The sequence below is a fragment of the Lithobates pipiens genome, unplaced genomic scaffold (genome assembly GCF_037356315.1).
Source record: "Lithobates pipiens isolate NorthernLeopardFrog02 unplaced genomic scaffold, aLitPip1_a1.2 Scaffold_28, whole genome shotgun sequence".
Taxonomy (NCBI): Eukaryota; Metazoa; Chordata; class Amphibia; order Anura; family Ranidae; genus Lithobates; species Lithobates pipiens.
The window spans coordinates 222,276,427-222,348,515 of NW_027507789.1; the positions used below are offsets into that span (position 1 = coordinate 222,276,427).

At 46.4% G+C, this 72,089-nt stretch overlaps 1 protein-coding gene across 1 annotated transcript; it reads right to left on the bottom strand.

The window, feature by feature from the left end:
* Positions 1-26,749: 26,749 nt before the first annotated feature.
* KCNK1 (potassium two pore domain channel subfamily K member 1) lies at positions 26,750-54,814 on the bottom strand. Its single transcript, XM_077460578.1, has 3 exons — positions 54,426-54,814; positions 40,506-40,901; positions 26,750-33,070 (listed from the first exon to the last, which is right to left on the bottom strand). The coding sequence occupies exons 1-3, from the start codon at positions 54,778-54,780 to the stop codon at positions 32,799-32,801; spliced, it is 1,023 nt and encodes a 340-aa protein (XP_077316704.1). The 5' UTR covers positions 54,781-54,814; the 3' UTR covers positions 26,750-32,798.
* Positions 54,815-72,089: the final 17,275 nt, after the last annotated feature.

Genomic DNA, 72,089 nt, shown 5'->3' on the forward strand with positions numbered 1-72,089 from the left:
ACATACAATCCGGCGGATAGTCTGGCGGACTTTCTACCGAACGGACTTGGACACACACGGACACACAGAAAGTCCGGCGTTCCCTTGCACGATGACGTACAGCACGTACGACGGGACTAGAAAAAGGAAGTTCAATAGCCAGTAGCCAATAGCTTCCTTTTTCGTACTTGCTTCTGAGCATGCGTCATTCTTAGTCCGCCGGACTAGCGTACTGACAAACGTATTGTCCACTGAAACCCAAGTCCGACGGGAAGATTGGAGTGCAAAAATACTTTTAGTCCGCCGGACTTCACGCTGGAAAAGTCCGCTGAAGCCCACACACGATCGAATTGTCCGCTGAAATGCGTTTCGGCGGACTAAGTACGCCGGACAATCTGATCGTGTGTACGCGGCATTGCATGTCAATCTTTATCTTTTTTGCTTCAGTAGTTCTGCTGTACGTTATGTTCCAGCAAAAAGCATTGGTCAGCACACGAAGAGGACCATTCACACCAGGTGTGGTGGGACCGGCGCTGGGTGGCTGTTCCGGCACTGTCACATCGCAAGTCTCCTATGTGGCCGATTCACACCATGGCATTGCGATAAAAAGTACTTTTTTTTACATAAAAAAAAAAATAATTCAATGTGAGGCAATTTACCGCCTCGCAAGACATGGCGGCAAAAAGAGTTTTCTGAAATGTCACAGTGGAACATCTTAATAGACATTCAAATATTTTCGAATTAATATATCAAAAATCGTTAAAAAATATAAAAATCGGAACTAAACTAATTGCACATTAGTTTAGTTCCGATTTTTATTATTTTAACGATTTTTGATATATTAATTCGAAAATATTTGAATTTCCAAATTTTTCCGAATATTTGGAAGTTCGAAAAAAAAAAAAAAATTGAAAATTCTAAATCTGGAAATTCTAAAAAAAGAATGAAAATTCGAAAGCTTGAAAGTTCGAAAATCCTGAAATATTTGGCTGTTAGTGAATGTAACGAATATGAATTTATGCGAAATAACGTATGCCGTATCTAAATGAATGGAACTTAAAAAATTTATAATAATAACTTTTTATTATTATTTCGTTCCATTCCATTTGTTTCGATAACGAAATTCGTTATTTAGGATAATTCCTAACTTCAGATAAATTTGTATTCGTTACATTCACAAAATGGCTAAATTTGAAAAGAAATTCCAATACCTATAAGTTAAAGAGGAGGGCCAGTTTAAAAAAAAAAATATTAAAAGTCAGCAGCTGCAAACACTGTAGCTGCTGACTTTTAATAAGCAGACTTACCTGTCCAGGGCGCCCGCGATGTCGGCCGCCCGAGGCTGACCCGTCCCTCGGCTCTCGGGTCCCGGTGCCGCCATTTTGGCTAAGGGAAACAGGCAGTGGAGCCTTTGCGGCTTCACTGCCTGTTTCCTACTGCGCATGCGCAAGTCGCGCAGCTCTTTGTGAATGGGGCGCGCTGTGTTCTGGGACACACACAATTCCCAGAACACAGCGCGACCCATTACCCAGAAGACACCGCACGGAGGAGAGAAGACCAGAAGATCTCCGCGGAGGAGGAAGAGGCAGATTAGCATGATGTGCCTAGCAACAGGCATTTCTGTTAAGTAAAAAAAAAGAAAAAAAAAATTCTTTTTTTTTTTCTGATTTTTTTCTCATTTTTTATGTATTTTTTTTTTTTTCAGGGTGAACCTCCACTTTAATAGTTATTATTTCGAATTTTCGGATTTTCTTTCTTATTTTCAAATTTTCTAATTTTGAATTTTCAAATGCCGAAAAAACAAAAAAAACGAATGAAATGAAAACAAACACATTTTTTGGCAGTGCACATGTCTATATTTTAATAAAGTTTTTTGCTTGTTTTGTTTTTAACAAAAAGGACAGCGCGATGCCCCATGATCATTGCATTGTTGTAACGCGGGCTGGTGTGAACAGACCCTTAGGGGTGTATTTATAAATTTCCATCAGCTATTTATTCAGTGAAACTGCATGCACATTTGTTCTTTGGGCATGGAGGCACAAAATCGAATGTTACTGGAAAATTTTCTCTCCAGGTCAAATGTCATTCATTCATTAAAAAATAGAGTAGTTTGGGAAAATCCTGCATTATGGCCACTAAAAAAAAAAAAAAAATTATTTCCTATGATCGTCGGCTCCATGGTGGCCATGATGTGTTATTCATTGAAGAGAGCAAATTGAAAAAAATAACATTCAACCTGGAGAGAAAATAGCCAAATAAAATAAAATGTTGCTCTCATTCCAGTATAGCGAATGTATTTGCAGTTTTAAGAGCTAATTTTAAGAATACAAAATATTCACATATATATATATATATATATATATATATATATATTTTATATATTATATCTACCGTATATATATATATTATATCTTATATATTATATCTATATATATTTTATATCTATATATATTTTATATATATATATATATTTTATATATATATATATATAAAAATATGGTTGTGAGCATTTTTTATGCTGAGAATTTTTTTTATAAAAAAAAACAAACAAAACAAAAAAAACGCACACGGTATTTTTTGGTGCTAAACATTATTTTGGGCAAGCAGCAGGGGGGATAAGAACTACTTAGCCCATGATGGAATGCCTAAAAGTAACCTTGGATCAAGGCTGTAGTCCTGTGGGAAGGGGCCCCATAGTATACCATTAAGGGCCGCAAATCCTCTTATTTTAAAAGGCGGTAGTGATTACAGTACACAAACTGATTTAACATATAACATTTTATCATCAGCTCTATTGTACTCGCAGGGAGGCCGATGCACAAGTAAAACAGCGTGTGTGCCTGATGACGTCAGAGCCAACGCTCTGCTCCTAGGCATTTCGTCCTTCTAGACATGCCACCGAGGACGTCTACGAGGACAAACCGCGTAGGAGCGGAGCTTTGTGACACCACAACCAAGGTTCATAAAGCAGCAATTAAGGAATGATAAATAGTGCCTAAACTATATCTAAAGACATTTCGGTTTACCTCTGGATAGTGTGGCGAAAAACCAAGAGAACCGTTGTCAGGTTTTTATGGCTGTCCGTGTACCAGCTGGGGAGATATTTACCCTAGCCATCCAGTTATTGGGTCTGAGGGTTATGGGAAATCTTCCAATAACATGCTGGTTCAAGTGATGTCTGTCTCTAATTGGGGGGGGGGGGGGATCTCCTCTTACTTCCTGTTTCGTCTTGAGACAGGAAGTGAAGGAAAGTCTTCCCAATGGAGCACCAACAGCAGGATCCAGGAGATGAATCCCTTCTAAAGAGATGCAGACCCTGCAGCTTCCCTCATAAGAACACTGCAGGTGCATCAGCTGACAAATAATGAAAAAGTCACTCCCATTCAGATTCAGAACAGCTTTGTCCTCGGAGCAAAACCAGGTAGGAATCTGCAACAAAAGTTTGGTAAAATCCTTTAATGTACATAGATCAACCGGACTGGGATTGTTTTTCTCCTTCAACAAAAGTGGAGTTACTCTTTAAAAGTGTGCTAAAAATGCCTTATGACAACATTGTTTGAAAGACCACTTTAGCATGCCTTTAGTGCACTTTGGTGGCAGCTTGGTGGATCATCATGCCAAGGCCTTCTCCGTCTGAAATCCACTCAATACAACCTTCATAGAAAGCCCCGAGATTGGCACGGAGATCAGACTGTAGGGAGCACACCACTGGACTTATGAAAACATTGGTTGAAAGACCACTTCAGCATGCCTTTAGGGCACTTTAGGATGCCCCATATGCTAGCACAGCTATCTATGGATCATGACACAGCCTTCTCCGCCTGTATTCAGTTCAATACAACCCTTGTAGAAGGCCTGGGATGGGGATGGAGATCAGACGGCAGACTCAACCTAGAACTAAAATACCACAGTTGTGTGGAATGGTCCATTCAGGTGTTAGGCCGCGTACACACGGGCGGACTGTTCGCCCAACCTTGTCCGCTGAACAGTGTTTGGGCGGACAGTCCGCTCGTGTGTGGGCTTTCAGCGGACAGTTTCAGCGGACAGTTGGACGGACAATGTCTTTCGGAAATTCCGAAAAACTGTCCGCTGAAACTGTGTTTGAGCGAACAGTCCGCCCGTGTGTGGGCCTGTCCGCTGTACTTTCGAAATGAGCGGACTGTTCCCGCTCGGAAAGTCCGCCCATTTCGAGCGCGTGTACAGGTAGGCGGGGCCCGCGAAGGAGACGTCGCGGGCTCCGCCGCCTGGAATGGGCTTAAAGGGGAACCCCAACGCCGAAAAAAATCGGCGTGGGGGTTCCCCCCAAGTCCACACCAGACCCTTGTCCGAGCACGCTACCCGGCCGGCCAGGAAAGGGGGGCGAGCGAGCGCGCCCCCCCTCCTGAGCCGTACCAGGCCGCGTGCCCTCAACATGGGGGGTGCCTTGGGGAAGGGGGGGCCGCGCGGCCCCCCCACCCCAAAGCACCTTGTCCCCATGTTGATGAGGACAAGGGCCTCTTCCCGACAACCCTGGCCGTTGGTTGTCGGGGTCTGCGGGCGGGGGGCTTATCGGAATCCGGGAGCCCCCTTTAAGAAGGGGGCCCCCGGATACCGGCCCCCCACCCTATGTGAATGAGTATGGGGTACAATGTACCCCTACCCATTCACCTGTGAAATAAAGTACAAATAAAAACACAACACAGGGGGAAAAAATATTTTATTGCACAGCCGGGGGTCTTCCGTCTTCGGGGGTCTTCTCGCCGGACTCCTCCGCTATGTGTGTGTAGCTCTTTTGCCAGCGGAGGAGTCCGGCTTTCTTCCTCCCCGCCGCCGGCCTCTTCTCCCGACTTCGGGGGTCTTGTCCCCCTCTTCGGTTCTTCTGCCGGGCCACCGCGCCTGGTCCGGTGGCCCGGTCTTCTGTCGCCGTCTTCCGTTCTTCTGTCGCCGCCTTCGGTTCTTCTGCCGGGCCACCGCGCCTTCTTGTAGCTCTTTTACAGGCGGTGGCCCGGTCTTCTGTCGCCGCCTTCCGTTCGTGTTCTTCTTCTTGTTCTTCTTGTTCTTCTCCTGGAGATGTTGACTCGACGAGCTCTCCGGCCGGAATGCCGGGGACGCGCTGTGCGGTCACTTATATAGTGACAATGGGGCGGGGTCACATGGTATATGTCACATGGGTTGGTCACATGGGTTGATGTCACATGGGGACTATGACATCGTAAGGGGGCGGGGGTCACCATGTGACATCAACCCATGTGACATATACCATGTGACCCCGCCCCATTGTCACTATATAAGTCACAGCGCAGGGCGGCTCTGGCATTCCGGCCGGAGGGAGCGACGTGTCAACATCGCCTGGAGAAGAACAAGAAGAACAAGAAGAAGAACACGAACGGAAGGCGGCGACGGCGACAGAAGACCGGGCCACCGCCTGTAAAAGAGCTACAAGAAGGCGCGGTGGCCCGGCAGAAGAACCGAAGGCGGCGACAGAAGAACGGAAGACGGCGACTGAAGACCGGGCCACCGGACCAGGCGCGGTGGCCCGGCAGAAGAACCGAAGAGGGGGACAAGACCCCCGAAGTCGGGAGAAGAGGCCGGCGGCGGGGAGGAAGAAAGCCGGACTCCTCCGCTGGCAAAAGAGCTACACACACATAGCGGAGGAGTCCGGCGAGAAGACCCCCGAAGACGGAAGACCCCCGGCTGTGCAATAAAATATTTTTTCCCCCTGTGTTGTGTTTTTATTTGTACTTTATTTCACAGGTGAATGGGTAGGGGTACATTGTACCCCATACTCATTCACATAGGGTGGGGGGCCGGTATCCGGGGGCCCCCTTCTTAAAGGGGGCTCCCGGATTCCGATAAGCCCCCCGCCCGCAGACCCCGACAACCAACGGCCAGGGTTGTCGGGAAGAGGCCCTTGTCCTCATCAACATGGGGACAAGGTGCTTTGGGGTGGGGGGGCCGCGCGGCCCCCCCTTCCCCAAGGCACCCCCCATGTTGAGGGCACGCGGCCTGGTACGGCTCAGGAGGGGGGGCGCGCTCGCTCGCCCCCCTTTCCTGGCCGGCCGGGTAGCGTGCTCGGACAAGGGTCTGGTGTGGACTTGGGGGGAACCCCCACGCCGATTTTTTTCGGCGTTGGGGTTCCCCTTTAAGCCCATTCCAGGCGGCGGAGCCCGCGACGTCTCCTTCGCGGGCCCCGCCTACCTGTACACGCGCTCGAAATGGGCGGATTTGCCTCCTCCTTACGTGGGCGAGTCCGTTCATTTCAAAAGTTGAGCGAACTGTTTGCCCAACCTTGTTCGTCAAACAGTCCGCTCGTGTGTGGGCAAGTCCGCTCATGCAAATTTTGAGCGGACTGTTTGACAAACTGTTTGCCGAACAAGGTTGGGCGAACAGTCCGCGCGTGTGTACGCGGCCTTAGAGGTAGAACCTCTATCAGGTTGGTTCTGCTGCTTATCCTTTCCATTCGCTTACTGTCTGGGACACACAACAGGAATTTACACGGAACGCTCCACAAAGTGACGGGAAGCCTCATATTTCATAGCTGTCGTGAGAACGGGGTTTTTCCATTGGGGGATTCCCCGTCTCCTTCTGGTGACATTTTGGATTTTCCATCACTTTCTAGCCTGGTGACATTCGTTTTCCACAACACACAGACCACGGACAGCTTGAAAAAAATAATACTATTGGTTGTAAACCTCATCAGCTCTATCTAGGCTTAAAGGGAAACTCTTTTTCTAATTTATGCAAACAAAATTGTTAGAGCTAATCTAGTTCATGGTACATGGACAGGAGACCCAATGAAGTTTACAGGAACAAAGACACGGGACCCGATTTACAGGAACAAAGACCTGGGACCCAATCGAGTATATGGGATAGTATAAGGGAACAAAGCCATGAGACCGAATATAGTGTACAGGAACTAAGACATGAGACACAAAGGCAATCAGAAAAAAATACATAAGGCCCAATAGCCGGGAACAAAGACCTGAGCCCCAAACTAGAATATGGCAACAAAGACCGAGACCCAATCTAGTGCATGAAAACAAGTACCCGAGATAATGGGCACAGCAGGTGTACAGACCCAATCTAGTATACAGGAACAAGGACTTGAGACCCAATCTAGTATACAGGAACAAGGACTTGAGACCCATTCTAGTATACAGGAACAGAGACCCATTCTAGTATACAGGAACAGAGACCCAATCTAGTATACAGGAACAGAGACCCATTCTAGTATACAGGAACAGAGACCCAATCTAGTATACAGGAACAGAGACCCAATCTAGTATACAGGAACAGAGACCCAATCTAGTATACAGGAACAGAGACCCAATCTAGTATACAGGAACAGAGACCCAATCTAGTATACAGGAACAGAGACCCAATCTAGTATACAGGAACAGAGACCCAATCTAGTATACAGGAACAGAGACCCAATCTAGTATACAGGAACAGAGACCCAATCTAGTATACAGGAACAGAGACCCATTCTAGTATACAGGAACAGTGACCCAATCTAGTATACAGGAACAAGGACTCGAGACCCAATTTTGTATATGGTAACAAAAACCTGAGAGCCAAAGACCCAATCTAGTAGACGGGAACAGAGAGGCGAGTCCCAATCTAGTACACAGGAACAGAGACGGGAGAGCCAATCTAGTACACGGGAACAGAGACGGGAGAGCCAATCTAGTACACGGGAACAGAGACGGGAGAGCCAATCTAGTACACGGGAACAGAGACGGGAGAGCCAATCTAGTACACGGGAACAGAGACGGGAGAGCCAATCTAGTACACGGGAACAGAGACGGGAGAGCCAATCTAGTACACGGGAACAGAGACGGGAGAGCCAATCTAGTACACGGGAACAGAGACGGGAGAGCCAATCTAGTACACGGGAACAGAGACGGGAGAGCCAATCTAGTACACGGGAACAGAGACGGGAGAGCCAATCTAGTACACGGGAACAGAGACGGGAGAGCCAATCTAGTACACGGGAACAGAGACGGGAGAGCCAATCTAGTACACGGGAACAGAGACGGGAGAGCCAATCTAGTACACGGGAACAGAGACGGGAGAGCCAATCTAGTACACGGGAACAGAGACGGGAGAGCCAATCTAGTACACGGGAACAGAGACGGGAGAGCCAATCTAGTACACGGGAACAGAGACGGGAGAGCCAATCTAGTACACGGGAACAGAGACGGGAGAGCCAATCTAGTACACGGGAACAGAGACGGGAGAGCCAATCTAGTACACGGGAACAGAGACGGGAGAGCCAATCTAGTACACGGGAACAGAGACGGGAGAGCCAATCTAGTACACGGGAACAGAGACGGGAGAGCCAATCTAGTACACGGGAACAGAGACGGGAGAGCCAATCTAGTACACGGAATAGAGACCCGAGAGGCAATCTAGTACACGGGAATAGAGACCCGAGAGGCAATCTAGTACACGGGAATAGAGACCCGAGAGGCAATCTAGTACACGGGAATAGAGACCCGAGAGGCAATCTAGTACACGGGAACAGAGACCCGAGAGCCAATCTAGTACACGGGAACAGAGACCCGAGAGCCAATCTAGTACACGGGAACAAAGACCCGAGAGCCAATCTAGTACACGGGAACAGAGACCCGAGAGCCAATCTAGTACACGGGAACAGAGACCCGAGAGCCAATCTAGTACACGGGAACAGAGACCCGAGAGCCAATCTAGTACACGGGAACAGAGACCCGAGAGCCAATCTAGTACACGGGAACAAAGACCCGAGACCGAATCTAGTATATGGGAACAGAGACCCAAGACCCAATCTAGTATACGGGAACAGAGACCCGAGACTCAATATAGTATATAGGAACGAAGTCCAAAGACCCAATCTAGTATATATGGGAACAAAGACCCGATACCCAATCTAGTATATGGGAACAAAGACCTGAGAAACAATCAGGTATACAAACAATATTTCCAATAGCCACGGGAACAGAGACCCGAGAGGCAATCTAGTACACGGGAACAGAGACCCGAGAGGCAATCTAGTACACGGGAACAGAGACCCGAGAGCCAATCTAGTACACGGGAACAGAGACCCGAGAGCCAATCTAGTACACGGGAACAAAGACCCGAGACCCAATCTTGTATATGGAACAAAGACCCGAGACCCAATCTTGTATATGGGAACAGAGACCCAAGACCCAATCTAGTACACGGGAACAAAGACCCGAGACCCAATCTAGTACACGGGAACAAAGACCCGAGACCCAATCTTGTATATGGGAACAGAGACCCGAGAGCCAAAGACCCGAGAGGCAATCTAGTACACGGGAACAGAGACCCGAGAGGCAATCTAGTACACGGGAATAGAGACCCGAGAGGCAATCTAGTACACGGGAACAGAGACCCGAGAGGCAATCTAGTACACGGGAATAGAGACCCGAGAGGCAATCTAGTACACGGGAATAGAGACCCGAGAGGCAATCTAGTACACGGGAATAGAGACCCGAGAGGCAATCTAGTACACGGGAATAGAGACCCGAGAGGCAATCTAGTACACGGGAACAGAGACCCGAGAGGCAATCTAGTACACGGGAACAGAGACCCGAGAGCCAATCTAGTACACGGGAACAGAGACCCGAGAGCCAATCTAGTACACGGGAACAGAGACCCGAGAGCCAATCTAGTACACGGGAACAGAGACCCGAGAGCCAATCTAGTACACGGGAACAGAGACCCGAGAGCCAATCTAGTACACGGGAACAGAGACCCGAGAGCCAATCTAGTACACGGGAACAGAGACCCGAGAGCCAATCTAGTACACGGGAACAGAGACCCGAGAGCCAATCTAGTACACGGGAACAGAGACCCGAGAGCCAATCTAGTACACGGGAACAGAGACCCGAGAGCCAATCTAGTACACGGGAACAGAGACCCGAGAGCCAATCTAGTACACGGGAACAAAGACCCGAGACCGAATCTAGTATATGGGAACAAAGACCGGAGACCCAATCTTGTATATGGGAACAGAGACCCAAGACCCAATCTAGTATACGGGAACAGAGACCCGAGACTCAATATAGTATATAGGAACGAAGTCCAAAGACCCAATCTAGTATATATGGGAACAAAGACCCGATGCCCAATCTAGTATATGGGAACAAAGACCTGAGAAACAATCAGGTATACAAACAATATTTCCAATAGCCAATCTAGTATACGGGACCAGACAGTGACATTCCGCATACAAGTTTCGAAGCAGCTCAGCACATTCTCAGGTAGAGCTATAGAGAAGATATGAATACGAGGTCAGTGACCGCACACCAACCCACCATAATGCAAATATTTGTTTATCCACTTCACTAGCGGAAGTTCATTTTACTGCGTGGAATTAGCATTGATAAGATAGGACCATTTATGATGTGGAATAGCTTTCCGCTCAAGCGGCTGTGGCAACTCCAGCGGAATATTTCACACAGTGGCGCAGGCCAATACACACAATGAATGGTAACAGATCGATTGTAGAATCGTTTGTCCATCAATGTTGATGTAGATCTCCTATTCAACTCCTGTTTTCTCATCAATATAAACAGCAGACACAATTTCAGTCGATTTAGAAGAGCCATCGTTTTCTGACAAAGATGTTTTTTGTATGATTTCTGGCATTCATCAAAGGTAAGACGTCAAGATAAATATTGTTTAAAAGATTTAATGAGTTTCAATAAATCTTCAGAATAATACATAAACCCGCCCACTAGGAGCGCAGTCTTCCCATTGCCGGCCCCAGGGCCAGATCCCCGAAACCCCATAAATGCTGGTTTGGGCTTCACAGATTCAGCGTCTTTGATGGACCATGGAGCTCCTCCTCCTGAGGTAAAGTCCAATGGGAGGACTCGGCTTCTGGCTGCTCCAAAAGTGACACCTTCCAATCACAATTCCCACAAACCTGGGAGTTTTAGGTGATCCATTCTATCCATTATTCATTCTAACCTCCCCTTGTTAAAGTCTCCATAATAAAAAAATGTAAAAAATCCTACAGGGATGGTAGGAACCTACCACAGTGGGTGTACAGACCCGGGAACTCAGCACAGGGATGGTGGAAACCCCTCATAATGGGCACAGCAGGTTTACAGACCCGGGAACTCAGCACAGGGATGGTGGGAACCCATCATAATGGGCACAGCGGGTGTACAGACCCAGGAACTCAGCACAGGGATGGTGGAAACCCCTCATAATGGGCACAGCAGGTTTACAGACCCGGGAACTCAGCACAGGGATGGTGGGAACCCATCATAATGGGCACAGCAGGTTTACAGACCCGGGAACTCAGCACAGGGATGGTGGGAACCCATCATAATGGGCACAGCGGGTGTACAGACCCGGGAACTCAGCACAGGGATGGTGGAAACCCCTCATAATGGGCACAGCAGGTTTACAGACCCGGGAACTCAGCACAGGGATGGTGGGAACCCATCATAATGGGCACAGCAGGTTTACAGACCCGGGAACTCAGCACAGGGATGGTGGGAACCCATCATAATGGGCACAGCGGGTGTACAGACCCGGGAACTCAGCACAGGGATGGTGGGAACCCATCATAATGGGCACAGCAGGTTTACAGACCCGGGAACTCAGCAAAGGGATGGTGGGAACCCCTCATAATGGGCACAGCGGGTGTACAGACCCGGGAACTCAGCACAGGGATGGTGGGAACCCCTCATAATGGGCACAGCGGGTGTACAGACCCGGGAACTCAGCACAGGGATGGTGGGAACCCATCATAATGGGCACAGCAGGTTTACAGACCCGGGAACTCAGCAAAGGGATGGTGGGAACCCCTCATAATGGGCACAGCGGGTGTACAGACCCGGGAACTCAGCACAGGGATGGTGGGAACCCCTCATAATGGGCACAGCGGGTGTACAGACCCGGGAACTCAGCACAGGGATGGTGGGAACCCATCATAATGGGCACTACAGGTGTACAGAACTGGGAATTCAGGACAGGGATGGTGGAAATCCCTCATAATGGGCACAGCGGGTGTACAGACTGGGGATTGCCCAAGCCTGGTTCTGGGGGTGGGTTTGCGGTTGAATAATTTGGAGAGAATCCCAATGAAGTTTAGGGATCAGGCTTGGCTTGCCTTTCATGGAAAACTGTCTGTGAAGGGCAATTTGAAGTTTCTTTCCATGGGTATTCGGGGCTGCCCGAGAGTGGAGTGTGGAGGAGTGGTGGAGTCCATGGATCACTTTCTACTTCAGTGCCCTTTTAATATAGAGGTGTACAAGGGGTTGGGGAGGGCTCTGAGTATACCCTTCCTCCCCCATATGAGTTATGCAGAGTGGGTGTATGGGGCATTCCAGACTCATCGGGATTATGATTTGGAAACACTTTTTTTAGTTAGTTTAGTAGTCTGTTATTTCACGTGGAGTGTGCGGTGTCAGGTATCCTTACGGAGTAAAATCTTCCCTGTGGAAGTGGCGATGCAGAACATTCTGGGTGAGGTTGGGAAGATTCAGGGTCTTGAGAAAGACAGGTGGCAGCAGGAGGCCTGGATAAGGGCGTGGAGGAATATCAGGACTCTGTAGCTGCTGCCTGTTGATCTCGGGGTGTGCAGCTTTTCTTTGTATTCTTCTTTCACTCCCCTAGATTTTCAGATCCAATATAATTTTGATAAAAGGCTCCATGCATGGTGACGGTGATGTTCCTTAGTCTGGCTCTCCCATAGGGATTATGTAATGCGCAATTTGTTTTGCACCATTTATTTTGTTCTTTCTGGTTTGTATAATTATATTCAATTATTTTGTAAATATGTTTTATTTATTTATTATGGTTTTATTGTATATAAGTTGTTGTTTGTAAGATTTTCAAATAAACAAAATTAACCCCTCATAATGGGCACAGCGGGTGTACAGACCCAGGAACTCAGCACAAGGATGGTGGGAACCCCTCATAATGGGCACAGCGGGTGTACAGACCCGGGAACTCAGCACAGGGATGGTGGGAACCCCTCATAATGGGCACAGCGGGTGTACAGACCCAGGAACTCAGCACAAGGATGGTGGGAACCCCTCATAATGGGCACAGCGGGTGTACAGACCCGGGAACTCAGCACAGGGATGGTGGGAACCCCTCATAATGGGCACAGCGGGTGTACAGACCCAGGAACTCAGCACAAGGATGGTGGGAACCCCTCATAATGGGCACAGCGGGTGTACAGACCCGGGAACTCAGCACAGGGATGGTGGGAACCCCTCATAATGGGCACAGCGGGTGTACAGACCCGGGAACTCAGCACAGGGATGGTGGGAACCCCTCATAATGGGCACAGCGGGTGTACAGACCCAGGAACTCAGCACAGGGATGGTGGGAACCCCTCATAATGGGCACAGCGGGTGTACAGACCCGGGAACTCAGCACAGGGATGGTGGGAACCCCTCATAATGGGCACAGCGGGTGTACAGACCCGGGAACTCAGCACAGGGATGGTGGGAACCCCTCATAATGGGCACAGCGGGTGTACAGACCCGGGAACTCAGCACAGGGATGGTGGGAACCCCTCATAATGGGCACAGCGGGTGTACAGTCCCGGGAACTCAGCACAGGGATGGTGGGAACCCCTCATAATGGGCACAGCGGGTGTACAGACCCGGGAACTCAGCACAGGGATATTGAGAACCCCTCATAATGGGCACAGCGGGTGTACAGACCCGGGAACTCAGCACAGGGATGGTGGGGACCCCTCATAATGGGCACAGCGAGTGTACAGATCCGGGAACTCAGCACAGGGATGGCAGACCCAGGAACTCAGCACAGGGATGGCGGGAACCCATCATAATGGGCACGGCAGGTGTACAGACCTGGGAACTCAGCACAGGGATGGCGGGAACCCATCATAATGGGCACGGCAGGTGTACAGACCCGGGAACTCAGCACAGGGATGGTGGGAACCCCTCATAATGGGCACAGCAGGTGTACAGACCCGGGAACTCAGCACAGGGATGGTGGTAACCCCTCATAATGGGCACAGCGGGTGTACAGACCCGGGAACTCAGCACAGGGATGGTGGTAACCCCTCATAATGGGCACAGCGGGTGTACAGACCCGGGAACTCAGCACAGGGATGGTGGGAACCCCTCATAATGGGCACAGCGGGTGTACAGACACGGGAACTCAGCACAGGGATGGTGGGAACCCCTCATAATGGGCACGGCAGGTGTACAGACCTGGGAACTCAGCACAGGGATGGCGGGAACCCATCATAATGGGCACGGCAGGTGTACAGACCCGGGAACTCAGCACAGGGATGGTGGTAACCCCTCATAATGGGCACATCGGGTGTACAGACCTGGGAACTCAGCACAGGAATATTGAGAACCCTTCTTGGAGAACTTGGAGAAGAGATCTCACCAACAGAATCCTCAAGAGACAGGAGAACCTATTAGTTCCAACATCCAACGATCACTGAAGAATCCGTCTTCGGTGGAGGTTGTAGGTGGAGGACGTTTCACTTTTCTACCCTTTTAATAAATGATGTATGGACGTTCCGTATTTTTTTTTTATCACATTCTGAAAGTCATCATTTGCATAACCACACCTACTTTCTTTATATGATAATGCTTGGAAAGGATTGGTTGTGGCACACAGTGAGCTTCTTGTTACGAATATTTGGGCTTTGAAAGGCACCGTTGAATGATGGGGGGGTGGGGGGTACATATATATATATATATATATATATATATATAGATACACGATGAACCACATTTCGATAGGTATTGGCACATGAAGTGAATAATGCTCCAAGACTTTTCTAGCTGCTACAATGTGGTGGTTGTTTTGCACTGACATTCTATAGATATAGTGAGGTGTAATTACAGGGGGGCCCTCAGGGACCACACATAATTGGCTGCCAGTTTATAGAGCCTCGCACCTCCTTTGGGATGACTCTGGATTCTACAAAACAGGAAAACACACACCGCAAACAACGGACGGGGCCCGGCGCCAACAACGGGGGAGGGAAAACGCACCCAAGCAAGTCAGCAACGCTCTGCCACCATACGGAACTCCTTCACCCATGATGTCACAGTGCGGGGGGACAACCAAGGGTCAAAGCTCCATCCCATAATTGTCTGGCATCAGGAACATTGGGTGCCGTGCCGTCACATGACTCCCCTGCAAGAGGAAAACTTCAGATTTTCTCCCCAGAATCCTCTGGTACCAGTTACATGGCGCGGGTGCCGTGCGGTCACATGGTTCCCCTGCAGGAGGACAATGTTGTGGAGCCATCATATTTCCCACAATTCTCTGGTACCGGGAACATGGAGCGGCGCTGTGTAGTCACATGACTCCCCTACCAGGGGAAAAGGTCAAACCCATCATGTTTCCCAGAATCCTCTGGTACCAGTTACATGGAGCGGGCACCGGGCGGTCACATGGCTCCCCTGTGGGAGGACATTGCAAAACCTTGATAGGTTTCCCATAATCCTCAGGTACCAGGAACATGGAGCGGGTGATGTGTAGTCACATGACTGCCCTGTGGGAAGACGACATTGCTAGACCATCATACACTATATTATCAAAAGTATTGGGACGCCTGCCTTTACACGCACATGAACTTTAATGGCCTCCCAGTCTTAGTCCGTCGGGTTCAATATGGAGTTGGCTCCGCTCTTTGCAGCTATAACAGCTTCTACTCTTCTGGGAAGGCCGCGCACAAGGTTTAGGAGGGTGTCTATGGGAATGTTTGACCGTTCTTCCAGAAGAGCATTTGTGAGGTCAGGCACTGATGTTGGAAGAGAAGGCCTGGCTCGCAGTCTCCGCTCTAATTCATCCCAAAAAGGTGTTCTATCGGGTTGAGGGTTCAGGACTTTGTGCAGGCCAGTCAAGTTCCTCCACCTCAAACTCACTCATCCATGTCTTTTATGGACCTTGCTTTGTGCACTGGTGATCAGTCATGTTGGAACAGGAAGGGGCCGTCCCCAAACTGTTCCCACAAAGTTGGGAGCATGAAATTGTCCAAAATGTCTTGGTACACCGACGCCTTAAGAGTTCCCTTCACTGGAACTAAGGGGCCAAGTCAAGGTCAGTCAAGTTCCTCCACCCCAAACTCGCTCATCCATGTCTTTGTGGACCTTGCTGTGTGCACTGCTCCAAATCATTTCATGGAGGGGGGATTATGGTGTTGGATTGTTTTTGGTGGGGGGTTGTTTTTCAGGGGTTGGGTTTGGCCCCTTAGTTCCAGTGAAAGAAACTCTTAAGGCGTCAGCATACCAAGACATTTTGGACAATTTTATGCTCCCGACTTTATAGGAACAGTTTGGGGACGGCCCCTTCCTGTTCCAACATGACTGCGCACCAGTGCACAAAGCAAGGTCCATAAAGACATGGATGAGCGAGTTTGGGGTGGAGGAACATGACTGGCCTGTACAGAGTCCTGACCTCAACCTGATAGATTACCTTTGGGATGAATTAGAGTGGAGACTGTGAGCCAGGCCTTCTCGTCCAACATCAGTGCCTGACCTCACAAATGCTCTTCTGGAAGAATGGTCAAACATTCCCATAGACACCCTCCTAGACCTTGTGGACGGCCTTCCCAGAAGAGTTGAAGCTGTTATAGGGGCAAAGGGCGGAGCCAACTCAATATTGAACCCTACGGACTAAGACTGGGAGGCAATTAAAGTTCATGTGTGTAAAGGCAGGTGTCCCAATACTTTTGGTAATATAGTGTACGTTTCCCATAATCCTCAGGAACATGGAGCAGGTGCCGTGTAGTCACATGACACCCCTGTGGGAGGGGGGCTTACCTGTAGGTAAAATGAATATCTCCTCAACCTCCACGGTATAGAACAGGGATATACAATTACCGGACCTCCAGCTGTTGCAGAACTACAAGTCCCATGATGCATAGAAAGACTCTGACAGCCACAAGCGTGACACCCAGAGGCAGAGGCATGATGGGACTTGTAGTTTTGCAACAGCCGGAGGTCTGCTAATTGCATATCCCTGGTTTAGGAGATATTCACCCCGCATGCATGACGTCAGTGGCGCATGCGCGGCAAAGGTCCAGGGTATCGTGCCGGAATGGAGGACTCCTGCGGGCATGTGCGGGAGTGACGTCCTAGTGGCTCCGACCACTAACAGCGCCGGAGCCAGGAACTCGGGAGAAACCCCGAGGGGAAAATGTCAGCTCCCTCAGCGGTGACCGGGATGGGATGCCGACGCTTCGTTCTAAGGTAAGTATTTAAAAAATGAGCTAGTATGCTGTGCACACTAGCTCATTATGCCTTTGCCTTACAGTTTTTTCGTTTTTTTTTTTTCCCCGTTTGTGAATATACAACCACTTTAAACCAGGGGGAGGCAACCTGGGGCCCTCCAGCTGTTGGGGAACTACGTTTCCCATGAGGCATTGCAAAGCTGGCAGTTACAATGACTCCCAGAGGCATGATGGGACTTGTAGTTCTGGAACAGCTGGAAGTCCCCAGGTTTGCCTTGCCCTGGAGTTCTAAACCGTCATGTTTCCCAGAATCCTCTGCTACTGGGAACGTGGGGCAGATGCCGCGTAGTCAGGGGATTTTGTTCCTTTATTTGCACCGGATGACCCAGACCGTACTACAGTTCCTGGCACAGGTGTGACAACTCTTAATCCCCATATACTGTATCTTGGGCGGGTGCAGTGTTGTCACCTCAGGGACTACAGAACACCTTCCCCTCTCCTCCTCAATAATATAGGTGGGAGGCTTTCCGCAGTCAACAGAGATAACTGAGAACAAGGAGAGCTGATAACAGTCCCCCTAGGGCAGTGATGGCGAACCTTGGCACCCCAGATGTTTTGGAACTACATTTCCCATGATGCTCGACTACACTGCAGAGTGTTCCCATGATGCTCGACTACACTGCAGAGTGCACGAGCATCATGGGAAATGTAGTTCCAAAACATCTGGGGTGCCAAGGTTCGCCATCACTGCCCTAGGGCTAGGCAGAGAGCCAAGGACATTCGCAGCCCACAAGATTTCGGGGGAAGGATCAGCGGCGGCGGCCGGTCCATAGGGGGCACCCGAGGCTCTAACTGGCTTCAAAAAGATTGGGCTCGGGAGCGCGGAACCCACCCACTTGTGACATTAGCGAATCAATAATCGATATGGTCTTCTCCTCCCGGCCAATCAGGACAGGAGGCGGATCTTAAGACCAGATTAGCCAGGAGAAGAAGCCGCGACAAGTGGATGGGGTTGGTTTGTTTGCCGCCACCCCCCGAAAAAAAATTGAGCCCCAGCGGGCAGGATCAACAAGTATAACAAAAAATCTGATTCCCCAAATCAAAGCACCTAAAGACGGAGCCCCTGGCTGAGTGAAGGTGTGTACGGGGCCCCCCCCCCCGGGCACAAGGCAACCTTTCACCCTCATGCTCGGTGGCCTAAAAAAAAAAAAAAAAAAAAACACAACGCGATCAGCCGCCATCAATCCAACATTCGCCAAAACTTTTTCTATTTAGCTCTGGATGGAGTTGGGAAGGTTTGGACCCTCTGTCAGGTTTTTATTGCCGTCTGTGTCCCCCCTCTGGAGAGATTCACCCTCCTCTCATTGTCCTGGTAACCGCCCTCCATGGATGGGAAATCTAAAATCTTACCGTTGTCACCAGAGCAGGAGGCAACGAGAAATCTTTCAAAAGGGGGACACCTCTTCCAGATCCAAACGTCTCCAAGATGGGATTTGCCTTTTTTCAATGGAGAGATTTCCTCTCACTTCCTGTTACATCTGTGGGACAGGAAGTGAAGGGAAATCTCCCCAACGGGATAGAGATAGCAAAAAAAAAAAAAAAAATATAACAAACTGACGGGGGTTGTTAACCCTTTCCTACTCAATCAAAACTAAAAAGGTTTTTTGGCTTAACTCAGCATTTAATTAGTAGCAAAAGGCTGAAAATAATTCTAAATGATGCAAACTGGATGGGGAATTTAAAAAAAAAAAAAAATAAATAAATAAATGCACCGAAAAGGAAAACAAATATATATTATTAGTAGCAAATGACTGAAAAAAATTCTAAATAATGCAAACTGGACGGGGAATTTAAAAAAAATGCACCAAAAAAAGAAATATATATATATATATATATATATTAGTAGCAAAAGACTGAAAATAATTCTAAATGATGAAAAGTGGATGAGGAAAAAAAAAATAAATGCACCAAAAAAATAAATATTAGTAGCAAAAGACTGAAAATAATTCTAAAATGATGAAACGTGGATGAGGAATTAAAAAAAAAATGCACCAAAAAAAAAAAATAAAAAAAAATGTATTAGTAGCAAAAGACTGAAAATTATTTTAAATAATGCAAACTGGATGGGGAACTAAAAAAAAAATAAAATAAAAAAATTCACCAAAAAAGAAAAAAATATATATATTAGTAGCAAAAGACTGAAAATAATTCTAAATGATGTAAAATTGGACAGGGAATTAAAAAACATGCACCAAAAAAAGAAAAATAATATTAGTAACAAAAGACTGAAAAAAATTCTAAATAATGCAAACTGGACAGGGAATTTAAAAAAAATGCACCAAAAAAAAAAAAAAAAAAAAAATTATATATATATATATATATATATATATATATATATATATATATATATATATATATATATAATTAGTAGCAAAAGACTGAAAATAATTCTAAATGATGAAAAGTGGATGAGGAATTAAAAAAAATTCACGAAAAAAAATTAATATATAGATTTTTATTAGTAACACAAGACTGAAAATAATTCTAAATGAAGCAAACTGGACAGGGAATTAAAAAATGCACCAAAAAAGACGTTCAAAAAAAAAAACGTACACAGGGTAGTGGAAGATGTATTTTGCAAACACGCTATTGCTGTATAGTAATACACACACAATTACACATCTTTAACAATAAACAAGCAACAAACACACTAAAAATTCTTATTTCCTACCCAACCAAACACAGATTTATTACAATGTAACCTCCTGGAGACAAAGAGTGCAAGCTGTACAGCAGACACAGGGCCAAAGAAATGTGCAAGCTTTACTCCACACATCAGCAGCTGCAGACAGCACACAGGTGCACATGATAGTTGCTAAAAAAGCTGCATAAAAAATAAATAATAAAAGTGAATGAAGCAGAGGAGAGATGAAAATAGAAACCTATAAACTCACCTGTGATGGGAACACAACACCTGTGCTGACACTCACACCTTCCATCCTGCTTCCCTGCTCCCATTCTCTGCAGCACAGCGCCACCTGCTGGCCGGAGTGTGATAACACACTACAGGCTCCTTACACTTGGGAATAAATGTATGCATAAAATATATTTATTATATAAAACAAGTCATTTATATTAAATTACGTGCACTGTAATTCAAGTAAAAAAAAAAAAAAAATATATATATATATATATATATATATATATATATATATATATATATATATATATATATATATATATATATAAAATATATATGAATTACAATACAATATACTATAATTGCATTATAATATAATATACAATATAATATATATAATTGAATTGAATTTTATATATACAATTAGACCTTGCCTTGAGAGTAACTTGGTTTGAGAGCGTTTTGCAAGACAAGCTAAATTTTTTCAATAAATTTTGACTTGATATACAAGCAAGGTCTTGATATACAAGCAAGGTCTTGATATACAAGCAAGGTCTTGATATACAAGTAGCGTCATTTCACAACAGAGGATAAAAGAGAAGAGCGGCGCCTCTAAGTGTAGCAATATGGTTCCATTGAATGAAGGTACAGTAAAACCTCGGATTGCGAGCGTAATTCGAGAATCCCAATTTTTTTTTGCTTAGAATAAAAAGATCACGATTCTCATGTACCCCTACCCATTCACCTGGTGAAAAAAAGTGTAAATAAAAAAACAACACACATTTTTAAAATAATTTATTAGACAGCTCCGGTGGTCTTCTTCCGTCTTGGGGGGTCTTCTTGACGGACTCCTCCACTATCTTCTGCTCTTTTACTAGCGGAGGAGCCCGGCTTTCTTCTTTGTCGTCGCCGCCACCGTCCGGGGGTCTTCTTCCGGGGGTCTTGTCCCACTCTTCGGTTCTTCTGTCGGGCCTCCGCTATCTTCTTATTGCTCTTTTACAAGCGTTGGCCCGGTCTTCTGTCGCTGCCGCCTTCTTCTCTTCTTCTTCTTTTCCATGTTGACAAGACGCTCTCTCTGGCCGCAGTGGCAGGGACGCGTTGTGCAGCGACTTATATAGGGACAAGGGGCGGGGTCGCCAGGTGATGTCACATGGTGACCCCGCCCCTTATGATGTCACAGCCCCAGAGGATGCTAGGACTGTGACATCATAAGGAGTGGGGTCACCATGTGACATCACCCTGTGACCCGGCCTCTTGTCCCTATATAAGTCACCGCACAACGCGTCCCTGCCATTGCGGCGGAAGAAGGAAGAAGAAGACCCTGAAGTCGGAAGAAGACCCCTGGACGGGGATGATGAAGAAGAAAGCCGGGCTCCTCTGCTAGTAAATAGCAGAACATAGCGATGGAGTCCGGCGAGAAGACCCCCCCAAGGGGAAGAAGAGAAGACCACCGGAGCTGTCTAATAAATTATTTTAAAAACTTGTGTTGTTTTTTTATTTACACTTTTTTCACCAGGTGAATGGGTAGGAATACATCGTACCCCATACTCATTCACATAGGGTGGGGGGCCAGTATCTGGAAGCCCCCTTATTAAAGGGGGCTCCCGGATTCTGATAAGCCCCCTGCCCGCAGACCCCCGGCAAACAATGGCCAGGGTTGTCAGGGAAGAGGCCCTTGTCCTCATCAACATGGGGACAAGGTGCTTTGGGGTGGGGGCATGCATCCTGGTATTGTTCAGGAGGGGGGCCACTCGCTCGTCCCCACCCCCTTTCCTGACCAGCCGGGCTGCATGCTCGGATAAGGGTCTGCTATGGACTTTTTTCAGCGTAGGTTTTCCCCTTTAAATCCATACCAGGTGACGGGGGCCAGCGAGGTGCCAATCTCGCCGAAGGAGGCGGAGACATTGACCTCCTTCGCTAGTCCCGTCTACCTGGAGTCACATTCAAAATGAACGGACTTTACTCCGTGTGTGGGCAAGTCCGTTCATTTCAAAAGTCCGGCAGACAAGCACACAAATGTGCGGATTGTCCGCTGGACTGCCGAGTCCGCCGGACTTTTGGAAAGAAAAAGTCCGCCAGAGCCCACACACGGGCGGATTGTCTGGGGGACTCTGGTCCGCCGGATCAAGTCTGCCGCATAGTCCGATCGTGTGTGCGCGGCATAAGTGTAGAAATATGTTGCTAAATGTTGGACCTTCATTAAATGTAACCATATTGCTTCACTTAGAGGCGCCTCTCTTCTCTTTTATACTTAGTTGTGACATGACACTGCTTGTATATCAAGCCAAAATTGATTTAAACATTTTGCTTGTCTTGCAAAACGCTCTCAAACCAAGTTACTCTCAAACCAAGGTTTTACTGTACAACATTTAGCAACATATTGCTACACTTAGAGGCGCCTCTCTTCTCTTTTATACTCTGGAGCTCCTGCTGGATTTTGCTTCCAATCCCCTTGTGGAGGCTTCCATCTGTGTGACCCTGGACTGGGGCCTCGGGTGCATCCAGGAGGAGTGACGAGATCCTGGAAGTCACCACTGATACTTTGTCTCATTTTTTTTTGGGGCACCCCGTGTTACAGTAGGTGTCTTTTATACAGAGCGGTATTGGCCAGCTTCTTCCAAAATGTCACTGTTGGGAGGATCTGGCTTTTTCCATGTGACAGTGATGGCCTTCTTGGCGTAGAATAGGAGAAGCCCTAGTAATGTTCATTGGCCACTGTGGATCCTCGACCGAGCCCGGCATGCAGACATATAGAGAGTGGGGGGGGGGGGGAAGCTAATCCTGAGACCATGTGGATAATTCGGAACTACTACTGACTCCCAACATTGGGTGATAGCAGGCCATGACCAGAAGACGTGGTTGGAATCTCCGAGAGGGTGAGAGCATCTCCAACAACCTTGATCCATCTTAGGAACACTGTATGGGGTGAAATAGGCTCTTTAGTTGAATAAGCCTTTCCCCGAGAGAGACAAGTTGTAAGAAGGGAAAGTCCCAACTATCCGACCTGTCATCACCTTCACCATCAAGGTCCTGGGATGTCAGCAATCATCTTCCCCAGAAGGAGGTTAAACTATAAAAGCTTTGGATGGAGTGGAGAGGGAGTAGAACACCGGTCAGTTTCCATTGCTGTCTGTACCCCCGTTATTTTATTATTATTATTATTTTTTATTTTTTTTGCACACGCGATTTTGCCACGATTTGCATTTTGCATTCTTTATGGGGCTTTTTTTGGGCCAAGTTATTGTTTGTCGGAGTTAAAATACAAAAAAAAAAAAAGCATAGATTTGAACGTATCACTACTTGCTTCTACCAGATGGGAAATCAGATTTATTATTTCTTTAGTCCAGGCCTGTGGGTCTGGAAGGGAGTACCGGGGGGGGGGGGGGGGGGGTGGGGGGGGGGTGGGGGGGGTGGTGATGTTCGGGGAATACTGCTGCTGTGGGATATGGGGTTAAAAACCTAAACCCACCCCCTCCAGAGTGGTGAGCATAGATGGTGTTAGGGGATATGGGGCCTTTTATATATACTTTTATTCCTAGTTCTTAGCCTGTCCTGTGTTATCACACTCTGACCAGCAGGTGGCGCTGTCCCCCTATATATATATATATATATATATATATATACTGTATATCTATATTTGTATGTGTGTGTAATGTCTCTCTCTCTCTCTCTCTCTCTCTCTCTCAGAGATATATCTATATATATCTATATATATATATCTATATATATCTATATATATATCTATATCTATATCTATATATATCTATATCTATCTATATCTATATCTATATCTATATCTATATATATCTATATCTATATCTATCTATCTATATCTATAGCTATATATATATCTATATATATCTATATATATCTATATATATCTATATATCTATCTATCTATATATCTATATATCTATCTATATATATATCTATATATCTATCTATATATATATATATATATATATATATAGATATATATATATATATATATATATATATATATATATATATATATATATATAAATATATATATATATATATATATACGCATTTTCATGCCTTTACTTTGAATTACGGTGCAGTAAACGTAACCAGTAATCTTCTATGGCTATTCTAGAAATATTGCAACCTCGGATACTTTTTTTATTGATTTTTTATTTTTTATAGATTTTTTTGCAGAAAGGCTTTTCACAGGGTTTCTGGATGAGATTGCAGCTGCTGGTCACATTATTATCTTCCTGGTGTAAGGGGGAGGCAGTGGGCTCAGACCCAAGTAAAAGGCCAGTATTTGCTGGCTACACATGTCACAATCTGATGGTACAATCCGTTTTAGATTTATCATTAGGCATATTATGTAACGGCTCAGATAACTGCTCGTACACCAAGTTGATTGCACTCGCATTAAATCCTTTTTGGCGATTGTACAAGAATTGTACAATAATTGCAGATTGCGTGCCCATGTCACTACACGATCCAATCGCTGGAGACGAGGAGAACACTCACCGGACACTAAAGAGTCGCTCCCTGGCCGAACTCGTCTCAGCATCGCTGCTTCTTAACCGCCAAGCTGGGTTCTGTAGTGCTGGAGCTTCCTGTAATAAAAGACCGATCGCTGCTGCTCTCCCTCCTTGTGCAGGGAGTCTGGTCTTGTCTCCGCCCCCCTCCTGTTGTGTTCTGCAGGCAGCCTGTAGTGGGTGGAGCCTGCTGAGCCCCTCCCACAGCTCTGCTCTCTCTCTCTCTCTCCTTGTGCAGGGTGACTGGTCTTGTCTCCGCCCCCCTCCTGTAGTGTTCTGCAGGCAGCCTGTAGTGGGTGGAGCCTGCTGGGCCCCTCTCACAGCTCTGCTCTCTCTCTCTCCTTGTGCAGGGTGACTGGTCTTGTGGTCTTGTCTCCGCCCCCTCCTGTAGTGTTCTGCATGCAGCCTGTAGTGGGTGGAGCCTGCTGGGCCCCTCCCACAGCTCTGCTCTCTCTCCTTGTGCAGGGTGACCAGTCTTGTGGTCTGGTCTCCGCCCCCTCCTGTAGTTTTCTGCAGGCAGCCTGTAGTGGGTGGAGCCTGCTGGGCCCCTCCCACCGCTCTGCTCTTCGCACGGGCTATGTACAGCATAGGAATGATGTCACATCTACTTTTGCAAGGTAAAATCTGGGTCTGTAAAGGCGCTCACAAAAATGGATTTATATCCTTTGTGGGTATTACGGAACATATTTAAATGACATTTTTCCTGTCTGTACAGTTCAGCTTTAGGCACCTCCACCGTCTGACAGGTCATTACCCACGATCACAGAGACTGCCCCCCCCACCCCCACCCGAAAGCACCTTGTCCCCATGTTGTTGGGGACAAGGGCCTCTTCCCCACAACCCTGGGCAGTGGTTGTGGAGGTCTGCAGGCGGGGGGGGGGGGGGGGGTTTATCAGAATCTGGAAGCCCCCTTTAACAATTGTCATAAACTGTGTTATTTGTTTTTGACATTTTGGTGAATGAGTAGGTGTACAGTGTACCCTATACCCATTCACACGGGGGGGGGGGGAGGTGGGATCTGGGGGGCCCCCTTGTTAAAGGGGGCTTCCAGATTCCGATGACTCCCTTGCCCGCAGACCCCCACAACCACTGTCCAGGGTTGTGGGGAAGAGGCCTATGTTGAGGGCATGTGGCCTGGTATGGTTGCTGGAGGATTTCTGCCAGGCTGTATTCTCGGATAAGGGTCTGGTGTGGTTTTTGGGGTGGACCCCATGCCTTTTTTTTTTTTTTTTTACATTTTGGCATGGGGTCTCCTTTAAAAACCATACCAGACCTGAAGGGGCTGTAATGTTTTGGGGGGGGGACCCCACTCTGTTTTTTCCATAATTAATTTCTAATTACCAGCATATTATTTATACATTCAGATATCAGCGGGCAACTCGCTTACCAGCTAAGGAGTCACCTGGTAAGGACATGGCGGCCGGCTTCCCGGCACACTCCTTACCAGCTCAATGCAAAAAATTACTGCATGTAAAAATGTGATAGGTACCGTTCGATCGAACAAATACCACATTTGTTATTTAATGCAAAATTCTTAGTGAATTGCACTTTTTTTCCTTGACAAAGCAAAGGCATAATGTGCTAGTATGAACTAGCGCATTATGTGAAACTTAACTGCAAACAAAGCCCTCGCTGTCACCGCTGGAGGCCACATCCATCCCATCTTCGCCCATCTTCCTTCTGGGTCCGCGGACTCCGGCTGTGTGAGTGGGCGGAGCCGAGCGACGTCACTCCCACGCATGCGTGCGGGGAGCCCAGCCGGTCACGGCACAGGACTCTGAAGAAACGGCACGGGTGGTCGGTCCTTCAGAGCGCAAAGTGCCGATGACGTCATCAGCTGCATATGCAATACAGATCACCTAAACGGTGCATATTTAGGAGATATTTACAGTACCTATAGGTAACCCTTATTATAGGCTTACCTATAGGTACAAACAATTGATGGAAGTTTACTTCCTCTTTAACTCTTAATGAATCGAGCCCAAAATGTTCTATTCTTCGCACTGTGTAGAGTCCTTGTGTACAGCACATAAAGAACTGCCAGACTTCCCATTCAGAATGACATCATGTATGTATGACACCAAGTATGACACCAAGTATGACACCATGTATGACACCAAGTATGACACCAAGTATGACACCAAGTATGACACCAAGTTTTTCCAATACATTTTATTTATTTATTTACAACCCTTTAAAAGGACATTCAAGTTTTCAGGGGGTGGGATTATTGCATACAGATACATACAGTACTATCAGAATGGCTTACGGTGCAGTGCCGGTTGCTGGATCCATAGTCTATAGAAGTAATGCTGCATCAGCAGTTTATTGTACCTTCAGTAAAGAGGACCTGTAGACGTTATTTTTTTTTTATGTGTAGCCTCTAAAGTTGTGTACTGATCCTTATCCTACTACAGTCTCTAATGACATGAAAAGCCCATAATGCTCCTGCTAGTCAGATAACAGTAAGCCTAATCTACCTAGTCTGTGGGGGCTACATTTGGCGTTGACTTATCTTGAGGGAAAAAAAACAATAATGATCAAGCAGGCTGCTCTAGAGCTCTGCCCCCGAGGAAACAATAATGATCAAGCAGGCTGGTCTAGAACTCTGCCCCCGAGGAAACAATAATGATCAAGCAGGCTGGTCTAGAACTCTGCCCCCGAGGAAACAATTGTGGTCAAGCAGGCTGGTCTAGAGCTCTGCCCCCGAGGAAACAATAATGATCAAGCAGGCTGGTCTAGAGCTTTACCCCCGAGGAAACAATTGTGGTCAAGCAGGTTGGTCTAGAGCTCTGCCCTCGAGGAAACAATAATGATCAAGCAGGCTGGTCTAGAGCTCTGCCCCCGAGGAAACAATGATCAAGGAGGCTGGTCTAGAGCTCTGCCCTCGAGGAAACAATGATCAAGCAGGCTGGTCTAGAGCTCTGCCCTCGAGGAAACAATGATCAAGCAGGCAGGTCTAGAGCTCTGCCCCCAAGGAAACAATGATCAAGCAGCCTTGTCTATAGCTTTACCCCGAGGAAACAATTGTGGTCAAGCAGGTTGGTCTAGAGCTCTGCCTCCAAGGTAACAATAATGATCAAGCAGGCAGGTCTAGAGCTCTGCCCCCAAGGAAACAATGATCAAGCAGCCTTGTCTATAGCTTTACCCCCGAGGAAACAATTGTGGTCAAGCAGGTTGGTCTAGAGCTCTGCCTCCAAGGTAACAATTATGATTAAGCAGGCTGGTCTATAGCTCTGCCCCTGAGGAAACAATAATGATCAACCAGGCTGGTCTATAGCTGTACCCCAAGGATAATTGGCCAGGCATTGAATTCAGGGACTTATTGAGGACATGCATTAATATTTGTCAGATCTGATTGTCTTTCTCTTTTGGCTTTAGGCGCCAGGGTGCTGCACTCAAAGTAATAATGGTATTTGATTAAGCAAACCTGTGCGCTGTTCATTTATGTGAAATGCAGATTATTATTACAATCATAACTCCTCTTTAAAGTTGACCTGTCACTAGAACACGCTATAAATGTCTATAAGCACTACAAATGTCTATAAGCGAGTGACAGGAGGCACTACAAGATCCTGGTGCATGTCTTATCAAACCCTTCCTCTGCAAGTCCCGGGGCCGGGGTTCCCGGGGAAAAAATACTGAGCAGATACAGGGTGGACGGAGGTGCAAATACTGTCCTGGTTGCAATCTCATCTAAAAGCTCTCCAAGGTAGAATGGGGCCCGATGCAGGGAGGCAGCAAATTGACATTGATTACTCCATTTGCATTGTCTGTACCAGTCTTTATAAACCTTTTTGCCCCAAAGAAACCCTTGAAGTAGTTTTCGGTTATGAAACCCCTGCTTAAACCAATTCGTTGGTGGTCATTAGGAAAAATTCTACTTGCATTGGTGTCATGCATTTGGCTTGTTGATCCCAAAAACCATCAAATGGAAGGTCAGTCAACTACAGCTCAAGGAACCCCTAGCAACCTCTGGAGGAACCTTAGGGTTCCACCGAATCCTGGTTGATAATGGCTGATCAGTACTGGCACCAGCTGCCTACAAGTCCATCCTTCCCTTGTGAAGTGACCAATTGCAATAGCACCCTGGTTTAGTGCAGAAGCATGAAGCTCAAAGCTGGAGTAATATGCTGGGCCTCCTGAACATCTGACTAGCTCTTGACTCCTGCCTGAGGATGACCTGCCTCTGGCTCTGTTGACTCTAGAAACTATACAGACACCATCATATGGGAGGTTAGCCGGCTATAGCTCAAGGAACCCCTAGCAACCTATGGAGGAACCCTAGTGTTCCACAGAAGCCTGGTTGACAATGGCTGGTCTGTACTGACACACGCTGCCTACAAGTTCATCTTCTCTTGTGAAGTGACCAATTGCAATATCACCCTGGTTTAGTGCAGAAGCATGAAGGTTAAACCTCGGCCTCCTGAACATCTGACTAGCTCTTGGCTCCTGCCTGAGGATGACCTGCCTCTGGCTCTGTTGACTCTAGAAACTATACAGACACCATCACATGGGTGGTTAGTCGGCTATAGCTCAAGGAACCCCTAGCAACCTATGGAGGAACCCTAGTGTTCCACAGAAGCCTGGTTGACAATGGCTGGTCTGTGCTGACACACGCTGCCTACAAGTCCATTCTTCCCTTGTGAAGTGACCAATTGCAATAGCACCTTGGTTTAGTGCAGAAGCATGAAGGTTAAACCTCGGCCTCCTGAACATCTGACTAGCTCTTGGCTCCTGCCTGAATATGACCTGCCTCTGGCTTTGTTGACTCTAGAAACTATACAGACACCATCATATGGGAGGTTAGCCGGCTATAGCTCAAGGAACCCCTAGCAACCTATGGAGGAACCTTAGGGTTCCACAGAACCTTGGTGGACAGTGGTTGGTCTATGGAGGAACCCTAGTGTTCCACAGAACCCTGGTTGACAATGGCTGGTCTGTACTGACACACGCTGCCTACAAGTTCATCTTCTCTTGTGAAGTGACCAATTGCAATAGCACCCTGGTTTAGTACAGAAGCATGAAGCTCAAAGCTGGAGTAATATGCTGGGCCTCCTGAACATCTGACTAGCTCTTGACTCCTGCCTGAGGATGACCTGCCTCTGGCTCTGTTGACTCTAGAAACTATACAGACACCATCATATGGGAGGTTAGCCGGCTATAGCTCAAGGAACCCCTAGCAACCTATGGAGGAACCTTAGGGTTCCACAGAACCCTGGTGGACAGTGGCTGGTCTATGGAGGAACCCTAGTGTTCCACAGAACCCTGGTGGACAGTGGCTGGTCTGTACTCACACACGCTGCCTACAAGTTCACCTTCTCTTGTGAAGTGACCACGAAGGTCCTAGCTGGGCCACGTGGACATTCAACTGGACCTTGGCTTCTGAGGATGATCTGGTTCTTACCTGCAATTCATATCTAAGTTCTAAGGGTCCCCAAGATGCAGTAAAAAGCTGTTGAGCTATGATGCGCCCCAACCCCCAATAGGAATAATCAACAAATTAAAGTGCGCAAACTATGAGTGCAAACGTTGGTAGGAAATATCAGGCGTTCAGTGTTTATATACCTTTTGCCAACTCACCTCTGTGTACATACCCTGACAGGTCGATGGCAGGGCGAGGTTCTAAACCAACGATGAGACCCACCAAAATAAACAGGGGAGGGCAGGGACTTGGAATGCAGCAGCTGTGGAACGTCAAGGCTTTGTGTGGTCTGTGCTCGGAGAACCTTACCTGCCACTGAATATTTACACTCTACAAAAATACATCTAAAAAGGAATATTCTACATCTAAAAAATAAAGCGCGGCTTGTTCCAACGAGCCACTCCGTACCTCTGCTACATAGCAGCCAATGGACATAGTTTACAATCGGGGACTCTGCAGGCCCGTCCCTATGGACGCCGGAGGCAGAAAGGGGCACTTACCTATATAGGTATCTACCCACCAGTAAAAATACAAACCATCTCATGTAAGGTTATTTTTTTCACAATATATATATATATATTTTTGTTTTTTTACCAGGATAGGGCCAGTAAAAGAAATGTCCTGTGTAAAAAAATTAAATAAAAAAGGTGACCCTACAAGAGTGGTGGGCGCCAAAGGCCATGTGCCGGTGGAACTCCCGATCTGCGCGACGTACACAACAGACATGCCGAAAATTCCCAGCTTATCCGCTTAATAAATATACAGTCTCTAAAATATTATATATTTAAAGCTGAATGTCAGTAAGACAAAAAACAAAACAAAACAAAACAGCAATTCAAGCAGGTAAGTAATCATACAGTGCAAATACCTCAATTTGACTTGCTATCAGCCTTTTGTAGTTGCTGTTCAGCAGAGCTCAGACTAGGAGAGGAAGAAGTAGGACTGGGAGCTACGGTAATGAACTGGAACAAAAAAATAAAATAAAAACTTGCTGGTAGAAGGAGAGATCAGAGTGACAAATGAGCTTAATTATCTGCTGCTTCTCCTTTCACTGTCCAATCCCAGACTGGGGAAAGGGCCGAGCTGTATTGCTTAAAGTGCAGCGGAGAAAAAAAAAAAATAAATAAATCAGGTCTCATGCCTTATATTGTGTAATCTCAGGACTGGATGGACAGAACTGCAAAAAAAAAAAGGCAAAAAAGATAAATAAAAAAAATAACTCCCCATATATATATAAACGTTATCTGTTTGTTTAGCCGTCTGCCCCCGGAGTTCAGCTTTAAATATTGCATTTAAACAACATGTCTAAAAAGGTGCCCACGCATTAAGATTGTTCTCAAGATCCGTGACAGGTTTAAAGAGCTGACCAGCTCAGAGAGGACCCGGAAGATCCTGGATCTGAAAACATCTAAAGAAGTAAAAAAAAAACAAAAAACGAAGTCCACCCAAAAACTGATCTTCCGTTTTTTTGGAGATCGTAAAGAGTCAAATGAGGTATGAGCATCCGAGGAGGTTTTCCACGCCCCGGAACAGTATTTTGATCATTTTATATTGTAGAGGTTGCAATAAGAGGAATGGAGATGGTTAGGTGAACACAAATCACTCCAAAGGGTGGAGTGATCCCGCCCCTGAGGTTCCCAGCTCATATAAGAAGGGTGACTCCTCATACCAGGCTCCACCTATGGAGGATGTATTATCTCTTTGAGAAACTCTTTTTTTTTTTTTCCCTCTCGGAAAAGCAGATTGGACTTGTGCGATGATTGCGCCAATGTCTGATATGGAGGTATTGGATATTTCTTACCGATGTCTGATTTGGTGGCATTGGATATCGCTTGTCAATGTCTGATATGGAGGCATTGGATATCTGTTGCCAATGTCTGATATGGAGGCATTGGATATCTGTTGCCAATGTCTGATATGGAGGCATTGGATATCTGTTGCCGATGTCTAATATAGAGGCATTGGATATCTGTTGCCAATGTCTGATATAGAGGCACTGGATATCTGTTGTCAATGTCTGATATGGAGGTATTGAATAACTCTTGCCGATGTCTGATATGGCGGCATTGGATATCTCTTGCCGATGTCTGATATGGCGGCATTGGATATCTCTTGCCAATGTCTGATATGGAGGTATTGGATATTTCTTACCGATGTCTGATTTGGTGGCATTGGATATCGCTTGTCAATGTCTGATATGGAGGCATTGGATATCTGTTGCCGATGTCTGATATGGAGGCATTGGATAACTCTTGCCGATGTCTGATATGGCGGCATTGGATATCTCTTGCCAATGTCTGATATGGAGGTATTGGATATTTCTTACCGATGTCTGATTTGGTGGCATTGGATATCTGTTGCCGATGTCTGATATGGAGGCATTGGATAACTCTTGCCGATGTCTGATATGGCGGCATTGGATATCTCTTGCCGATGTCTGATATGGAGGTATTGAATAACTCTTGCCAATGTCGGTTATGGAGATATTGGATATCCCTTGCCGATGTCTGATATGGAGACATTGGATATCTCTAGCCGATGTCTGATATGGCGGCATTGGAAAACTCTTGCCGATGTCTGATATGGCGGCATTGGTTAACTCTTGCCAATGTCTGATATGGCGGCATTGGATATCTCTTACTGATGTAAGATATGGCGGTATTGGAAATCTGTTGCGATTAATGATATGGAGGCATTTTATATCTCTTGCCTATGTCTGGTATGACAGTATTGGATATCTCTTGCAGACGTCTCATTTGAAAACACTGTACATCTCTTGCTCTATTGCTCATTGTTTATAGAGCCTTCACTGGAGTAATTAACGACCGGCTGGAGCGCCACAAACGGCTCGCTGAGTTTCCGCTCATCTTTCAGTGATGCCACCTGGTCTGAGATGGAGGAGAAGGCCAGCTGGTCATGCTCCATGATGCTCTCCTGATCTTCGTCCTTGCTTCTCTTCACGTAGAACAGCTTACGGAATGTTTTCAGTTCCTGAAGCTCACAAAATGTTTCCAGGGTCACCAGCATGGCCAACAGGCCCAGTATCAAGTAGCCTGTGGAAAAAGAAACGAAGAAATGACGTGACGTGGTCAAGAAATGAAAGCCCTACTCTGGCCAAAACATGTTTTAGAGTTGGATAGGGTGGGGGGGGGGGGGGGGGGGGGCAGGGACAAGAGGAAGAGTGCCTAATCACTGGTGTCAGTGTGACGAATAGTACTTAGAGATGTGCATTTCATTTAGTTCCGAATCGAAATTCAGACAAATTTTCATTATTCGGACATTCGGTTGCATCCGAATTACCGAATTACAATGCTAACGAATTAAAACGAAATTCGAATCAAATTCGAAAAAATGACATTTTGCGACCCGAATTTGGGGCCACGTATCTCGGGGCCACTTGTAGCTAGAAACCCCAAATTTGGCAAGCAAACACAGTAGAACTAGCACTACAACATCTCCAAATTGGGGATTCTAGCTCAAAGTGACCCTGAGATACGTGGCCCCAAAGTCGGGTCGCAAAATGTCAAGCACTTTTCTGCAGCAGAGAATGACATTTTGCGACCCGACTTTGGGGCCGCATATCTCGGGGCCACTTGTAGCTAGAAACCCCAAATTTGGTATACAAACACAATAGAACTAGCACTACAACATCTCCAAATTTGGGGTTTCTAGCACCATGGGACCCCAAGATACATGGCCCTAAAGTCGGGTCGCAAAATATTTTCGAATCCAGTTGAAATAGTTTCAAACGCGGTTGAAATAATTTTGAATCCGGTAGAAATATTTTCGAATGCGACCGATTTTGCGAATTCAGTAGAAAACGAAATGAAATCCAAAGACGAATTTAACAAATTTAACGAATATAACTAAACGAAATTAATTAATTAACTAATTAAAACTAAACAAAACATTTTTTTTCCTTTTGCACATGTCTAATAGTACTCCATATTTGGTGTCAGTGGGAGGAATAGTGCCCCATTTTTAGTGTCAGTGGGCAGATTAATGCCTTATCATTGGTATCAGTGGGAGGAATAGTGCCCCATAATTGGTGTCAGTGGGAGGAAGAGTGCCCCATCATTGGTGTGGTGTCAGTGGGAGGAATAGTGCCCCATCATTGGTGTGGTGTCAGTGGGAGGAATAGTGCCCCATCATTGGTGTGGTGTCAGTGGGAGGAATAGTGCCCCATCATTGGTGTGGTGTCAGTGGGAGGAATAGTGCCCCATCATTGGTGTGGTGTCAGTGGGAGGAATAGTGCCCCATCATTGGTGTGGTGCCAGTGGGAGGAATTGTGCCCCATCATTGGTGTGGTGTCAGTGGGAGGAATTGTGCCCCATCATTGGTGTGGTATCAGTGGGAGGAATTGTGCCCCATCATTGGTGTGGTGTCAGTGGGAGGAATTGTGCCCCATCATTGGTGTGGTGTCAGTGGGAGGAATTGTGCCCCATCATTGGTGTGGTGTCAGTGGGAGGAATTGTGCCCCATCATTGGTGTCAATATGAGGAATGGTGCCTCATCATTGGTGTCAGCGAGAGGAATTATGTCCCCATAGTTTGGGTCAGTATGAGTACTAGTACCTCATCATTGGTATAAGTGGGAAAAATAGTGCCCCATCATGGGTGTCAGTGGGAGGAATACTGCACCATTGTTGGTGTCAGTAGGAGGACTAGTGCCCCATCATTGAGGTCTGTGGGTTTAGGGGTGCCCATTTACGGTAACAGTAGGAGGAATAGTCCTCCATTGTTGGTGTCAGTGGAAAGAATTATGCCCCCCATAGTCCTTGTCAGTAGGAGGAAAATTGCCCCAAAGGCCGGATAAAAGGCAAAGGGCCGCAGTTTGGAGGCCACTGCTCTATACTATTCACCTTCACTCCTATGTAAGGAGGGAAGGAGGAGTTGGGCCAGCATAGAAAGTAATTAGACGATCCCAGATGAGAAGCGGTGGGGTTGCTGGGCCAGTAGAGACAGTAATGAGACCCTCCCAGGAGAAGAAGGGGCGGTGACTAGGTAATAGACTTCCTGGCAGTGGCGGCCCGTCCATAAGGCACAGAGGGGCACCCCCCCCCCCCAGGTTGTATGCGCAGCGCCAGACTAATGCCTTCTATGAGGTCCCTCTTTTTTTTCCCCAAACACATGATTAGAGCCTGAGACTCTAATTGGCTTGAAAAATGTTGGGCTCGGGGCGCAGTGCCTCTCCCACTTGTGATACTAGCGAATCGATATTCGCTATCGGTTCCTGGCTTCTCCTCACAGCCAATTAGGACAGGAGGCGGAACTAAAGAAGACGGGGGAGAAGCTGGGAAAGCCATTGCACCGTGACCTCTAGAGGGGTGAGTGCGGACCTGGGGGGAGGGGGGGGTTTGTTTGCCGCCAGTGGCCACTGCTTCCCGGAGATGTCAAATATTCTATCAATTTCAGAGGCAAATTGCAAGTGAAAATGACATGAACCATGGGAAGGAGAACACTTTGCATTGGTTTTTCTGAGCTTTTACCTGCAGATATGGTTTCTTGGACATGTTTTGATTAGAAACAAAATAGTAAAAAGATAACATTGAGAAGAACGGCCCACACAGGCCTGCCGGGGGAGAGACGGGAGATGAGATGTCAGCTGTAAAGTGTTCTGCAAACAACGAGCTAACCGGTGTGTGTGTGTAAATATTGAAGTAAAGTGTTGTATCAACAGGCGAAGAAATTACACAACACTTTATACTGGATACAAAACAGAGGAAGAAGTTATCTGGAAATTCACTGAAAGTATTGTAACCTCGGGGGCCAGAAAGGTCCGACCCCAGTCCTGGACATAGGGGGCCAGAAAGGTCCCACCCGAGTCCTGGACATAGGGGGCCCAGAAAGGTCCGACCCCAGTCCTGGACATAGGGGGCCCAGAAAGGTCCGACCCGAGTCCTGGACATAGGGGGCCCAGAGAGGTCCGACCCGAGTCCTGGACATAGGGGGCCCAGAAAGGTCCGACCCGAGTCCTGGACATAGGGGGCCCAGAAAGGTCCCACCAGAGTCCTGGACATAGCGGCCAGAAAGGTCCCACTAGAGTCCTGGACATAGGGGGCCCAGAAAGGTCCGACCCGAGTCCTGGACATAGGGGGCCCAGAAAGGTCCGACCTGAGTCCTGGACATAGGGGGCCCAGAAAGGTCCGACCTGAGTCCTGGACATAGGGGGCCCAGAAAGGTCCGACCTGAGTCCTGGACATAGGGGGCCCAGAAAGGTCCGACCTGAGTCCTGGACATAGGGGGCCCAGAAAGGTCCCACCAGAGTCCTGGACATAGGGGGCCAGAAAGGTCCCACCAGAGTCCTGGACATAGGGGGCCAGAAAGGTCCCACCAGAGTCCTGGACATAGGGGGCCAGAAAGGTCCCACCAGAGTCCTGGACATAGAGGGCCAGAAAGGTCCCACCAGAGTCCTGGACATAGGGGGCCCAGAAAGGTCCGACCCCAGTCCTGGACATAGGGGGCCCAGAAAGGTCCAACCCCGAGTCCTGGACATAGGGGGCCCAGAAAGGTCCGACCCCAGTCCTGGACATAGGGGGCCCAGAAAGGTCCGACCCAAGTCCTGGACATAGGGGGCCCAGAAAGGTCCGACCCAAGTCCTGGACATAGGGGGCCAGAAAGGTCCGACCCCAGTCCTGGATATAAGGGGGCCAGAAAGGTCCGACCCCAGTCCTGGATATAAAGGGGCCAGAAAGGTCCGACCCCAGTCCTGGATATAAGGGGGCCAGAAAGGTCCGACCCCAGTCCTGGATATAAGGGGGCCAGAAAGGTCCGACCCCAGTCCTGGACATAGGGGGCCAGAAAGGTCCGACCCCAGTCCTGGACATAGGGGGCCAGAAAGGTCCGACCCCAGTCCTGGATATAAGGGGGCCAGAAAGGTCCGACCCCAGTCCTGGATATAAGGGGGCCAGAAAGGTCCGACCCCAGTCCTGGATATAAGGGGGCCAGAAAGGTCCGACCCCAGTCCTGGATATAAGGGGGCCAGAAAGGTCCGACCCCAGTCCTGGATATAAGGGGGCCAGAAAGGTCCGACCCCAGTCCTGGACATAGGGGGCCAGAAAGGTCCAACCCCAGTCCTGGACATAGGGGGCCAGAAAGGTCCGACCCCAGTCCTGGACATAGGGGGCCAGAAAGGTCCGACCCCAGTCCTGGACATAGGGGGCCCAGAAAGGTCCGACCCGAGTCCTGGACATAGGGGGCCCAGAAAGGTCAGACCCCAGTCCTGGGCATAGGGGGCCAGAAAGGTCCGACCCGAGTCCTGGACATAGGGGGCCAGAAAGGTCCGACCTGAGTCCTGGACATAGGGGGCCCAGAAAGGTCCGACCTGAGTCCTGGACATAGGGGGCCAGAAAGGTCTTACCAGAGTCCTGGACATAGGGGGCCAGAAAGGTCCGACCCGAGTCCTGGACATAGGGGGCCAGAAAGGTACGACCTGATCCCAGTTAATGTTCACCTCAAGTCTTGGACATAGGGGCCAGAAAAGGTCCGACTACAGTTCTCGACATAGAGCCCAGAGTAGATCCAACTAGAGTCCTGGACATAGGGGCCAGTAAAGGTCTGACATCGGTGACGACTTACTGCAGCTGGCATCCTATTTATTCCTGTCCAACAGTGGCGGCCCTCCAAAAGGGGCGCCTGACCCCTAATATATACATGCAGGGCATCGGACCCATGGATTTCAATGGGGTTTTTTTTTTTTAAAGAGGCTTTAATTGGCTTTGAAACAAGGTAAGCTCGGGGTGCAGAGCACTGCACCCTGAGCCCAACCAGTTGTGTGACAATAGCGAATTAATATTCCCGACCAATCAGCAAGTGGGTCTTAAGACTCTCGATTGGTGGGTCTTAAGACTCTCGATTGGCTGAGAGGAGAAGCGACCGTATTGGCTGCTGAGGAGGAGGAGGAGACACAGGAAGGAGCCAAAGCTGCCCGTGACCTAGATGGGGTAAGTGCGGGACTGGTGGGTGGACGAGCAAGCAACGGGGGAGGGAGGGAGGGGGTGATATGTGGTTTATTCCCCCCTCCAAAAGAAGTACCAGCCGCCACTGCTGTCCAAGAATAATTTTCCTGCGAATATCATCTATGAGATCCCATGGAGTCAGTGATGGGACAAGGTCCTCTAGTGCCAATGGTAAATAGACCAAAGCGACTCCACTCTTGCTCTGTGACCAGCTTCAGCAAGAGATAGGTTTGCAGGTTGTGCTATTTTTGTGCTCCCTCCTGCTAAAAATGCCCGGGGTGGTCAGCTCTCCAGCCAACCCCTCAGCCAAGCCCTGCATGGAGCTGATCATCAACCAATGTGGTCGGATCTGCTGACCATCATCTCAAGTTCATGGGTACCTTACAGTAAATTCGAACTTGGCCCATACAGGTCAAAGTACACGTTCACTTACTAGCTTGCCTCCCTGTTGGTTATATTCACCTTCCTTGCCCATCGGAGTGAAGGGACATTCACAGTACTTCCGAGTGGGACTTTCTCTTACTGAGCAGCCAATGATCAGACCCAACCCCTACCTATCACATGGGGGGGCAGAGGGCATGAAAAAAAAATAAAAGAAGAAAGATGGGGCTGGACATACCCTCGAAATGGGCAAAGTAAATGATTGCTGACCTCCGTTCTAGAGCAGTGGTCTCCAAACTGCATCCTGGGGGCCAGATGTGGCCCTTTTGCTTAATTTTATGCAACCTTTGGGGCACCATTCCAGCCACTGACACCAACAATGGGGGCATAATTCCTCCCGCAGACCCCAACAAAGGGGCACAATTGTTACCAATGACACCAACGTTTGGGGCACAATTCATTATGCTGACACCAGTGATGGGGCATTGTTTGCACCCACTTATGCCAAGATATTTTCTACTCCCACTGACCAAGGTCTGAAGGACCGTAAACTGGCCCTTTGTTCCGAAAGTTTGTAGACTCCTGTTCTAGAGAAATGGGCAAAGCCGGTGTGTTTTTTTTTAACAGTAAATACCGACCATCAATGTTCTAGAGCAGTGGTCTCCAAACTGCGGCCTGGGGCCCAATGTGGCCCTTTGCTTAATTTTATCCAATCCTCGATTCCAGTCATTGACAGCAACAATGGGGCCCACAGACCCCAACACAGGGGCACAATTATTCCCAACAACACCAACAATGGTGCACAATTCCTCCCACTGACACCAACAATGGGGCACCATTCTATCCACTAACACCAACAATGGGGCATAATTCCTCCCACAGACCCCAACAAAGGGGCGCAATTGTTCCCAATGACACCAACGATGGGACACAATTGCTCCCACTGACACCAACAAGGGGGCACTATTGCTCCCTCTGACACCAACAAGGGGGCACTATTGCTCCCACTGACACCAACAAGGGGGCACTATTGCTCCCACTGACACCAACAATGGGGCACTATTGCTCCCACTGACACCAACAATGGGGCACTATTGCTCCCACTGACACCAACAAGGGGGCACTATTGCTCCCACTGACACCAACAAGGGGGCACTATTGCTCCCTCTGACACCAACAAGGGGGCACTATTGCTCCCACTGACACCAACAAGGGGGCACTATTGCTCCCACTGACACCAACAAGGGGGCACTATTGCTCCCTCTGACACCAACAAGGGGGCACTATTGCTCCCACTGACACCAACAAGGGGGCACTATTGCTCCCACTGACACCAACAAGGGGGCACTATTGCTCCCACTGACACCAACAAGGGGGCACTATTGCTCCCACTGACACCAACAAGGGGGCACTATTGCTCCCACTGACACCAACAAGGGGGCACTATTGCTCCCACTGACACCAACAAGGGGGCACTATTGCTCCCACTGACACCAACAATGGGGCACTATTGCTCCCACTGACACCAACAATGGGGCACTATTGCTCCTACTGACACCAACAATGGGGCACTATTCCTCCCACTGACACCAACAATGGGGCACTATTCCTCCCACTGACACCAACAATGGGGCGCTATTCCTCCCACTGACACCAACAATGGGGCACTATTCCTCCCACTGACACCAACAATGGGGCACTATTCCTCCCACCAACACCTATTACGGGGCACTATTCATCCCACTAACACCAACAATGGGGCACTATTCCTCCCACTGATACCAACAATGGGGCACTATTCCTCCCACTGATACCAACAATGGGGCACTATTCCTCCCACTGATACCAACAATGGGGCACTCTTCCTCCCTCTAACACCAACAATGGGGCCCCGTTCCATCCACTGACACCAACAATGGGACACAACTCCTCCCACTGACACCAGTGATGGGGCATTGTTTGCTCCCAGTGATGCCAGGACATTTTCTACTCCCACTGACCACAGTCCGGCCCCCCCTAAGTTCTCAAGGACAATAAACTGGCCCTTTGTTTAGAAAGTTTGGAGACCCCTGTTCTAGAGAAGCACTCCGCAGAAGCAAAGGGCACCCCTAAACTCCGATATTAGTGTTTCCGTGGCCCACAATACTTACAAGTGATGCCAAGCTTGTAGAGCTCTCGGAATCGCTGGTTGTAGCCCTCGCCAGGGACGTAATCGCCCAGGCCGATGGTGCTGAGGGAGATGAAGCAGAAGTAGAAGGACTCCAAGAAGTTCCAGTCCCCCTCCAGGTCGGTGAAGACGGCGGCCGGGATGAGGAAGAAGCAGGAGACGGTGAGGAGCCCCAGGAGGAAGGCGTGAATGATGGCCACGATGTGTTTGGGAAAGCCCCAGCGCAGGTGGATGAAGAGGACCGGCCTCCGCGATACGTGGACGATGATCCGCTGGACCACGGCCGTGAACAGGAGCAGAGTGAAGGGGATCCCGATGATGGAGTACAAGATGCAGAACGTCTTCCCTCCGTCCGACAATGGAACGGTGTGTCCGTACCCTACAACCACAAAAATGACACGTGAGTTAGTATGTACAATGGGGGAGGGGGGATTATATGAACACACACCAGAGGCCTACAATGTCTTACCCAGAAGGTTCGGACAGAACCGGCAGTACCTCTTGCCCACCATGCAATACATATATGCGGGCAGCCAGAAAGGCGGGCATTAACGCCAAGCCGCATCACATATGCATCCACGGGCAATGAGGTGCGGAGAGTGCACCCCCCACTGCCATGCTCCCAGCACACTGACCAAGCTGTCACCGACTGATCATGTGACCACGGTGAGAGCCAATCACAGCGATCACATGATACAGAAGCAGCGCCACCTCCTGGAGATGAAAGCCCACTTAAAGGGCCACCTGGAGGCGGATACAATGATATTTGCTCCCCTTTTGATCTATTATTACATAAACCACTGGAAAAAAAAAAAAAACACAGGTTGATCCTGCCAGAAATCTTGTGCACTGATAACTTCCTGTGCTCTCTCTAGCTCTACTGACTGTTATGATCCATTCCCAGCTATCTTTGAGGGGTACAGAACATCATGCCCTCCATAGGCCTGTGCAGTGCCCATTTCCCCTGTTTCCTGGCGCCCCCTGCAGTGCTGTCAGATTCCTTCGTCTCTTCTCCCGCAGGCCGCCACTGCGGGGGAGAGTTTAAGGATGGAGAGCGTGGGAAAGGGGCCCTATGAATATTTTATTGACTGGGCCCTTCGTTTTGTGATGAACACATAAATCAGATGACCCCCTAGCAGAGCCCCTCCATAAATCAAATGACCCCCAACAGAGTCCCTCCATAAATCAGATGTCCCCCAGCAGAGTCCCTCCATAAATCAGGTAGCCCCCTTCATAAATCAGATGACCCCCAGCAGAACCCCTCCATAAATCAAATGTACCCTAGCAGAGTCCCTCCATAAATCAGGTAGCCCCCTTCATAAATCAAGTGACCCCCAGCAGAACCCCTCCATAAATCAGATGTCCCCCAGCGGAGCCCCCAATAAATCAGGTAGCCCCCTTCATAAATCAGATGACCCCCAGCAGAACCCCTCCATAAATCAGGTGTCCCCCAGCGGAGCCCCCAATAAATCAGATGACACCTAGCGGAGCCCCTCCATTGATCAGAAGACCCCCAGCCAAGTCCCTCCATAAATCAGATGTCCCCCAGCGGAGTCCCTCCATAAAACAGATGAGCCCCACCATAAATCAGATGTCCCCCAGTGGAGCCACTTCATAAATCAGGTGACCCCCCCAGCGGAGCCCCTCCATAAATCAGGTGACCCCCCCAGCGGAGCCCCTCCATAAATCAGATGTCCCCCAGCGGAGCCCCTCCATAAATCAGATGTCCCCCAGCGGAGCTCCTACATAAATCAGGTGTCTCCCAGCGGAGCCCCTCTATAAATCAGGTGTCCCCCAGCGGAGCCCCTCCATGAATCAAATGACCCCCAGCGGAGCTCCTCCATAAATCAAATGACCCCCAGCGGAGCCCCTCCATAAATCAGGTGACCCCCAGCGGAGCCCCTCCATAAATCAGGTGACCCCCCAGCGGAGCCCCTCCATAAATCAGGTGACCCCAGCGGAGTGCTCCTTTACAGTGTTCATTCTTACCTGAAGCATAGTAAATCATGTTTACTATGCATAAGTTTGTGAATGAACAGGAACTTCCTTTTAGTTCACTATCTAGTGCAGCTGAGGCTTCAGAGAAAGAGACTAGGAAATCTCTGTCCTCATCCTCTTGAAAATCCCCCTTAAAAGTGAGACATCAGAGGTCTGTTTGAGGGGGTCTCAAACTGGTGGCCCTCCAGCTGTTGCAAAACTACAAGTCCCATGAGGCATTGCGAGGCTGACAGTTACAAGCCTGACTCCCACAGACAGAGGCATGATGGGACTTGTAGTTTTGCAACAGCTGGACGGCCACTAGTTTGAGACCCCTGGTTTAGACCCCCCCCCCCCCCCCCCCCCGATATTTCAGCAAAGTCCCCCAACAGGGGTCCTAAAAAATATGTAAATAAATAAAAAAATCATTAAAAAAGTAAAATTGTAAAAAAATAATAAAAATAAAAACTGCTGACACCAATCTCTGTTTTACTGACACCGTTCTCTGCTCTGCCGATACGCAAATGTATGTTTGTGCTCCGGGGTCCACACCTAGGAGCCCCTCTATGTTAAGGTTTAGGGTTATAGTAGTGTGCTGAACCCGGGGTAAAGAAAATATGGGCCAGGTAATCAAAATTGGGCTCTTGGGGGTTCCCTGGAGTGGCCTGAAGAATATAAACACAGCACAGGACCACCAGCCCTATTCAAGTCCAATACAGTGCCTGGAAAAAGTATTCATACCCCTCAATATTTTACAAATTTTTTTCATGTTACAACCAGAAACATAAATGCATTTTATTGAGATTTTACATGATAGGCGACTTCTGAAGGCAATTGGTTCCGCTAGATTTTAGTTAGGGGTATCAGAGTAAAGGGGGCTGAATACAAATGCCCCCCCCCCCCCCCCCACACACACACACTTTTCACATATTTATTTGTATAATTTATCATTTTCCTTCCACTTCACAATTAGGTGCCACTTTGTGTTGGTCCATCACATAAAATCCCAATAAATACATTTATGTTTTTGGTTGTAACATGACAACATGTGGGAAATTTCAAGGGGTATGAATACTTTTTGAAGGCTCTGTAAGTCTTTATTACAAGAAGTCAGTAAAAATTAGCAACGTGTTTCAGGGTCAGAATTCCCCCTTCATCAGGGCTTGGATTCTGTCTGTGACTAAGAAGGATACTAAATAATTTGCTGCACGGTAAAAATGCAATTATTATTATTATAATTAGATTATTATTTTATATAATTTTTATTATTATTTTATATTATTTTTGTTATTATTATTTTATATGATTATATTACAGTATATTATTATAAATGTTACTAATTTATTATTAGATGTGATTGTACAGGTGATGTTTTGCAGAAGAGGAGCTTGGATTCTGGCTGTGACTAAGCAGGATACTGAACAATTTGCTGCACAGTAAAGATGCAATTATAATTATTATTTGATTATTATTTTAGGCTATTTTTATTATTTTATATTACTGTAAATTGTTATTTTATATTATTAATATTTTTTATTATTTTATATTATTTTAGTTATATTATTATTTTATATGACACTATATTATTATAAATGTTACTAATTTATTATTAGATATGATTGTGCAGGTGATGTTTCACAGAAGAGGAGCTTGGATTCTGGCTGTGACTAAGCAGGATACTGAACAATTTGCTGCACTGTAAAGATACAATTATAATTATTAGATTATTATTTTATATTATTTTTATTTTATATTATTGTAAATTATTATTATTAGATTATTTTATTATTATTTTATATTACTGTAAATTAGATTATTTTATATTATTTTCATTATTATTTTATGTTACTGTAAATTATTAGATTATTTTATATTATTTTTATTATTATTTTATATTACTGTAAATTAGATTTTATATTATTTTCATTATTATTTAATATTACTGTAAATGATTAGATTATTTTATTTTTATTTTTATTTTATATTACTGTAAATTAGATTATTTTATATTTTATATTACTGTAAATTAGATTTTATTTTAAATTTAAATTTTAGATTTTTAAATTGGGCTCTTGGGGGTTCCCTGGAGTGGCCTGAAGAATATAAACACAGCACAGGACCACCTACCCCATTCAAGTCCAATACAGTGCCTGGAAAAAGTATTCATACCCCTCAATATTTTACACACTTTGTCATGTTACAATCAGAAACATAAATGCATTTTATTGAGATTTTACATGATAGGTGACTTCTGAAGGCAATTGGTTCCGCTAGATTTTAGTTAGGGGTTATGAATACAAGAATACAAATGCCCCCCCCCCACACACACACACACACACACTTTTCACATATTTATTTGTATAATTTATCATTTTCCTTCCACTTCACAAATATGTGCCACTTTGTGTTGGTCCATCACATAAAGTTCCAATCAATACATTTATGTTTTTGGTTGTAACATGACAACATGTGGGAAATTTCAAGGGGTATGAATACTTTTTGAAGGCACTGTAAGTCTTTATTACAAGTCGTCAGTAAAAAATTAGCAACGTGTTTCAGGGTCAGAATTCCCGCTTCATCAGGGCTTGGATTCTGGCTGTGACTAAGAAGGATACTAAATAATTTGCTGCACGGTAAAAATGCAATTATTATTATTATTATTAGATTATTATTTTATATCATTTTTATTATTTTATATTAATATTATTTTATATTATTTTTGTTATTATTATTATTTTATATGATTATATTACAGTATATTATTATAAATGTTACTAATTGATTATTAGATGTGATTGTACAGGTGATGTTTTGCAGAAGAGGAGCTTAGATTCTGACAGTGACTAAGCAGGATACTGAACAATTTGCTGCACAGTAAAGATGCAATTATAATTATTATTCGATTATTATTTTAGGCTATTTTTATTATTTTATATTACTGTAAATTTTTATTTTATATTATTAATATTTTTTATTATTTTATTATATTATTTTAGTTATTATATTATTATTTTATATGACAGTATATAATTAGAAATGTTACTAATTTATTGTTAGATGTGATTGTACAGGTGATGTTTCACAGAAGAGGAGCTTGGATTCTGGCTGTGACTAAGCAGGATACTGAACAATTTGCTGCACTGTAAAGATGCAATTATAATTATTAGATTATTATTTTATATTATTTTTATTATTTTATATTATTGTAAATTATTATTATTAGATTTTATTATTTTTTTATATTACTGTAAATTTGATTATTTTATATTACTGTAAATTATTATTATTATATATTATTTTTATTATTATTTTATATTACTGTAAATTATTAGATTATTTTATATTTATTATTTTATATCACTGTAAATTAGATTATATATTATTTTCACTATTATTTTATATTACTGTAAATTATTCGATTATTTTATTTTTATTATTTTATATTACTGTAAATTAAATTTTATTTTCATTATTTTATATTACTGTAAATTATTATTAGATTTTATTTTTATTATTATTTTATATTACTGTAAATTCGGTTTTATATTATTGTCATTATTATTTTATATTACTGTAAATTATTATTAGATTTTATTATTTTATATTACTGCAAATTTGATTTTATATTATTTTCATTATTATTTTATATTACTGTAAATTCTTAGATTATTTTATATTTATTATTTTATATTACTGTAAATTGGATTATTATATTATTTTCATTATTTTATATTACTGTAAATTAGATTATTTTATATTATTTTCATCATTTTATATTACTGTAAATTATTATTAGATTTTATTATTTTATATTACTGCAAATTTGATTTTATATTATTTTCATTATTATTTTATATTACTGTAAATTCTTAGATTATTTTATATTTATTATTTTATATTACTGTAAATTAGATTATTTTATATTATTTTCCATATTTTATATTACTGTAAATTAGATTATTTTATATTATTTTCATCATTTTATATTACTGTAAATTATTTTATTTTTATTATTTTATATTACTGTAATTTATTATTAGATTATTTTATTATTATTTTATATTGCTGTAAATTAGATTTTATATTATTTTCATTATTATTTTATATTACTGTAATTATTAGATTATTTTATATTTATTATTATTTTATATTACTGTAAATTAGATTATTTTATATTTTCATATTTTATATTACTGTAAATTAGATTATTTTATATTTTATATTTTCATATTTTATATTACTGTAAATTATTATTATTAGATGTGATGGTACAGGTTATGTTCTGCAGAAGAGGAGAGGTGGACGTGTTCATAAATCCTGTCCCGGGGTGACAATGTTGCTTTTTACCCAGATACAGTACAACGAGTGTTGTCACCCGAGAGCAGGAAGTGAGTTACTGGCAGGAACACCAAGTTAAAAATTAAGAGGAAAACTAATGCAGCCACCACATCTGAGAACTGGTAATCTGCAACATATTATATTTCTGTTCTCGGGTTTTAGATAATGTGATCCGGGGAGACAAGCTCCTCGGCAGACGAGGGATAATCCTTTATACAAACAGTCTTAGATTGTATCTGTGTATTGGGTCTCTCGTCTCACAGACTGAATCCTGTAAAGTAATATATAATAGACGATCGTCTTACAGCGAGAGGTGCGGGACGGGCGGGACGGGCGGGGGTGTCACCGTCACACGCGTCCGCTGCCAATGTGAGGAATCATCAGAGATTCCATCTGCAGCTTAGTCACCGCGTGTATGAGGTCATCTTATAGATCTTCTCCGTACAATGTGTGTCCTCGTACAGCAGATTGGAATTTCAATTTGGAAAAGAAAAGAAAAAAAGAATTATATATATACACACACATACTATATTACCAAAAGTATTGGGACACCTGCCTTTACACGCACATGAACTTTAATGGCATCCCAGTCTTAGTCCGTAGGGTTCAATATTGAGTTGGCTCCGCCCTTTGCAGCTATAACAGCTTCACCTCTTCTGGGAAGGCCGTCCACAAGGTTTAGGAGATGTGTCTATGGGGAATGTTTGACCATTCTTCCAGAAGAGCATTTGTGAGGCCAGGCACTGATGTTTGACGAGAAGGCCTGGCTCGCAGTTTCCACTCTGATTCATCCCAAAGGTGTTCTATCGGGTTGAGGGTTCAGGACTCTGTGCAGGCCAGTTAAGTTCCTCCACCCCAAACTCGCTCATCCTTGTCTTTATGGACCTTGCTTTGTGCACTGGAAGGCAGTTATGTTGGAACAAGAAGGGGCCGTCCCCAAACTGTTCCCACAAAGTTGGGAGCATGAAATTGTCCAAAATGTCTTGGTATGCTGACGCCTTAAGAGTTCCCTTAATTGGAGCTAAGGGGCCAAACCCAACCCCTGAAAAACAACCCCCCACACCAGAATCCTCCCTCCATCCCACACCATAATCCCCCCTCCATCCCACATTTTAATCCCCCTCCATCCCATACTATAATCCCCCCCTACACCATAATCCCCCCTCCATCCCATACTATAATCCCCCCCTACACCATAATCCCCCCTCCATCCCACACTATAATCCCCCCCTACACCATAATCCCCCCTCCATCCCACACTATAATCCCCCCCTACACCATAATCCTCCCTCCATCCCACACTATAATCCCCCCCCACACCATAATCCCCCCCTCCATCCCACACCATAATCCCCCCTCCATCCCACATTTTAATCCCCCTCCATCCCATACTATAATCCCCCCCCACACCATAATCCCCCCTCCATCCCACACTATAATCCCCCCCACACCATAATCCTCCCTCCATCCCACACTATAATCCCCCCCCCACACCAAATGATTTAGACCAGTGCACAAAGCAAGGTCCATAAAGATATGGATAAGCGAGTTTGGGGTGGAGGAACGTGACTGGCCTGTACAGAGTTCTGACCTCAACCCGATAGAACACCTTTGGGATGAATTAGAGCGGAGACTGCGAGCCAGGCCTTCTCGTCCAACATCAGTGCCTGACCTCACGAATGTACTTCTGGAAGAATGGTCAAACATTCCCATAGACACCCTCCTAAACCTTGTGGACGGCCTTCCCAGAAGAGGTGAAGCTGTTATAGCTGCAAAGGGCGGAGCCAACTCAATATTGAACCCTACGGACTAAGACTGGGAGGCCATTAAAGTTCATGTGTGTGTAAAGGCAGGCGTCCCAATACTTTTGATAATATAGTAGTGCTCAGTGTAGCCAGGAGCGTGCAATGCTGCCCTCATTTTTGTACAGAGCAGCCTAGTCCTCACATTCTACGGTTTGGGGGTGTCCCATGCTCCCCATCCAAGTTCCTGTTCCCAATAAAAACCCTAAAAGAAACCCCTAGACTGATTCTTGAGCCGAAAGGAAGAATGCTGAAAATGCTGCGCACCTGGCTGTGCATGCTGTGAGTGGAGGGAAAGAAGCCCAAATTACCAGCGACCCCTGCAGGATGGGGGTGGGGTGGGGGGGAGGGGGTTGTAGTCCTACATATATAACATGTAGTTTAGAGATCCAGGGACATTTTTGAGTTTTTCAGGGGCGAATGCCCCCCAGAAGCAGAGCCTGTCCCCGGAGTCCGGCGGGGGATGGGGTGGGGGGAGGGGCTCTGTACAGTGCAGGAAGTGGACTCACTGCAGACAAACAGAAACGGGAAACCATCTGCATTGCATCACCTAGAGATCTCCTCTCCATCCCTCATATGGGGCACTCAGCTCTGTGCCCGCCGTCAGCTACCAACATCAAACCCCGTCCTGTATGTGACCCCCAATAATGACCTTCTTCCAGGAACTCAGCAGAGGGAACCCCTCATAATGGGCACAGCGGGTGTACAGACCCGGGAACTCAGCACAGGGATGGTGGGAACCCCTCATAATGGGCACAGCGGGTGTACAGACCCGGGAACTCAGCACAGGGATGGTGGGAACCCCTCATAATGGGCACAGCGGGTGTACAGACCCCGGAACTCAGCACAGGGATGGTGGGAACCCCTCATAATGGGCACAGCGGGTGTACAGACCCGGGAACTCAGCACAGGGATGGTGGGAACCCCTCATAATGGGCACAGCGGGTGTACAGACCCCGGAACTCAGCACAGGGATGGTGGGAACCCCTCATAATGGGCACAGCGGGTGTACAGACCCGGGAACTCAGCACAGGGATGGTGGGAACCCCTCATAATGGGCACAGCGGGTGTAGAGACCCAGGAACTCAGCACAGGGATGGTGGGAACCCCTCATAATGGGCACAGCGGGTGTACAGACCCGGGAACTCAGCACAGGGATGGTGGGAACCCCTCATAATGGGCACAGCGGGTGTAGAGACCCAGGAACTCAGCACAGGGATGGTGGGAACCCCTCATAATGGGCACAGCGGGTGCACAGACCCGGGAACTCAGCACAGGGATGGTGAGAACCCCTCATAATGGGCACAGCGGGTGTACAGAGCTAAGAACTCAGCACAGGGATGGTGAGAACCCCTCATAATGGGCACAGCGGGTGTACAGACCCCGGAACTCAGCACAGGGATGGTGGAAACCCCTCATAATGGGCACAGCGGGTGTAGAGACCCGGGAACTTAGCACAGGGATGGTAGGAACCCCTCATAATGGGCACAGCGGGTGTACAGACCCGGGAACTCGGCACAGGGATGGTGGGAACCCCTCATAATGGGCACAGCGGGTGTAGAGACCCGGGAACTTAGCACAGGGATGGTGGGAACCCCTCATAATGGGCACAGCGGGTGTACAGACCCAGGAACTCAGCACAGGGATGGTGGGAACCCCTCATAATGGGCACAGCGGGTGTACAGACCCGGGAACTCGGCACAGGGATGGTGGGAACCCCTCATAATGGGCACAGCGGGTGTAGAGACCCGGGAACTTAGCACAGGGATGGTGGGAACCCCTCATAATGGGCACAGCGGGTGTACAGACCCGGGAACTCAGCACAGGGATGGCGGGAACCCCTCATAATGGGCACAGCGGGTGTACAGAGCTAAGAACTCAGCACAGGGATGGTGGGAACCCCTCATAATGGGCACAGCGGGTGTACAGACCCCGGAACTCAGCACAGGGATGGTGGAAACCCCTCATAATGGGCACAGCGGGTGTAGAGACCCGGGAACTTAGCACAGGGATGGTAGGAACCCCTCATAATGGGCACAGCGGGTGTACAGACCCGGGAACTCGGCACAGGGATGGTGGGAACCCCTCATAATGGGCACAGCGGGTGTAGAGACCCGGGAACTTAGCACAGGGATGGTGGGAACCCCTCATAATGGGCACAGCGGGTGTACAGACCCAGGAACTCAGCACAGGAATGGTGGGAACCCCTCATAATGGGCACAGCGGGTGTACAGACCCGGGAACTCAGCACAGGGATGGCGGGAACCCCTCATAATGGGCACAGCGGGTGTACAGACCCAGGAACTCAGCACAGGGATGGTGAGAACCCCTCATAATGGGCACAGTGGGTGTACAGACCTGGGAACTCAGCACAGGGATGGTGGGAACCCCTCATAATGGGCACAGCGGGTGTACAGACCCCGGAACTCAGCACAGGGATGGTGGGAACCCCTCATAATGGGCACAGCGGGTGTACAGACCCGAGAACTTAGCACAGGGATGGTGGGAACCCCTCATAATGGGCACAGCGGGTGTACAGACCCGGGAACTTAGCACAGGGATGGTGGGAACCCCTCATAATGGGCACAGCGGGTGTACAGACCCGGGAACTCAGCACAGGGATGGTGGGAACCCCTCATAATGTGCACAGCGGGTGTACAGACCTGGGAACTCAGCACAGGGATGGTGGGAACTCCTCATAATGGGCACAGCGGGTGTACAGACCAGGGAACTCAGCACAAGGATGGTGGGAACTCCTCATAATGGGCACAGCGGGTGTACAGACCAGGGAACTCAGCACAGGGATGGTGGGAACCCCTCATAATGGGCACAGCGGGTGTACAGACCCGGGAACTCAGCACAGGGATGGTGGGAACCCCTCATAATGGGCACAGCAGGTGTACAGACCCGGGAACTCAGCACAGGGATGGTGGGAACCCCTCATAATGGGCACATCGGGTGTACAGACCCGGGAACTCATCACAGGGATGGTGGGAACCCCTCATAATGGGCACAGCGGGTGTACAGACCCGGGAACTCAGCACAGGGATGGTAATATGACCACAGAGAAGCCCCCCCCCCCCCCCCCATGGTTTATCCCTCCGGTGGGACTTTTGGGGTGGGGTGGCACTTCTAGCGGAGCTTCTGAAGGACAATGCGGAGGTATGAGATGAGCGCAGAGGACGTCCCGATATAGTAACACGGAGGAGTCGGGTGTTATTGACTGCCAGGGCACAGCGTCTCCAGCGCCACACCGGCCTTCGGGGGTCAAAGTCTATGAAGAGTATTTGCTTATCTCCGGCTATAAAATCCTATAGTCCATGTTCCAGGGTGTGGAAGCGCCTACACATACCGACATGTCCCCCCCCCCTCCCCCCTCCCCCACCGTCCATAGAAAGACATGGCAGAGCAACGGGCACATCTCACCAGTCTATTGATGGGTGGTTATAAAACCCAATGAAAGATTAAAGCTGAACTCCGGGCAGAAATAAAAGACGCAGATTAACGCGGTTCTGCATTCATTAATACATCAATAAAGTAGAACTAAAGTCAAAACTTTGTTCATTTTAAATAAAGTGAGGAAGGGTTAGAACCCCTGTCAGTTTTTTTGCAATCTGCGTCCCCAGTGGGGAGATTCCCCTTCACTTCCTGTCCCATAGCCAAAACCGGAAGTGAGGGAATCCCTGATTGTCACCAGAATTCGTGTCCCCATCGGAAAATTTCTCCTCTATTCCTGTTCTGGGGACAAACCCAAAGTTTAGGATTTTCTTTTATTCTCCAGGACAAATAGAGAAGGTGAATCTCCCAAACGGGGACGCAGATGGCAGTAAAAACCTGGCAGGGGTTCTAATCCCTCTCCAATCTATTCAAAACTTAAATAAAAAATAAATAAAAAATGTCTTCAGTCATACTTTAAATGTATTTGTTTAAATACAAACAGTGCTAAGCTCTTGAAAATCAGCTTAGTTCTCGCAGTCCTTGTACAGCAGAGCTCAGAGTGGGAGAGAGAAGCAGCACAAGGAGCCAATCAGGTGTACTGCAATGCTAACAAGAGGCATGCTGACAGGAGGAGAGAGCAGAGTGACAGAGAGATGAGCTCATCAGTCTGCTGCTTCACTGTCCAATCACAGGCTGGGGGAGGGACAAGACTTGTCAGCGTCACTTAACTGCACAATAGAAAAATAAGGTCTCCTCCCCAGCCAGAAAGGGCGGTGCTAGAGAGAGACAGGCAGCACAAGGAGCCAATCAGATGTACTGCAATGCTAACAAGGGACAAGCTGGCAGGAGAAGAGAGCAGTGTGACAGAGACGACCTCATCGGTCTGCTGCTTCTCCCTTCACTGTCCAATCACAAGCTGGGGGAGGGACAAGACCTGTAAGCAGAGTATCAAAGAGATGAGTTTATCAGTTTGCTGCTTCTCCCTTCACTGTCCAATCACAAGCTGGGGGAGGGACAATACCAATAAGCAAAGTATCAAAGAGATGAGCTCATCAATTTGCTGCTTCTCATTTACTGTCCAGTCAAAAGCTGGGGGAGGGACAAGACCTGTAAGCAGAGTGACAAAGAGATGAGTTCATCAGTTTGCTGCTTCTCCTTTCACTGTCCAATCACAAGCAGGGGGGGGGGGGGACAAGACCTGTAAGCAGAGTGACAGAGATGAGCTCATCAGTCTGCTGCTTCTCCTTTCACTGTCCAATCACAAGCTGGGGGAGGGACAAGACCTGTAAGCAGAGTATCAAAGAGATGAGTTTATCAGTTTGCTGCTTCTCCCTTCACTGTCCAATCACAAGCTGGGGGAGGGACAATACCAATAAGCAAAGTATCAAAGAGATGAGCTCATCAATTTGCTGCTTCTCATTTACTGTCCAGTCAAAAGCTGGGGGAGGGACAAGACCTGTAAGCAGAGTGACAAAGAGATAAGCTCATCAGTTTGCTGCTTCTCCCTTCACTGTCCAATCACAAATTGGACCAGTAAGCAGAGTGACAAAGGAATGAGCTCATCAGTTTGCTGCTTCTCTTTTCACTGTCCAATCACAAGCGGGGGGGGGGGGGTGGGGGGCAGGGTCAAGACCTGTAAGCAGAGTGACAGAGAGATGAGCTCATCAGTCTGCTGCTTCTCCTTTCACTGTCCAATCACAAGGTGGGGGAGGGACAAGACCTGTAAGCAGAGTATCAAAGAGATGAGCTTATCGGTCTGCTGCTTCTTCATTCACTGTCCAGTCAAAAGCTGGGGGGAGGGACAATACCAGTAAGCAGAGGGACAGAGATGAGCTCATCAGTTTGCTACTTCTTCTTTCACTGTCCAATCACAAGCTGGGGGAGGGACAATACTAGTAAGCAAAGTATCAAAGAGATGAGCTCATCAGTTTGCTCCTTCTCCTTTCACTGTCCAATCACAAATTGGACCAGTAAGCAGAGTGTCAAAGGGATGAGCTCATCAGTTTGCTGCTACTCTTTTCACTGTCCAATCACAAATTAGACCGGTAAGCAGAGTGTCAAAGGGATGAACTCATCAGTTTGCTGCTTCTCCCTTCACTGTCCAATCACAACCTGGGGGAGGGACAGGACCTTAACTGCAGCATAGAAAAGTCAGGTCTCCTCCCCTGCCAGGCTGGGCTGTACTGTGTGGTAGGGCTGTGTAAATCTCAAGACTGGATGGACAGAAATACAAATCTTTTGACAGGTAAAACAACTATCATAGAAGTACGTTATCGGTGTATTTAGCGGTTTGCCAGGAGTTCCCCCCTTTAGAGAAGCGGTCATATAGGTGGTGAGTTGGTGATTACCTGTGGTGGACAGCACGGTGCTGGCGAAGAAGAGCGAGGACATGAAGTCCCAGTTCCAGTTCCCGGAGGCGTTGTTGAGGATGGACACCCCGTAGTTGCTGGCCTCCAGCACCCGCTCCAGGAAGACCTCCAGCTGCTCCTCGGACAGGCACTGGTTTTCCCGGAGGAAAGTCCGCTTCACCTCCGCCAACTCCTTCCTCATCAAGTCTTCGTAGGGCAGCTCCACCGAGGAGAAGATCAGCGCGCCGAACACCAGATACAGGAGGTAGCTGGCCAGGAGGAAGGCGAAATACCACGCCGACCGGTTCCTATCAATCACCCGCACGCAGCGGCTGCCGGCTAACGACTGCAACATCGTCCTGTGTGGGGAAATAAAAAAAAAAAAGCAAAAAAAAATAAAAAAAAAACAACCCAGCCCCCCCCCCCTCAAAAAAAAAAAAAGTCAACCAGATCCCCCAAAACTGAACAGAGGAAGGAGCGAGACAGCGGCCATGTTTAGCGCGGAGAGCGGGCGGCTGGCTGCGGAGTCTTGCTGATTTTTCCTTTTTTTTTCCTCTGACCTCCTTTCACCGGAGATGGTGGCAGCTGATGTGGCAGAATTTTCCAGCCCCCCGTCGGCTCTCTCGGGGTGACCAAGGGGGGACGCGGGCTCAGCTTTCCGAGGCGAAGTTTTCAGCGATGGAGCCGGGGCGTACCCGCGAATTCCATCAAAATACGTCTCATTGGCATAGATAGAGAGAGAGAGAGAGAGAGAGAGAGAGGAACCTGAGCAGAGCCGGGGAGGAAATGAGAGGAGAGATGAATTACCTCGCACAGGACCCGCCCCCTCCGCTGACGGAGCCAGTTCTACTGGTTCACACATGTGCTGCACCTTTCCCAGCCGAGTCCCCCCCGCATTCGTCATCCATCGCTATTCGTCATCCATCGCTCTCTCTTCAAGGGACCTATTCAGGGACTTCATGACATGCGCATTTAAAGGAACAGTACACCCAAAAAGACAAAGAGAGAGAGAGAGAAAAAAAAAATATTTTGTAACAATTAATGGAGACTTTCCAGGGATTGGAGATCTGGTGCAGCTTAACCAATCTGCTTAACCCCTTGCCACCCAGGCTAATTCTGACATTTCTCTCCTACATGTAAAAATCATCATTTATTTTGCTAGAAAATTACATAGAACCCCCAAACATTATATATGTTTTTTTTTTTAATTTAAGCAAAGACCCTAGAGAATACAATGGTGGTTGTTGCAGCTTTTTATCTCACACGGTATTTGCGCAGCAATTTTTTTCTCCTACGTGTAAAAATCAGCCTTTTTTTTTTTGCTAGGCCCTAGAGAATACAATGGCGGTCGTTGCAGCTTTTTATCTCACACGGTCTTTGCGCAGCAATTTTTCTCTCCTACATGTAAAAATCATCACTTTTTTTTTTTTTTGCTAGAAAATTATATAACCCCCCCCCCCTCAACATTATATATTATTATTATTTCTTTTTTTTAGTAAAGACCCTAGAGCAGTGATGGCGAACCTTGGCACTCCAGATGTTTTGGAACTACATTTCCCATGTTGCTCAACTACACTGCAGAGTGCAAGAGCATCATGGGAAATGTAGTTCCAAAACATCTGGGGTGCCAAGGTTTGCCATCACTGCCCTAGAGAATACAATGGCGGTTGTTGCAGCTTTTTATCTCACACGGTCTTTGCGCAGCAATTTTTCTCTCCTACATGTAAAAATTATCTTTTTTTTTTTTTTTTTGCTAGAAAAATACATAGCACCCCCCAAACATTATATATGTTTTTTTATTTTATTTTTTTAAGCAAAGGCCCTAGAGAATACAATGGCGGTTGTTGCAGCTTTTTATCTCACATGACATTTGCGCAGCAATTTTTTGCTAGAAAATTACATAGAACCCAAACATTATATATGTTTTTTTTTGTTTAATTTTTTTAGCAAATTACCTAGAGAATACAATGGCGGTTGTTGCAGCTTTTTATTTGATATGGTATTTGCGCAGCAATTGTTCTCTCCTACATGTAAAAATAATAATTTTTTTTTTTTTGCTAGAAAATGATATAACCCCCCCACAACATTATATATTATTATTATTATTATTTTTTTTAGTAAAGACCCTAGAGAATACAATGGTGGTTGTTGCAGTTTTTTATCTCACACAGTCTTTGCGCAGCAATTTTTCTCTCCTACATGTAAAAATTATCATTTTTTTTGCTAGAAAATTACATAGAACCCCCCCAAACATTATATATGTTGTTTTTGTTTTTTTAGCAAAGACCCTAGAGAATACAATGGCGGTCATTGCAGCTTTTTATCTCGCACGGTCTTTGCGCAGCAATTTTTCTCTCCTACATGTAAAAATTATCTTTTTTTTTTTTTTTTTTGCTAGAAAAATACATAGCACCCCCCAAACATTATATATGTTTTTTTATTTTATTTTTTTAAGCAAAGGCCCTAGAGAATACAATGGCGGTTGTTGCAGCTTTTTATCTCACATGATATTTGCGCAGCAATTTTTTGCTAGAAAATTACATAGAACCCAAACATTATATATGTTTTTTTTTGTTTAATTTTTTTAGCAAATTACCTAGAGAATACAATGGCGGTTGTTGCAGCTTTTTATTTGATATGGTATTTGCGCAGCAATTGTTCTCTCCTACATGTAAAAATAATAATTTTTTTTTTTTTTGCTAGAAAATGATATAACCCCCCCCACAACATTATATATTATTATTATTATTATTTTTTTTAGTAAAGACCCTAGAGAATACAATGGTGGTTGTTGCAGTTTTTTATCTCACACAGTCTTTGCGCAGCAATTTTTCTCTCCTACATGTAAAAATTATCATTTTTTTTGCTAGAAAATTACATAGAACCCCCCAAACATTATATATGTTGTTTTTGTTTTTTTAGCAAAGACCCTAGAGAATACAATGGCGGTCATTGCAGCTTTTTATCTCGCACGGTATTTGCGCAGCAATTTTTTGAACGCTTTTTTTTAAATAAAAAAACTGTTTTGTGCTTTAAAAAAAACAGTAAAGTTAGCCCAATTTTTTTGCATAATGGGAAAGATGAAGTTACGCCCAGTAAATAGATGCCTAACATGTCACTCTTCAAAATTGCACACGCTCATGGAATGGCGCCAAATTTTGGTACTTAAAAATCTCCATAGGCATCGTAATTTTTTTTTTTTTTACTGGTTACATGTTTTGAGTTAAAGGAGATCTGGGGCTAGAATTTTTGCTCTCGCTGTAACAATCGTGGCGATACCTCACATGTGTGGTTTGAACACCGTTTTCATATGTGGGCGCGACTTACCTTTGCATTCACTTCTGCATGCGAGCTCACAGGGACAGGGGCGCTTAATAAAAATGTTTTATTTTTTGTTTATTGTTCATTTTACAATTTTTTTTTTTTTAGTTTGACACTAAAAAACAAAACAAAACAAAAAAAAAAAAAAAAACTTTTTTTGACCAAAAATAATTGATCACTTTTATTCCTATTACAGGGAATGTAAACAACCCTTGTAATAGGAATATGACATAATCAGTCCTCTTTCCCTTTTTTATTGTTAATTTGCCATTTTTTTTCATTTGAAAAAAAAAAAAAAAAATATATATATATATATATATATATATATATAATAGGGAAATTTTCGCACTCATATTACACAATTAGCTTTGTGAATGGTCACTAACTTTGAGGTTTAACAGTATAACTATTAGTTTGAGGTAGCGCCAATAGCCCTTATTAACAACTTATAATAATCTCTAGGCACAGCACTTATTCCCTTCCCTATAATTTTTTCCTGTTTTTCCTGTCTACTTCCATAAGCGCGGCTACTTTCATATACCAGACTCTTTTTTTAGTTTGACACTTTAAAAAAAAAAAATCTATATATATTTTATTGTTAGACTTTTTTTTAGTTTGACACTTTTTAAAAAAAAAATATATATATTTCCTGACAGACTCCATGGCAGCCTACGTGTGGGTTGACCCCGCCTCCTCTCCAATGCTATAGGACCCCATTCACATAAATGAACACTCACAACTCCACACGGTGTTCCTTTCTTGTCCTCCTCCATATGGACCTTCACATGCTGTTCGTTTGGATTTCGGATTTTCTCCTTTGGCATACCTGTGTGGTGCAAGCTCAGTACCCAGCCATGGGCGGGCGAGTAGCTTTGAGGCTGGATGGTGCCCTGTGTGAGGGCGGTTGCCTTTGTATGGCCTTCGGACGAACGATCAAGACGGCAACCAGCCTTTTCCTTTTCTCCATGGCAGTCATATATTTGTATTTGTTTTGTTTTTTTCTCCCTGGCATCCTGTTTTTTCCCCCTGTATGGCGGCTGGAGCGCTTCTGCGTTCCAACTCGCCGTATTGATTTTCCGCGTTCTGGCCGGCTCGGCGGGTCACGCATATGCGCATTAGCCCCTCTCAAAATGGAGGCTCGGTTAGCGCGTGCGTGGTTCGGCTGAGCAGATAGCGGCCGCGCAGGCGCAGTATGGCCATCCCTCCACGGCGCAGGCGCGAGGTGGGGGAGCGGTGACATCACGGGCAGGGATTTTAAAAACCAGGCTGCTGCTTCAGTCTCACTTGGTTCTGCCAGTGCATTGGAAGCAGCAAGTCTGTTCCTCCAGCCCCCAGTCTGCGAAGGTGAGCGTCTTTGTTATGGTCTCTTTTAAAAAAGGGGAAGTGCATGTTATATATATAAAAATAAAAAAGAACAAGGAAAAAGAAATATTTTTTTCTCTGAGATATAAACTTAAAAAAATCTATATAATAATAATAATAATAATAATAATAATAATAAATATAAATATACATATATATATATATATATATATATATATATATATATATATATATATATATATATATATATATATAAAAAAATACAAAAATAAACAAGGAAAAATAAATATTTTTTTCTCTGGGATATAAACTTAAAAAAATATACACATAATATTTTTTTTTTTTAAATAAAAAAGAACAAGGAAAAATAAATATTTTTTTCTCTGGGATAAATACTTAAAAAAAATATATATAATAAAAATTATATATATATATGTGTATATGAGTGTATATTTGTATGTATGGCTCCAGTATGTTTTGCTTGGGTCCTCATCTTTTTTTGCAGACTATCATTTATTGTGACGCTCTTCATCCTAAAATTATGGACAAATCAAAAAATCACCGCCTTTAAGTGGCCAGCATTTGCGCACTAGGTATGTGCTGATGAGGGGTAGGGTCGAGGTACAGTTGCATTTGTTTGCATTTTTATACCATTTTTTCCCTTCCCCCTGTCTGTTTTGCTTTAGCCCTTTCAGGTCGGATCCGCAGGATAAAGACCTTGCCAGGCCACAACACCATTCGTCATCTAGATCCAGACGAGACTCTCCGCACGGATCTCACCACCAGAGGAGATGCTCACATTCCTCCTCCAGACACCGCTCCCACCGCCATGATGGTCGCTCTGATCGTAGAGCCTGCTGGGGATGTGGGACTTTTGTCCCAGAGGGACTTACCAGAAATGCTTGTTGCTAGGCACTTTATCCTAATCTTCCTCTTCCTCCTCCACAGAGATCTTCCGTCTTCTGTCTTCGTCGCGGCGTCTTCTGGGTAATGGGTCGCGCTGTGTTCTGGGAACTGTGTGTTCCAGAACACAGCGCGTCCCATTCAGAAAGCGCTGCGGGAATCGCGCATGCGCAGTAGTTCCGGGACTCGCGCATGCGCAGTAGGAAACGGGCAGTGAAGCCGTAAGGCTCCGCTGCCTGTTTCCCTTACAGGGAATGGCGGCGCCGGGACCCGAGAGCCGAGGGACGGGTCGGCCTCGGGCGGCCGACATCGCGGGCGCCCTGGACAGGTAAGTGATTTTATTAAGTCAGCAGCTGCAGTGTTTGCAGCTGCTGACTTTTTTTTTTTTTTTTTTTTTTTTTAAACTGGCCCTCCTCCTTAAGGAGACCCTTAAGTGGGAAGACTCATCTACCCCTCCAGCCAAACAGAAGAAATTCTTCAAGCAGCTGGGGATGGAACGCCCAAGTTTTCCTCTTCTTGCTGAGCTGAAGGATATTTTTGAGGATGAATGGAATAGAAGTGGATAGAAAGTCCTCTATGACTAATAAAACATCCAGGTTGTATCCCTTTAAAATGAAAGACGTAAAACACTTAGAAAACGCCCCCCTGGTGGATGCGGCTTTGATGCGTTTGGCCAAACACGTTACCCTCCCATTGGAAGATTCAGTGTCCTTTAAGGATGGTCCGGAGAGGAAGATTGACCAGGATATTAAGAGGATTTACGGTCTGGCTGGGATGGCCTGTAAACCGGCTCTAGCACCAGTGGATATGTCTAAGGCCATGGAAGCTTAGACCGAAAACGTGGACTCCTTCCTTAACCACTTCAGCCTCGGACCAATAAATACCTTAAGGACCAGAGGTCTTTTTGCAATTTCGCACTGCGCTGCTTTAACTGGTAATTGCGCGGTCATGCAATATTGCACCCAAACGAAATTTGCGTCCTTTTCTTCCCACAAATAGAGCTTTCTTTTGATGGTATTTGATTGCCTCTGCGATTTTTTTTTTTTGCGATATAAATGGAAAAATAGCGAAAATTTTGAAAAAAAAAGATATTTTCTTCTTTTTGTTATAAGAAAAATCGAATAAACTAAATTTTAGTCATACATTGAGGGCAAAATTTATTCAGCCACATGTCTTTAGTAAAAAAAATGTCAATAAGCGAATATTTTTTGGTTTGCGCAAAAGTTATAGCGTCTACAAACTAGAGGACATTTTCTGGAATTTACACAGCTTTTAATTTATGACTGCCGATCTCATTTCTTGAGGTGCTAAAATGGCAGGGCAGTACAAATCCCCCCCAAATGACCCCATTTTGGAAAGTAGACACCCCAAGGAAATTGCTGATGGGTATGTTGAGCCCATTGAATATTTATTTTTTTTGTCCTAAGGGATTGAATAATGACAAAAAAAAAGTTACGGCTAAGCGAGCCTTGTGGTTACGTCCCTGGCTGGCTGACCCGGTCTCTAAGCAAGCGTGGTGTAAAATTCCCTTTGAGGGCTCTACAATATTTGGCACCAAGCTTGACGATGCCATTATGTGTGCTACGGGTGGTAAGTCAGGCTTCCTTCCCCAGGACAGAAGATTGTTGGGTCGGAAGAGACCTCAGTATAAAAAAAACACAGCCCAGAGCATTCAAGGGATGCACGCTCCTACAAACCTGGACGGGACTTCAGGAGGAATTGGTACAGAGGACAAGCTTCCTTTCGTAAGCCCAGTAAAAACCAGTCATCCAGTGGTCGTGAGCAGACCAAGTCCTTCTGAGATTGCGCCCGCCCAGGCGGGTTGGGTGGGGGCTCGTCTATCCCTCTTTTGGCACGTCTGGGTGGTCTCGATCTCGGATTACTGGGTAGTCAGGACGGTCTCATCGGGTCACAGATGGACCTTCTCCAGCACCCCTCCTCCCAGATTCGTGTCCACCCTGCTCCCTCGCTCGGAAGAACAAAATCAAGTATTGTTTTCCTACGTGGATCTGTTAAAGGCTCAAGGTGCAGTAGTTCAGGTACCAAAGGAAGAGTGGTTTCAGGGAGTCTATTCCCCTCTTTTCTTGGTTCAGAAGAAAAGCGGCTCTTGGCGCCCAGTGATAGATCTCACTTATCAAAACAAGTTCATAGAGTATGGGAAATTCAAGATGGAAACTCTCTCGACTATTCAGCGAGCCATACAGCCAGGGGACTGGATGATTTCCATCGACCTGAAGGACGCTTATTTATTTCCACGTCCCGGTAGAAAAAGATTTCCAAAAATTCCTAAGATTCCACGTTGGTCAAGACCATCTCCAATTTATTTGCCTCCCCTTCGGGTTGACGACCTCTCCCCGAGTTTTTTTCAAAGGGTATTTGACTGTACCATTACCCGGACGACCTGCTGGTTTTGTCCCAAGGCAGAGAACAATTGCTGGAACATCGGGAGCAGGTGATTTCTACTCCGTCCGGTTTCGGGTGGCTTCTGAACTTGGCAAAAAGTCATCTAGAGCCAGTCCAGCGGCTAATATATCTAGGAGCCCAATTCGACACTCTGCAGAGTACTAGCTCTCTCCCGGACGAAAAAATTCCAATAATATGAGAAAGAGTCTCTTGGGCCCTACACACTCAGCGTCTAAAAGCATCTCAGTGTCTCAAGATCATAAGTACGATGGTCTCAACGGCTCTGATGGTAAATTGGGCTTTGTGGAGGCTTCGCCCCTTCCAGGCAGGTTCTCTCAGGCAGTGGAAGTCAGGAGACAAAAATCAAAGTATTCGTATAACCACAACCATGAGGGAGAGCCTCTTTTGGTGGCGCAAGAACCTGCTGAACTGTCATTCCATCATCCCCATCTCCTGGGTCACGGTCACGACCAATGACAGTGGGACCGGTTGGGGGGCTCTCTGCGGATCCAACCTTGTGCAGGGCAAGTGGGATGCTTGTCTCCCTGTGCCAGGTTCGAATGTCCTAGAACTCCGAGCTGCCTCGTGTGCTCTCCAGCACTTCTCTCATCTTCTGAAGGGGAAATCGGTGTTATTAAGGATGGACAACACCACGGCAGTCTCCTATGTGAAAAGGCACGGGGTACTCAGAGCTCTACTCTTCTCTGGGAGGTCGAACCCATCCTATCATGGGCACAGAAAAACCTGGCGAACATCTCAGCGGTTTTTGTACCAGGGGTTCAGAACTCTCAAGCGGATTTTCTGTCCCGGAATCAGCTGGACAACGAATGGTCCCTTCATGCTCAAACCTTCAAGTGGATTCTGTCGTTGGGGGTCAATCCGGAGGTAGATCTGTTTGCCTCTCCCTGCAATTTCAAGATGGAGAAAGTCTACACACAAAGTCATTGTAGTCAGGCCTGCGGGACGGACGTTCTGACGGACCAGTGGAGGTTCAGGAGGGTGTATGCCTTCCCTCCACTTCCCGTGATCCTCAGATTCCTTCAGAGGCTCCGAGTGGAAGCAGTAGAGGTCGTGACAGTAGCTCCCTATTGGCCCAACAGGCCTTGGTTTCCCCTCCTGGTCCAACCCAGTGTTCGAGATCCCATGCCTCTCCCTCTCAGGCCGGACCTTCTCTCTCAGGGTGCAGTCCTGCACCCTTGCCCAGCAGTTCTGAGACTTTCGGGTCTGGTTCTTGAGAGGAAGAGGCTGGAATCCATCAGGGGTGCTTCAAGTGTAATTTCCACCCTCATAAGTGCAAGGAGATCAAGGTTTATGGCAGAATCTGGACCAAATTTATTGATTTCTGTTCCTCCTCAAATAGATCTTTTGAACATCCAAGAGTCCAGGACATTCTCGGTTTCTTGCAAACTGGCCTTGATCTTTCTTTGTCAATAAGCTCCCTCAGAGTGCAAGTATCGGCTCTGTCGGCCTTCTCGGGTACGTCTTGGGCAGTGCATCCATTGATTTGTCAATTCTTCCAGGGAGCCTCAAGGCTTTAACCCCAAAGAAAGCCTAGATTTCCCAAGTGGGATCTTCCCCTGGTCCTGGATTCAATCTTGGGTTCAAGTACGTCGAGGCCATCCCCGCTTTCTGTTAAAGACTTTTTAGCAAAAGTTGCTTTCTTAGTTGCGGCCAAAAGGGTCTCGGAGATTGGATCCTTTGGGTTCGAAGAACTCTTTTTGACGTTTTTTTTCCCGGACCTGGTAGTCCTCATTCCCATGTTGGGGTCTAATCCAAAAGGTTACTTCGGTGTTTCATCAAAATCAAGAAATTGTCTTGCCCACCTTCAGGTCACCGGGTTCTAATGATGTTCATCCTCTGGATGTTGGAGAAGCCCTGAAGGAATATCTTCTTATTACTTCCCCCTTTAGATGCTCAGATTATCTCTTTATTCTGCACTCAGGTAGCAACAAGGGGAAGAAAGCTTCAACCAGGACGCTGGCCACCTGGATTGTAAGAACTATACAACAAGCATATAGGGGGAGGGTTTGGCTCCTCCAGAGGTGGTGATGGCTCACTCTACCAGGGGAATGGCAGCCTCGTGGGCAGCGGCCCGGCATGTGGCTCCTGACTCTATCTGCAAGGCAGCTTCTTGGTCCTCTATCAATACGTTCATGTCACACTACTGTATTGAACCTGTTTAAGCATACCCACCCGTGTGGTCAGCTAGTTTTTTCCCACATGTAGACTGCCATTGAGTCTGTCAAGAAAAAGGAAAATTTATTGTCAAATACTTACCGTAATTTTCCTTTCCTGATGGACTCCATGGCAGACAGAGTTTCCACCCATGAGTCGTATGAGTAGGCTAGTTACGGAACACCGTGTGGAGTTGTGAGTGTTCATTTATGTGAATGGGGTCCTATAGCATTGGAGAGGAGGCGGGGTCAACCCACACGTAGGCTGCCATGGAGTCCATCAGGAAAGGAAAATTAAGTATTTGACAATAAATTTTCCTTTTTTTTATGGTTAGACTGTTTTTAATTTAAAAATGTTTTATTGTTAATTTGACTTTTTTTTGTAGTTTGACACTTTAAAAAAAAAAATTGATCACTTTTATTCCTATTACATGGAATGTAAACATCCCTTGTAATAGGAATATGACATAATCAGTCCTCTTTTTTATTGTTAATTTGCCTTTTTTTTAAATTAAAAAATAAATAAATTTTAGTTTGACACTTAAAAAAAAAAAAAAAAAAACTTATATATATTTATTTATTATTGTTAATTAGACTTTTTTTTTTAAGTTTGACACTTTTAAAAAAAATATATATTTTTTTTTATTGTTAATTTTCCTTTTTTTTATTCATTCTTTTTATTCATTTTATTCCTATTCATGTCTATTGGGATACGCGCCGTACCAAAGCGTGTTCCGTGCATCCTGTGCATGCAGTCCTATTCACGTCTATTGGGATGTGGACCATACCAAAGCGTGTTCAGTGCATGCAGTCCTATTCATGTTTATTGGGATACAGGCCCTACCAAAAATGTCTCTAAACTCAGCTGCCTCTAAAGGACTATAAACTCCTCTGTGTACATGGACAGATGGACAGACAGACAGACAGACCGACTGACTGAAGGACGGACAACAGAGGAGAGTTCGGGGGCTGCTGAAAAATAAACGCTGACTGCTCACAAAGGTCCGTTTACCATCAACAGTGTACATGAGGCCCGAGAGCTCGCTGACACGGGCCGTACCAAACCGCGTGTTCCGTGCTTCCTGTGCATGCAGTCCTATTCATGTCTATTGGGATATGGGCCATACCAAAGCATGTTCCGTGCATCCTGTGCATGCAGTCCTATTCACGTCCTATGGGGATGTGGACCATACCAAAGTGTGTTCTGTGCATGCAGTCCTATTCATGTCTATTGGGATACGGGCCGTACCAAAGCGTGTTCCGTGCATCCCGTGCATGCAGTCCTATTCATGTCTATTGGAATACGGGCCATACCAAAGCATGTTCCGCGCTTCCCGTGCATGCAGTCCTATTCATGTCTATTGGGATACGGGCCGTACCAAAGCGTGTTCCATGCTTCCCATGTATGCAGTCCTATTCATGTCTATTGGGATACGGGCCGCACCAAAGCGTGCTCCGTGCATCCCGTGCATGCAGTCCTATTCATGTCTATTGGGATGTGGGCCGTACCAAAGAGTGTTCCATGCTTCCCGTGCATGCAGTCCTATTCATGTCTATTGGAATACGGGCCGTACCAAAGCATGTTCCGTGACTCCCGTGCATGCAGTCCTATTTATGTCTATTGGGATGTGGGCCGCACTAAAGCGTGTTCCATGCTTCCCGTGCATGCAGTCCTATTCATGTCTATTGGAATACGGGCCGTACCAAAGAGTGTTCCGTGCCTCCCGTGCATGCAGTCCTATTCATGTCTATTGGAATACGGGCCGTACCAAAGCATGTTCCGTGCCTCCCGTGCATGCAGTCCTATTTATGTCTATTGGGATGTGGGCCACACCAAAGCGTGTTCCATGCTTCCCGTGCATGCAGTCCTATTCATGTCTATTGGGATGTGGGCCGCATCTCCCCCAAACTCACACTGTCTACGTTCGGGGCCGCGCACCCACACAGATGTCAGATTGGGAGCAGTGGTTGTTTCCGTGCAGCGGCTGCTTCCAAATAGAGGTGAATAGGACTGCATGCACTGGGAGGCACAGAACACCTATGACTCCTGTGCAGGTAAGTACAGCTCTGCGCGGGGGAAGTACGGCCCATGTGGATGAGCCCTTAGGGGGAAAAAAAACAGACCGCAGAGACTGCGGAACACATAAAAGAAAAAGGTAACAAATTATTACTAGATTTCTTGTTTGCAAATGATATTTCCATGGATGTTATCAACTGTTGTTAGTTACTTTGTATATATTTGGATAAGGAAACAAATACATTGATATTCTTGATGCCTAAAGTACCTTGTATTTGATTTGTACTTATAATGTTGGTACTTATGAATGAAGCATCTACTATGGTGATAGTTGTAGCTGCAGCTTTATACAATGGAATGGTGGAGTTTCCTCTCCCCATTGTAGCGGCACATTAGAAACCAAACTGCAAATGACTATCCCCACCTAGTGGTAGTGTATGAGTAATACATGGACACCATCCACATACCTGAAACATGTCTGGTGCTACCTTGAGGTCTTTCCACCAACAGAACAACATCCAGAAAAGAGCTCTGTTACTGACCTGTAAGCAGGTTGAAAATAGCTAGTTAGGTGCTGTTCCAGAATGGAGGGTAGGAGGTCATGCTTTCCCGGTTCTTTGGTCTTTTGACGGGTTTTTCTCTGGGTCTGACCCACTGATACTGTGATATATAAGAGGGACAGTGGTCTAGTGCAGAGAGCTGGAGGTCGGGGAACATCCAAGAGGAGTTAAGGGTCCGTAATAGGCCAGAGAGAGACATCTGGTACCCGTAAGGGAGCGAGATGGAGGAGAACACCCATGAGGAGCAGAAGGATGTGGCTCATTAACACCTGGATGTAAAGCCATCAGAACTTGGGGTTTGCCTTGAAGATAGCAGCTGCTGGAGAATGCCTCTGATGGGCTCTATCATTACATGGACATTACCTGTGCAGGTATGCCAGGGCAGCACACAGCCTGTAGCTGGGATTAGAGGTTTAGCGAAGAACTAAGTCTCTGAATGTTGGACATTGTAATATTTTTATTTTTATTTTTTTGCCTTTTTTTAGCTGAAGTTTGAAGACCTTGTTCCTGCCTGGTCTGAAAGGGGTGTAATGCAAGTAACCGGCTCCAGCTCATGATTCAGGTCATTAGATACTTGGGGTATGAAGACAACTCTGTAAGTGTTAACACAGTGTGGAGTACAAGCAAGTGGTCATCTAGGGTAACGGAAGTTCACCAAACAGCCTGTTAGGCATGTGCCTAAGATAGGTGGGACAGCCTCTTGCAAAAAGGAGTTATTATCATCATCATTCTCTCTCCATAGCTATGGGAGCAGACTCGCACCGCAAAGGTTCCCCTGCCTGTGCTCAGGCATGGAAGAGTTAAGTAGAGTGAAGTGCTCGCATAGAATCCGCGCTATGTGCAGCACGTTGGGACTCCGTACTGTTACTGGGAGTGAGGTAGCAATGATACGCTGGACAGCTGGATGTGGATGTGGATGGACAGCTGGATGTGGCTGTGGATGGACAGCTGGACGTGGATGTGGATGGACAGCTGGACGTGGATGTGGATGGACAGCTGGACGTGGATGTGGATGGACAGCTGGACTTGGATGTGGATGGACAGCTGGACGTGGATGTGGATGGACAGCTGGACGTGGATGTGGATGGACAGCTGGACGTGGATGTGGATGGACCGCTGGACGTGGATGTGGATGGACCGCTGGACGTGGATGTGGATGGACAGCTGGATGTGGATGTGGATGGACAGCTGGATGTGGATGTGGATGGACAGCTGGATGTGGATGTGGATGGACAGCTGGATGTGGATGGACAGCTGGATGTGGATGTGGATGGACAGCTGGATGTGGATGTGGATGGACAGCTGGATGTGGATGTGGATGGACAGCTGGATGTGGATGTGGATGGACAGCTGGATGTGGATGGACAGCTGGATGTGGATGTGGATGGACAGCTGGATGTGGATGTGGATGGACAGCTGGATGTGGATGGACAGCTGGATGTGGATGTGGATGGACAGCTGGATGTGGATGTGGATGGACAGCTGGATGTGGATGGACAGCTGGATGTGGATGTGGATGGACAGCTGGACGTGGATGTGGATGGACAGCTGGACGTGGATGTGGATGGACAGCTGGACGTGGATGTGGATGGACAGCTGGACGTGGATGTGGATGGACAGCTGGACGTGGATGTGGATGGACAGCTGGACGTGGATGTGGATGGACAGCTGGATGTGGATGGACAGCTGGATGTGGATGTGGATGTGGATGGACAGCTGGATGTGGATGTGGATGGACAGCTGGACGTGGATGTGGATGGACAGCTGGACGTGGATGTGGATGGACGGCTGGACGTGGATGTGGATGGACAGCTGGACGTGGATGTGGATGGACAGCTGGATGTGGATGGACAGCTGGATGTGGATGTGGATGGACAGCTGGATGTGGATGGACAGCTGGATGTGGATGTGGATGGACAGCTGGATGTGGACAAGGTTCAGCATGTCCCTTCTAAATGCAGATTACAGAGATGTACACTGTTGAGGGGACCCGAGAGTTCTCATGGGGTACGTTCATCTCTAAAAGTAAAAGCCAACCTCAATGTCGAGCATTCCCCCATGGCCGCCTTAGCCTTGTCCCAGGGCGTTGATGAAAACGTCACAAGAGTAAAAGATACCCCATGTATAATACCCACCCCAGGATAGGACTCTCGTGACCCTTGCTTGGCACCCAATATGGAGGGAAACATGAAGGACATGATGACTACCCTGGCCTGCCCACATAAATTTGGCCAGTCGCCAACTCCCATAGAAGCGAGTGCCAACAGACCCCGAAAAGTGGTACCAGCCTGCCTATGGGTTTGCCCTCTGCCACTTGGGCGCCCAAGAAAAGCTGTGAGTTCTATTCCCCAGCTGCAAGAGGCGCCTTGCTATCATGTCTCCATCCGCTCTCTGCAGCATGTGTGGCATACTGCTATTCCAGTGGATGCTAGAAGAAGAGCCCCATTGTGAGATTGGGCCTGACTTCTGGCCCAGGAGTGATCCCGTAGCCATAGAGACGTCCACCTCTTAGCATCCTGTGAAGATCCTACGGCAGCCTCCAGGGAAGGCCTCCCCCTGAAGGACCCAAGGTTGAGCTACCAACCCGCGGCACTTCTGTGACATCATCTGCACCCACGTGGGAAGGACTAGGCTGCTCAGTGGAAGATGTCTTGGAGGAGTTCCCACCTCCACCTTCTCCCATCGTTGACTCTGAAGAAGATTAGGACAGCTTTGATCCGTTATTGGACAAGCCGCCACCATGCCCAACGGTAGTACCTATAAGGGAAGAGTAGCCCTCTCAGCAGACCCCGCTTGCTCATAAGCCAATGCCCTCCTGGAGGCAGCCAAGAGGGATTTCCTGGGAAAGACTGATCTTTGACCTAGTTGAGGGGTTGGCACCATCCCCAGAAGCCAAGGTTCTTCGCCCATGTCCCCTCCCCCACAGGTATCACAGTATATGCTCATCCAAGAGTTTTTTTTTTAAACTGTAAATACTTCCTGCTGACACCACCAATTGTGAAAGTGAGTTCCACATCCTTACCACCCTGACAGTGAAAACCTGCATAGGGGGTTAAACCTGCATAGGGTTCTTTTTTTACTGTCAGGGAAGTAATGATGTGGAACTCACTTCCACATTATGGTAGAGCCGTGTGGGAGAAGATGCTTGTGCCAGAACACGAGGAACTTTGCTAAGCAGAATGAGGACGTAGACGTAGAGTTCCACAAGACTGGACAAGTAGTTGAACTGGGTAGAGATTGTGAAACCTGATGGTTGTCTCTGGATTGTGCACCGCATCCGAGGAGTTTATCCCACCACGGGAGGACCTGTCTTCATACCTGACCCTGATTACTACCTCTGAACTGTTATTGTTCTATTTTTTTTTTGGTACTTTATTTTTGTAATATTTAATGTTGTGTTCTCGTTGCTGCAAATTTATTGGGGTTGCTGCATTCATCTTTCCCTTGATCCTGACTAGTCTCCCTTTTCCTGGCACTGAAAAACATTGCCACAGCATGATGCTGCCACCACCATGCTTCACTGTAGGGATGGTATTGGCCAGGTGATGAGCGGTGCCTGGTTTCCTCCAGACATGACGCTTGCCATTCAGGTCAAAGAGTTCAATCTTTGTTTCATCAGACCAGAGAATTTTGTTTCTCGTGATCTGAGAGTCCTTCAGGTGTCTTTTGGCAAACTCCAGGCAGGGCTGTCATGTGCCTTTTACTGAGGAGTGCCTTCCATCTGGCCACTCTACCATACAGGCCTGATTGGTGGAGTGATGCAGAGATGGTTGTTCTTCTGGAAGGTTCTCCTCTCTCCACAGAGAAATGCTGGAGCTCTGTCAGAGTGACCATCGGGTTCTTGGTCCCCTCCCTGACTAAGGTCCTTCTCCCCCCGATCACTCAGTATGGCCAGGCGGCACCGCTCTAGGAAGAGTCCTGGTGGTTCCAAACGTCATCCATATACAGATGATGGAGGCCACTGTGCTCATTGGGACCTTCAATGCTGCAGAAATGTTTCTGTTCCCTTCCCCCGTTCTGTGCCTCCATACAGTCCTGTCTCCGAGGTCTACAGACAATTCCTTGGACTTCATGGCTTGGTTTGTGCTCTGACATGCACTGTTACCTGTGGGATCTTCTATAGACAGGTGTGTGCCTTTCCAAATCATGTCCAATCAACTGAATTCACCACAGGTGACCTCCAATCAAGTTGAGGAAACATCTCAAGGATGATCAGTGGAAGCAGGAGGGACCTGAGATCAATTCTGAGTGTCATGGGAGGAGCCTGTGATACTTATGTACATGGGAGGAGCCTGTGAGACTCATGTACATGGGAGGAGCCTGTGAGACTCATGTACATGGGAGGAGCCTGTGAGACTCATGTACATGGGAGGAGCCTGTGAGACTCATGTACATGGGAGGAGCCTGTGAGACTCATGTACATGGGAGGAGCCTGTAAGACTCATGTACATGGGAGGAGCCTGTGAGACTCATGTACATGGGAGGAGCCTGTGAGACTCATGTACATGGGAGGAGCCTGTGAGACTCATGTACATGGGAGGAGCCTGTGAGACTCATGTACATGGGAGGAGCCTGTGAGACTCCTGTACATCGGAGGAGCCTGTGAGACTCCTGTACATGGGAGACTCCTGTAAATCTGAATTTTTCCTTTATTTTTAATAAATTTGCAAAGATTTCAAACAAAATTCTTTTATGTTGTCATTATGGGGTGTTTGTAGAATTTTGAGGAAAATAATAAATTTATTCCATTTTGGAATAAGGCTGTAACGTAACAAAATGTGGAAAAAGTGAAGCGTTGTGAATACTTTCCAGATGCTCTGTATAACATACGAAAAAAATCATCTGTAATTAGCTTCTGCAGTACCTATTGTTCAGCACCAGGTGGCAGCATTCTCCCATTTAATGAGTTTTGTGTCGCCGCTGTCCCTACCTAAAGTTCATGTATAGTTGAAGCGGTAGTAAC

Bases quoted from the DNA above. Each gene is read 5' to 3' on its own strand.
- KCNK1 (XM_077460578.1), bottom strand. From the start codon at position 54,780: ATGTTGCAGTCGTTAGCCGGCAGCCGCTGCGTGCGGGTGATTGATAGG. The intron at 40,902-54,425 runs GTAATCACCAAC...TTGTGGTTGTAG, and splicing joins CACCGTGCTGTCCACCACAG to GGTACGGACACACCGTTCCA. The intron at 33,071-40,505 runs GTAAGTATTGTG...CTTTTTCCACAG, and splicing joins CTACAAGCTTGGCATCACTT to GCTACTTGATACTGGGCCTG.